The following is a 71,922-nucleotide window of genomic DNA, read 5'->3' on the forward strand; positions in this document are numbered from 1 at the left end:
GAACCACGTAAATCTGTGTCTTCTTTACGTTTCTGTTTATCTCGATTACACAATTGCTCTATTCTGTCACAACAAACTGGTATCTAGAGCCTGGTTTTCGAACTAGGGTTTTGAATTCCGCATCTGTTAGGGTTTCTGTGTTAATCGATCAAGATGTCAGCTCTGAACGTGAAGGTCAACAAATTTACTAAGAGAAATAGTTTCGGTCTATAACAGATCAAGATGCGATCTTTGCTAGAGCAGCAAGGTTGTGGGCGCCGCTAACTGCAAAAGGAAAGGCGAAAAAGCAGACGAGAAGGATGACGAGTGGGTAACCCTAAATGAAAATGCTCACTCGACAATCATGTTGTGCATGTCTGACGATGTTATCATCGAAGTCGCTGATCAGGAAACTGCGGCTGCCCTCTGGACGAAGTTAGAGAGTCTATACATGACGAAGTCTCTAACCAATATGTTGCTCCTGAAGCAACGTCTGTTCCGATTACGCATGCAGGAAGGTATGCCCCTTCGGGACCATCTGGAAAATTTGAACAAAATTTTGCTGAATTTGCGTAATGTTGAAGTTAAAGTATAAGATAAGGATGCTGTTTTAATTCTGTTAGTTTCTTTGCCTGAGTCGTATGAGAATTTCGTTGAGTCTTTTATGACTGGGAAAGAAACTCTGTCTCTGGAAGATGTTCTATCTGCTTTCCATATCAGAAAAGATCGGCAACAGCCAGCTAGTTTAGCCACAGAAAGTCAGGCATCGGGATTATCTGCTACGGGTACGGGTCAGAAGAAATCTGGAAAGAAGAAGTCGAAATCAAAAGGAGGAACGAAAGATTTCCAACTCGGCGACATCTGCAGATATTGTAAAGAACCAGGGCACTGGAAGTATGATTGTCCGAAGAAGAAAAAGAAAAAGGGCAAGAAAGGGGATGTCAATGGTTCAGCAACTGTAGCAGAAGCTGATGACTCAGATTCTGAAGTAAGTCTGGCGCTGGTTGCAGATGACCAGCCACATAGCAACGATGTGTGGATTTTTGACTCAGGAGCATCGTACCATCTATGTCCGCACATGGAGTATTTCACCACTTACGAGCAGATAGATGGATGCAACATTACCATGGCCAACAGTGTTGTCTGCAAGGTGGTTGGCATTGGCTCTATCAGAATAAGGACGCACAATGGGGTGTTCTGCACCTTGAGCGATGTCAGGTTCCACATATGACGAAAAATCTGATATCTCTGAGTACCTTTGACAGTAAGGGATTCAGCTTCAAAGGTGAAGGTGGAGTAATGCATATTATAAAAGGTTCGAAGGTGGTTCTGACAGCCTTGAAATGGGGTACCTTGTATATTCTGAAAGGTTCCATCGTGACAGGCTCTGCTGATACTGCATCATCCGAGATTCCGGCTGAGAGTATGACAAAGCTATGGCATATGAGGCTTGGTCACATGGGGGAACGAAGGATGCAAAATCTGTCAAAGCGTGATTTTCTCTCTGGGCATAAAGTGAAGAATCTGGATTTCCGCAAACACTGTGTTTTTGGGAAGCTTTATCGCAACAAGTTCCCAAAGAAAGCTGTTCATCGGACCAAGGGGACGCTCGACTACATTCACATGGATTGTTGGGGTCCATCGCGTGTTGAATCTATTGGAGATCACAGGTATTTTATGTCGATGATTGACAACTACTCGATGATGACTTAGGTGTTCATGATGAAGCATAAAGGTGGCGCTTTCAAGAAGTTCAAAAAGTGGAAAACCTTGATGGAAAATCAGATAGGGAAGAAGATCAAGTGACTGAGAACTGATAATGGTTTGGAATTCTGTTCGTCTGAGTTCAATGAGTTCTGTAAGAACGAGGGGATTGTTCGCCACAACACTATCAGACATACACCGCAACACAATGGTGTGGCAGAACGCATGAATCAAACACTGCTGGAAAGAGCGAGATGCATTCTTTTCCAGGCTGGGTTGACTAGGAAGTTTTGGGCAGAAGCAGTAAACACGGCATGTTACCTGATCAACCGTGGACCTCACACTGGCATTGACTGCAAGACACCTTATGAGGTATGGTCTGATACACCTGCAGATTACTCGTTGCTGAGAGTTTTTGGAAGTACTGTTTACCATCATGTGAGTGAGGGTAAATTGGAACCAAGATCTAAGAAAGGGGTATTTGTTGGTTATAGAGAAGGAGTTAAGGGGTATAGAATATGGTCACCTTCGGAGAATAAAGTTATTCACAGTCGGAATGTGGTGTTTGATGAGAATTCTATGCTTAACTCAGTTGTGACGTCTATCGGTGCAGATGATTCTGGTAGTGTTGAAAAACAGATGGAGCTGCAAGTCACTCACAATCAGAGTGAATCACAACTCCAAGGTGTAGAAGATCAACACACTACTGCTGAAACTACTGGTAACGATATCCATCCTGAGGCTCGTCAAAGAAGCATTGCTATTGATAGAGCTAGGAGGACATGTGTGAAACCTCCACAGAAGTACGGTTTTGAGGACATGTTGGCATATGCACTACAAGTTGCCAGTGAGGTGGAAGATGAACCATCCACTGCAGAACCATCTACATACAAGGAAGCTGTTTCGGGTAGTGAGCGTCCTAGATGGCTCGCTACAATAGGAGAGAAAATGGGATCACTATGGAAAAATCTGACTTGGAGCTAGTCAAACGGCTGAAGGGGAGAAAGGTGTTACTTGCAAGTGGATATTCAAGAAAAATGAAGGGACCATAACAGATGAGGGTATTAGATACAAAGCTCGTCTAGTTGCAAGAGGGTTCATGCAGAAAGAAGGGGTTGACTATAAGAGATATTCTCACCAGTGGTTAGACACACTTCCATCGGAGTGTTACTTTCGATAGTGGCACATTATGATTTGGAGCTTGAGCAACTAGATGTGAAGACGGCTTTCCTACACTGACTGCTCGAGGAAGATATCTACATGACTCAGCCAGAGGGATTTGTGGTTCCGGGCAAGGAGGATTATGTTTGCAAGTTGAAGAAGTCCTTATATGAACTAAAGCAGTCCCCGAGGCAATGGTATAAGAGATTTGACAGCTACATGATCCAGCTGGGATACAGCAGGAGTTCGTATGATTGTTGTGTATATCATTACAAAGCTGATGATGGTTCCATGGTCTATCTTGTTCTGTATGTGTGGATGATATGCTTATAGTTGCTAAGTCGAAGTCTGAAATTCAGAAGTTGAAAGCTCACCTTAGTGTTGAGTTTGATATGAAGGATTTGGGTGCTGCAAAGAAAATTCTGGGCATGGAGATATCTAGGGATAGAACAAAGAAGAAGCTTTCCCTGTCGCAGAAGAGCTACATTGAGATGATTTTGTCAAAATTTGGCATGTCTACATCAAAGGCTATTGATACTCCAAGTGCCATAAATATTCATCTGTCATCTGATCAGGCACCAAAATCTGAAGCTGAGGAGAAGTACATGTCTCGAGTTCCGTACTCGAATGTTGTTGGGAGTCTGATGTATACTATGGTCTGCACTAGGCCAGACATAGCACATGCTGTTAGTGTTGTCAGCAGATTCATGGGGCAGCCTGGAAATGATCACTGACAGGCTGTAAAGAGAATCTTTCGTTACTTGAGAGGTACGTCTGATGTTGGTCTCGCTTATGGAGGTGATACTCAATGTTCTGTGATTGGTTATTCTGATTCTGATTATGCTGGAGATGTTGACGGTAGAAGATCTATGACTGGCTATGTTTGGTGGTTCCGTTGTTAGTTGGAAGGCAACTTTGCATGCTGCAGTTACTTTGTCTACGGCTGAAGCAGAGTATATGGCATTGACAGAAGCTGCTAAAGAGGGAATATGGCTGAAAAGGCTAGTTGGTGATCTTGGTCTACATCAAGAGCAAACTGTTGTTTTCTGTGATAGTCAGAGCACTATTTGTTTAGCCAAGGATCAGGTCCATCATGAGAGGACCAAACATATCGATGTGAGGTATCATTTTCTGAAGAATGAGAAAATAATTGAGGTGAAGAAAGTAGGTACTACTGATAATCCTGCTGATATGTTCACCAAGCCGGTCCCGCAGAGCAAGTTTCAACACTGTTTGGACTTGCTTAACGTCATGAGCTGTTAATTGTCCGGGGAGGGCAAATATGAGGCAAGGAAGGAGAAGTCTGTTCGTTTAGCATTGTAATGATGCATCTACAAGGGAGAATTCAAGTCAAGGTGGAGATTTGTTAGTATGCCTTGATTCTGTATAGGATTATGTTTCCTAGGCCTAGTCTGTCTCATGCGTGCCTATTTATATGGGAGTAGAGCACATAAATCTGAAATCTGAAATTTGTAGCCATAATATGAACACACTCTGAATAAAATCTGTTTTCCGTTTCCTGCCCGTGGACGTAGCCAACAATGTTGGTGAACCATGTAAATTTGTGTCTTCTTTAGGTTTCTATTTATATCGATTACACAATTGATCTATTCTGTCACAACAATCAATGACCTAGGATCTCACCTAAAAAATTTAATAGTACTCATTAATTAATTTATCAATAAATTAAACTATCTTTATTTTATCATCCTCTTGCCACAAATTAATTGATTAAATTACGCAATGTTGTTTTTCTTCTAGAATTTATTTTTATATAAGATAATTTTGCGCATTTAATATTATCAAACATAATATTAATACTTTAAAAGAGTACATCATTCAAATATACCCAATACTACACATTATCCTATTCTGAATGCCAAACAAGCCTTTGATCACTAGTTTTATCTTGTAACAGGGCTCAAGGGAGAGACTCGAACTTGCATGAACTGTGACCTGTCATTCAGAGGATTAGCATTATAAACTTTCACATAACATAGGTTTCAATAAGAAATTATTACACAAACTAATAAATCATAGAAAAAAAAAGAAAAAGAAAAAGAGAGATCTTGTACTATATATCATTAATAATGAGAAATATATTGAGCAGAATATTTTTTTTCCATCCTTTAATTTCCCCTTTTTTCCTTTTTTCTCCTTTTAAACAAGAAAAACTCGCAACAGGTAATTAACATGATTATGTGCTTCCACTACTGTGGAAATCCACATTTTGTGATCTCATTAATTTTTTCCAATTTCAAAATCCGATTGCAGTCAATTCATGAAGAAATTTATTTATTCAAATTCAAAATGAAAGTATTCAATTATCACAAAGCTGTCCCATCCACATAATAATAGGCTAATGGAAGAATCTTAAAATGCAAGCAAATCAACATGAAGCTGTATATAAAACCTAGATTATCATAAAAATATATTGATCTTACTTGGATCGAGATCAGATATAAGTGCAGCAGCATTGAAATAACAACTGCCTCCTTTGTGCTTCATGTTTTGATAGTAGCTGTTGAATGCATATGAGGAGTGGTCCTTGACTGTGTTAGGAAGGTAGCACGGCCCACTCTCTCCGATGGCGCTGCAGTCCGCCCCATTGCTGCAAGCCCACTTCATGGCTTGCTCGAGCACATCCTCTGGGGTTTGCTCGTCCGCTATGCAATAGTCCTGGAACTCTCCATCTAAAACCATCGCAAAAATTAATCCAATAATTAATAGTATCTCATTTATTTTGAAATTAAGCAGTGTACATCTGCATAAATATAGAGAATGTTACCAGAATTATGTAATAGCGAGAGTAGGAAGAAGAGAGTGATTAGAGCCTTGATCAACATCTTCATCACAAATGATTTGAGTTTTACAAAAATGTACTATAAGGGGTGTGGCTTCAAAGGCAAAACTCCTATCTTTATATAAAGATGGATATGGAGGTTAAATATTTATAGCTTTTTCTGCACATATCAGCGTAAAAGATAAAAATGGAATGTGGTAATTAGTAATTACTCAAATTCTCATTCTTCAACGTTTGTAATCAGTTACCATTTATTATGCTAATTGCATTCTTTCATTATATAGATTTTGTGTTTGACTGGAACTAGTCATACGCATTGAGTAATTCCTAAACAAAATTATATCTATATTACATTTTGGTGTTCAAGTATTATTGTTTTCAACATATTAGCAGTAATTTATTTTTTGAGGGGAATAGAATCTTCAATAGTCTATTTGCACATGACAGCTTATTATGGAAAAGAATACACGGTGCTGTTAAGAGCATCGACACCGCCTTAATTGCGAAGGAAACATAAATAAAAGTAGTAAAAGTAAAGATTCTGTTCCAACCCATCCTTTCCCTTTTCAACTTGCCCTTATTCACACGCATGAAGATGACTCGTTAGCACCAGCGCTGCTCTGTGACGCTCTTGATCTCTCTTGGAGCTTGATCCTTTCGAACAGACACTGCTTCTCAGCCTCGGCTTCATGCTCCTCAGACTTTTCAGTCTTGGCGAGTGCAATTCTGCGGAGCCTCTCAGCTTCTCGCCGGGCCTCGTTGGCCTTCATCTCGAACATATCAGCCTCAGCCTGTTTGAGTCTTACAATGCTCTCGAGCTCATCGATCTGCATCTTCTTTCTCTGCCTTTCCATTTCAGTCAGAAACTTCTCCCGCTTTATCTTTGAGCTCATGATCACAAGCCTCAACAGAAAATCGAGCCTTTTTTACCATCTGCATCTTCTCCTCGGCTACCATTTCCATCTTTCTAACAGCTTCTTGCGCAGTCCTATTGAATGCTTCCTTTGGAGACAGCATCCTGCCAGCATCTTCACTGTCTTGATTTTTGAACGAATCTTCAAGCTCTGTTGAAGAAACAACATTTTGAGCTGAAAATTGAATTCAATTAGAGATGCATGCATAGTAATGTCAATGAGTAAAGCCCTGCCTTGAAAGAACATCAAGATTTAATATGGCAATGAGTAACAACATTTTGAGCAGAAAATTGTACTATTTAATTAGAACAAACGTAATTAGGCAATGAGTAAAGCTCTACCTTGAAAGAACATCAAGATTACTTTATAAGGAATAGGTTCAGCAGCCCCAATTTCCATAGTAATGTCCTGCCTCAGTTTTAACAGAATGGCCCATGCCAATCTGTCCATTTCGAATGGAACAATGTGAGTCCAGTGAGAGCATAAATCACTCCCAATCCAGCGGCATGTGTTAACCTCAAAATCAGAAGTGTTGCAGATCACACAGGTTGCAGAAACCATTTCTTCTCGAGCACAACTCACAGGCACAGTCCTCTGCTGGTAAGGTGCTTCCGCATGCTATGTTTCTGCATCTCCTGTATAAGAATATATCGATAAGAGAAGCTTGAGATTGACTGACGCTAGGACGTAAAAATACTTGAATGCCAGTCTTCATTGCAACCAGGATCTCGAGCTGAACCCTGTGTGTCATAATCAGTGTTTTCTCTGTTAAAACACCCCTACTCTCTGAACCATCTTCTGGAAAAATAGGAAGTCTTCTTTCTGTTTCGGACCACCTAACCCTTCAAGAGAGGCCGAAGCTCATTCTTTAAATTTTCCAGATACTAATCTGGAAGGTTTTGCATCTTCTCTGCTATAATTTCCACTTTTTGTCTAGCTACATCCATGACAGACTGCACTGTGAAACCATTCTGTTTTTGTTTTTCCTTCTCTAGTCTCTTCCTACCAAAGCATCGGCAGTGGGCCAAGTTTCCAGGGAACTAGCACTATCAGATGGTGACTCGCGGACTTGATCAGAATTTGAGCCGCGCTCATGGAGATTTGGATCCACAGGCATCTGAAGAGACCAATGAGAGGGATGTCTAAAGCCCACCTCCTCCAGACCGTGGCTGTTTTCGAGGAGGCAGCATTGATGATTGGTCATTGATATGAGGTCCAGAGGATGTCATGTCCCCATTTCAAGATGCCCCTAATGATCTGCACTTCAATGTGCAAAACTAATGTAATGGAAGTTACAGCAATCTCATGAAACTGAAAAAAAAAGTGAAATAAAACTATTATATCCATATTTTAACGACTGAAAAAGAACCAACACTTATCACTATTTCGAGCAAACACTCGAAGCGAATAGCTTGTACAAACTTGTATATCCATCCCAAGTGGATTTAAGTGGTACAACACACCCGAGCTTTATGACCACAAATTAGAAAAACAAGTATTCCAGCAAAGTTGAAGCAATCAAGTGTAACAGCCACCATCCTAGCTATGAGACTTGCTTTTACAGATACAGCTACATAGTGGTATTAGGGAGAGAAATTTGAAAATAGTATATTTTAAATTTAAGCTCCTCTCCTGTAGTATCATCTAAACTGCATGTTACCACCAATAACTGTGTATGAAAGTAAGATCAGGAGAGTTTTCAGTCAGTAAAATTAAGAGAAAAAGAGATAATATTTCTGTGAAATTCTCATTCCTCTTAAAACAGTAGCTAATGTTTCAAAATGAAACTTGAATACTTTGTGTTTCCTTATGGGTTCCGGTGGTTTTGTACCACTCTATTTACATAGTCAACTTTTATGGACTACAGTCTCGTAGTTTTTTCTGATTTGGGTTTCCAATTGAAGATTCTTGTCTCCATCTTGCAATCCTGCACTTTATATGGATTTCAGGTTTGACCCCACATTTTGAATTAGTGTAGTCGAAAACAGATTCGTCTAACTCATCTATTTAGGAGTCATTTAACCTCAAACTTTCCAAATAGTAAAATGACTCTATTAATATGGAACGGAGAGAGTATATAACACATGTGGAACATTACTTATTTAATACTACCAGCATTTCCCTCTTTTACTGAACTTATTTAAATTAAAATAGTCACAATTAATAAATGGCATTTAACTCTATACTTATATATTTTGTTTTATATCAATATTAATTAATGATTTCTCTCTCCTTTAGTACTTTTCTTTAATCTTTCATCTCTAAGCATAACAATGACAAATCCAATTATAATAATTTAAAATAAATTTTATTGCAAGTTTAAATCAATAAACTAAGACATTAATTACCTAAGTACACGTCGAGTTATTTATTAATTATTACTATGAATTAAATCATGCAAATCAAGTAATTAAATAATTAAATTAAAATTAATTTAAATCATGCAAATACTGATTTGGGAGAAATCATGCAAATACTGATTTAGGAGAAATTATATACTCCATGAGTCAGATTTATGGCATTTTTCTCAATTGTCAATTTAATTTATATTTGGAGGAAAACTATGTAAAATTAAGTCTAAATCTAGGACTTTTTTTTTTTGCAAATTTGTATATCAATGACGAAAGTCATTAATTTTAGCATGAAAACTCAAAATACTTGCACCATATTCCATTGCAGGTCTCCCAAGCTACTTGCACAAGTTATTTTTTGGCAAAAATTGAATTTGTTATTATGCTTTACTCGCTCTTATTTTATTTTCTTTCATATGTAAATATAAATTTTTTAAATCAAGTGTCCAAAAGAAATGTCTCTAATAGTTTTGACTGAGGAAGTGTGAGATTAGACTAAAGTATATTGACTTTCAAATCATACATAATATATCCCAAATCTAAATTAATTGGTAATAAGAAAAATGCCAAAGTTATATAATTGATTAGTATTTTTTAAAATTACAAAATTCGATAAAAAAAAACTAAATTTCATATTTTTTACTGCTATTTTAACTAGTATTCCTGATTACCTTATAATCATATGGTCCAATATATATAATCCAATTAAATCATATTTTTACAAGGAAACTATATTTGAATTATATAATATAACCATAAAATATCTCCTCACACGGAGCCCGGAATTCAATTTAGCAGGGGTAACAATAAATACATTAAGAATTTTTAATAGTTTGAAATAGGACAAATTAAAAAAAATTAAATAACAAATAGTACAAGTGAAATATATTGAGATGAGGCAATTCCCCTCATTCCCACCAAGTAGATCCCGCGCTTCTGATGCTCCTAATTACCAAAAAAATATGACATATATAAGGAAAGACCGTAGTTGAATTAAAAGTGAAAACACTTCTCCTATCTCCACTAGGAACATTACCATATATAAAATCACAAATCCTTTCCATAACAACGGACAAAACTTACCATATTCTCAATTCTTTCCATATGCGCGCAACGGTAATTTAAAACATACTCCTTTGTTCATTACATCTATAAAATCCCATCCATTTCCGATCTCCCTCACCGTCTCACAATTTCTCCACACCTACGAAAGCAAGATGTTTATCCGAGACATCACAATTGCCGATATGAAACACAAACTCGACATGAAAGGCAGTCTCTTCGACGTTCTGCTCGCCACGACGGAACGAGCGGCGGAGATTCTCGAGAGCGAGAGAAAAGCCGCCGCGCAAATCCCACGCCCGAAGCGCAAAATCGAGAAACCCTCCTCCTCCTCCGACGCAAAGAGAAGAAAGTGTGAAGGTGTGTCCTTGCAGTTCACTGATTCAGTCAAGTGACAGAGCCGTTGAAGCTCGGGGCAGGGATCAAGAAGGAAGCTCGGCTTTGAGCTAGAACTAGCCGAGAAGGGAGTTCGGTTTTGAGCCGAGAAGGGAGTGCGGTCTTGAGCTCGGTTTGAGCGCCGAGAAGGGAGTGCGGTCTTGAGCTCGGTTTGAGCTGCCGAACTGGAACTAGCAGGGAGCTCGGTTTGAGCTGCCGAGCTGAAACTAGCCGTTGGTGTTTAGCGGTTGTAACTGTTTCTAGAAACAAATTAGTTAGTTTGTTTTTCTTCTTGACTCCCATATATACTTACAGCTCGATTGTAATCAGAGAGAGAGAGAGACGCAGAACACAGATTACACACACAATTGGAAGAGAATTCTTGCACTAGCTAGCGTTTGCTTAGAGTGATAGATTGTAAGTGTGAAGTTCTTGTATTGAGAGTTCCATCAATAAAATTCCGGTCATCTTCTCCGTGGACGTAGGTGATTCATCACCGAACCACGTTACACCTTTGTGTGTTTTATTTTTCGATCGTGTGCGTGTGAGATCGGCGGCAACACGACCCCAACAAGTGGCGCCGTCTGTGGGAAGACTTCCACGATTTGCCGATTGATTGGTTTCTGGGTGAGTTCGTGTCTAGAGGTTCCGTTGTATAAGCTGATCTTGGCGATTGCCCACCGCTCGTTTTGAGAAATGTCTACAGCCAAGTTCGAGGTGGAAAAGTTCACCGGGAGAAACGATTTTGGGCTGTGGAGACTGAAGATGAAGGCCATCTTGATGCAGCAAGGCCTATGGGATATCTTGAAGAATGAAGGTGACGCTAAAGAAGGCAAACCTGATACTGATGACAAGGAGAAGCAAAGGCTTCAAGATATGCAGTATAAGGCTTATAGCACCCTGATCTTGAACCTCACGGACAGGGTGCTAAGGGAAGTTTCCAAGGAGGAGACGGCTGCAGGAGTATGGGGGAAACTTGAGTCATTGTATATGACCAAGTCTCTGGCGAACCGGTTACATTTGAAGCAAAGGCTTCTTGCTTTCAAGTTTTCAGATGGAAAGAGCATTTCTGAACAGCTTGAGGAGTTTGGGAAATGCATAGATGATCTTGAGAATATCGATGAGGTCATTAAAGATGAAGATAAGGCATTGATGTTGCTCAATTCCCTGCCTAAAAGTTATGAGCACTTCAAGGATGCAGTGCTTCTTGGAAGAGAAACCAAGGTCACCTATGAAGAGATTCATTCTGCATTAAAGATGAAGGAATCTCAGAAGGCTGATAACAAACAAACTGATCCAGTAGCTGAGAGTCTGCATGTGAAAAATAATCAGAATAAAAGGGGTTCCAAGAAGAAGTTCCAGAAGAAGGAAGAAGGTGGAGTATGGAAGGAGAAGAGAAGCTGTCACTACTGTAAGAAACCGGGCCATTTAAAGAAGCATTGCTTTGCTTGGAAGAAGAAACAAGAGCGAGAAAAGGCTGGGAACATAGAGACTGCTGATCTGGCTCAGGATGTTGAAGATAATGAAGCTTTGAATATCCACTCAGGGGCCAAGATTGAGGAATGCTGGATCATGGATTCAGGTTGCTCCTTCCACATTTGCTCACACAAATCTTGGTTCCAAGAATTATCAGCTTGGGAAGGATCAATGATGCTAGGAAATGATCAAGTGTGCAATGTCAAGGGCATTGGGAACATCAGATTGAGGATGAAGGATGGGAGTATGAAGACTCTCACAGAAGTCAGATTCATTCCTCAAATCAAGAGAAATTTAATATCTCTTGGAATGCTAGAGTCAAAAGGGTGCAGATTCAACTCTGGTGATGGGATCCTCACAGTAACAAAAGGCACCAGAATTGTGATGGAGGCTCAGAGAAAGAACAGCCTATACTATTTGCTGGGTGAAACCGTGGTTGATGCTGTGAATCTTGCCCAGACAGAAGACCTGTATCTATGGCATGCCAGGCTTGGACATGTGGGTGAGAAAGGCATAAGAGAGCTGGCTAAACGAGGAGTGATGAAGTTAAGTGCATCAGACAGCCTAAAGAAATGTGAATCTTGCATTCTAGGAAAGGCAAAGAAGCTGCCATTTTCTGGTGGGAAACACACTTCATCAGCCCCATTTGTGTATGCCCACAGTGACTTGTGGGGGCCATCCCAAACTGAATCCATAGGTGGAGGCAAGTATTTCATCTCCATCATAGATGATTACTCAAGAAAAGTGTGGATTTACATTCTAAGAGAGAAGTCCCAAGCTTTTGAAAAATTTAGAGAATGGCATGCTAGATATGAGAATGAAAAGGGCTCAGTGCTTAAATATCTAAGGACTGATAATGGCATGGAGTTTCTGTCTGCGGAGTTTGATAGTTTCTGTAAAGTGAAAGGGATAAGAAGGCATAGGACCGTGCCAAGAAATCCTCAACAGAACGGGCTGGCAGAAAGAATGAATAGGACATTGCTAGAAAGGGTGAGGTGCATGCTATTCTACTCTGGAATGCCAAAGAGATTCTGGGCAGAGGCTGTCTCTACTGCAGCTAATCTGATCAATAAGTGTCCATCATCTGCTATATCCAATGAGACCCCAGATCAAAGATGGTATGGAAGCCTAGGTGACTACTCAGCCTTGAAGGTGTTTGGGTGTGCTGCTTATGCACACATTAAGCAGAGTAAATTGGAGCCAAGGGCAAAGAAATGTGTGCTGTTGGGATACCAAGATGGGGTGAAAGGATACAGATTGTGGAATTTGGATAGAGAAGGCAGAAATATCATTGTGAGCAGAGATGTGACATTCAATGAAGAGGAGATGCCATTTAAAGATGATGGGAAGCCCTCTGGTGGTGGCAGTAGCTCTGATATGCAAAACCTTGAGTTTGGTGGAGAATCTGCTGGAACAGACACTGATGAGGATGTTGTGATCACAGAAAATCAAGAAGAAGGTGGAGCAACTAGTTCTCAACATACTCAGAACACAGGTGAGCAGGAGTCACCAGTGCAGCAAGCTGCTGCAGCTCAAGGGGCCAGAAGAAATCCAAGAAGAAATGCAGGCCTACCTAGCAGATTCTCAGATTATGACATGAGCTTCTTTGCTCTATGTGTAGCAGAAGTACTCATGTTTTCAGAACCCTCAACCTATGAAGAAGCCATGAGTTGCAAAGAAAGTCAGAAATGGATCAAGGCCATGGAAGAAGAAATAGAGTCCTTGCTGAGAAATGGGACTTGGATTTTGGTGACTGATCCAGGGACTCAGAAGCTGATCAGTTGCAAATGGGTGTTTAAGAAGAAAGTAGAGGTGGGGGAAGTTGAAAGTATACGGTTTAAGGCAAGGCTGGTTGCTAGAGGATTCACACAAGTAGAGGGTATTGACTACACAGAGGTGTTCTCTCCAGTGGTGAAGCACACTTCTATTCGGATCTTATTGGCCATGACTGCTCATTTCAACTGGGAGCTGCATCAACTTGATGTGAAGACAGCATTTTTGCATGGAGATCTAGAGGAGACGATCTATATGATGCAGCCTAAGGGTTTTGAGAAGCCGGGAGAAGAAAAGAAAGTTTGCCTGTTAAAGAAAAGCCTATATGGGCTCAAGCAAAGCAGCCGGCAGTGGAACAAGAAGTTTCATGAGCAGATGGAATTGATGGCATTTGAGAGATCCAGTTTTGATAGCTGCGTGTATGTCAAGAGAAGTGGAAATCTAATACTGGCCTATCTACTGCTGTATGTGGATGATATTCTGCTGGCAGGATCAAGCAAGAGTGAGCTGCTGTCTGTGAAGGATGAGTTGAAGCAGAGATTTGATATGAAAGATCTTGGGGAAGCCAAGAGAATCTTGGGTATGGATATTGTCAGGAACAGAAAAAAGAAAGAACTGAAATTGGTTCAGGCTGATTATATCAGAAAGGTGGTAGAAAAATACCAGGTAAAGAGTGAAAAGTCAGTATCCACTCCATTGGCTAGCTGCTTCAAACTCAGTAAAGAACAGATGCCAAAGACAGCTGAAGATAGAGAAGAGATGAGCAAGATACCCTATGCAAATATAGTGGGAAGTGTGATGTACTTGATGATATGTACAAGGCCGGATGTGGCTCATGCCATAAGCGTTGCAAGTAGATATATGGCTGATCCAGGTAGGGATCACTGGGCAGCACTAAAGTGGATTCTGAAATACCTGAAAGGGTCTGTCATGGTTGGCTTGAAGTTTGGTGGTGGAGTATGGTCTGAGGAGAGGGAAGTCCTAGAAGGATTCTGTGACTCGGATTATGCGGCTAACTTAGACAACAGAAAGTCTCAGAGTGGTTACATCTTCACACTATATGGCACAGCAATTAGCTGGAAATCAAATTTGCAGTCTGTGGTTGCACTGTCCACAACCGAAGCTGAGTATATTTCTCTGACTGAGGCTGCAAAGGAAGGGAAATGGTTGCAAGGAATCTTGGAAGATTTAGGAATGAAGCTGGGAGCAGTGAAGATTAACTGTGACAGCAACTCGGCTATATGTTTAGCAAAACATCAAATGTTCCATGAGAGGTCCAAGCACATTGATGTGAGGAGGAACTTCATTAGAGATGAAATTCAGGATGGAAGGATTGATGTGGTAAAGGTTCCTACTGAAGAAAATGCATCAGATATGTTGACAAAATCTCTACCGGCTTCAAAGTTCAAGCATTGTTTGAAGTTGGTTGAGGTTGTGGAGTGCTGAGGTATGAAACAGGTTTTGAGAAGGGAATTTAGATGTTGATGGAGACTTGCAAGGACAAGGTGGAGATTTGTGAAGGTGTGTCCTTGCAGTTCACTGATTCAGTCAAGTGACAGAGCCGTTGAAGCTCGGGGCAGGGATCAAGAAGGAAGCTCGGCTTTGAGCTAGAACTAGCCGAGAAGGGAGTTCGGTTTTGAGCCGAGAAGGGAGTGCGGTCTTGAGCTCGGTTTGAGCGCCGAGAAGGGAGTGCGGTCTTGAGCTCGGTTTGAGCTGCCGAACTGGAACTAGCAGGGAGCTCGGTTTGAGCTGCCGAGCTGAAACTAGCCGTTGGTGTTTAGCGGTTGTAACTGTTTCTAGAAACAAATTAGTTAGTTTGTTTTTCTTCTTGACTCCCATATATACTTACAGCTCGATTGTAATCAGAGAGAGAGAGAGACGCAGAACACAGATTACACACACAATTGGAAGAGAATTCTTGCACTAGCTAGCGTTTGCTTAGAGTGATAGATTGTAAGTGTGAAGTTCTTGTATTGAGAGTTCCATCAATAAAATTCCGGTCATCTTCTCCGTGGACGTAGGTGATTCATCACCGAACCACGTTACACCTTTGTGTGTTTTATTTTTCGATCGTGTGCGTGTGAGATCGGCGGCAACACGACCCCAACAGAAAGATCCCAAACCCCGCCATCAACAACAACGAACGCCCCCCGCTGCCTGAGGAATTCAAAATTGCGATCGAAGAGATGTCGCGTGGGGCGGACGCGCCGGCGAAATTGGTGATACAGAAGCAGCTTTACGGCACTGATCTGAGCAGCGGCCACAACCGTCTGTCGATCCCGATGAACCAGATTGCGGACGATTTCTTGACGGAGGGAGAGAAGGAGCACCTCCGCGGCTACGACTCGAAGAGCAAGAAGAAGAAGTACATGGATGTGAAGGTGGTGGGGCCGTCTCTGTCTGCGTCGGAGACCGTCAAGTTCTCGCGGTGGGACATGGCGAAGAAGGACGGCGGGAAGACGTCGTCCAGCTACGTTATCAATGGGAAGTGGAATGCTATTGTGGCTAAGAATAAGTTGAGGATTGGGGTGGTGGTGCAATTGTGGTGTTTCAGAGTTGATCGGGAGTTGTGCTTCGCCCTCGTGCGCCTGCCGGGGAATGGCTCCGCCGGCGCCTGATCAGTTTATGTATATCTGTTGTTTAATTTCTTGATTTCAAATAGCAATGTTTCTTATTTGGGGGAACAAATTTAATTAGGGTTGTATTACGGTGTGTGTAAGTAAGCATTTTGTTGTTAATTGATTCGGATTTTGTAATTAATTGAGGCTTCTGGTGTGTATCGTTTACAAATTTATTGTCTTCATTTGTCTCTTTACATTCAAATCAATCTTCCGAAAAACCCTAAATCATAGGGGTTAGGGATTTAACAATGAAAGATGTGGAAGAGGTAAATCATATTTAGTTTATTTATATCCTAAGGATATCTAATAATTCATGATCGTGAATATGTGAATGCTTGTTTGTTTTAGGCCTTGTTTCGATATATGTATGATTTAATTCATTCACGTAGGTAAGATTCAAAATACATACGGAAGAAAAAAGCGTTTATATCCCTCTACCACTACTATACAATTCTGTTTATGTTACATGAATACCCATACTACGGTTGTCGAGTATGTTACAACTTTTTTTGGTACAAGGAGGGGAGACACAAAAGAAAGAGAAGAGTATTGTTTTATTTCAAAATTTTCTAGTTTTAATATGTCTAAAAGTTTAACTTAATAAATTTATCCGTATTTATATCTCTGAGCATGCATCGCCACACACACACACAAACACACGCGATACTAATTATCTCAGAATATATCAAGATTATGTTTGTTTATCTATCTTTTCTTGTTAGGAAATTATGGTTTTGTTTATTGAAGTGATATGTAATTATGTATGTGTATCTATATTTTTTTGTTGTTATAGATTTTTCATTTTATTTTTTAAGGTAAATGACTTGAAATTTAAAGTTCACATTAAATACTCTATCGCTTGGTCAACTCATATATCCTGTTGTTGAAATTTTGGGTTTGTATGTCGAGGTGCTACGTTCATTTTACTTTATTTATTTTTGTAAGCTTCCTATTAATAGAATCTATCTACACTTGCATGCAACTGTAAAGATTTTCCAAATTGTAGGAATTAACCATTATAAAAGTGACCACCACATATAACATATTTGGACACTGGGTAGTGGTAAAATGCAAACTCTAAATATTGTACAAACTCCAAACTATGATTTAGACTGTTAGAATATATTAACAGATGACAAAATAACATCAACAAAAAATGTCAGCACATTGTAAACACAGCATCAACCGTTCACATTGTGTTGACATTTTTGTGGTCGTTATTTTATCATCTGTTAACATTTTCTAACGGCCTAAATCATAGTTTGGAGTTTATACAATATTTAGAGTTTGCATTGGATTACATCCCTTTGGACACTATTATTAAGGACAAATTTTGTTAGCACAACTCATCTTATTTTATTTGATCTTATATCTCAAAGGATACTGGGAACATATTTACATACTAGTATTTACATAAGGCAAAGCTAAAACATACCGGCCATGAACGTTACGATGTCGCCATAATGATAGATAGTGATATACGATATCATCAATCTGATTACATAGCCCACCCGGCCCAACCCAATAATACAACAACTTGGGCCATGCCGCCTTCCAAATAAAAACCATATTCATGATTTTTGTAGTGTTACAAAAAAAAGACCGTTCTACTAAAATAAGTCATGGCCTATTAATAATCCCTCCATCCCCCATTAATTTTAAAGGAAAGTGGATTGAAAAAGTTAGTGCAATATGAGTCTCACTTTTAAATATTAGTTTTATAATAAAATGTAGGTGGAATGAGTTAGTGGAACGTGAGACCTACAGACCTACTCACTATTTATGATAAAAAATGAAAGTAGATAATTAATGATGGACAGACAAAAATAGCAAAATATGGACAATTAATGGAGAACGGAGGGAGTATAAAATACCTTGGTCGACGTTAATAATTAGTCTGGCCTACTAATATAATTAATCAATACTATGACTAATTTAGAAATGTAAAGAATTAATTTTGAAAATTGGTGCAAAATAACGTATCACACTTTATATTCATTCTTCTCTTTTTTTAATAGATAAATAAAAATTTAAAAGTTGCATCACATAGACTCGAACATAAACTGTTTAACTTCAAACATTACTGTTAAATCAACTCACACACACTCATTGACCTCTTAGTGTTATATTTTATCTAGATGTTCAAGGATGTGGACATATCTATGAATTCAAATGTTTAAAGGAACAAATTTGAAATTAACTATTTATGTTGTTATTATAACTACGTATTCACAATCACACTCACACACGGTGACTTGGCACCTTTCAACTTAATACTGAAAGACAAAACATCTTACCAATAGTTACTTAAAGAAAAATCAACTTTTAAATACTACGTAACTTTTTAATACTAAAACTTACTTTTTTTGTTTCTCAAACTCATATTTGGCAGATATAAATTTCAAGAAATTGTTTGATTATAAAAGAAAGTTGGTAGAAAAAAATTAGTGCAGAAGCCCAACTTTTATAATTACTACTAGTTTATAATAATTGTGACTAAAATGAGTTGTGACATGTGACTCAGTTTATTAGAATTAATAAAATAAATTGAGATATTTATTAGAGTCCGTCCAAATAAAAAAAAATATGAAACATTTATTGAGAGGGAGGATCGATGTAATATTATTCCTTTAATTTGGTGCTAATCCTTTGGGCCAAGTTGGCTTAGATGGGTTTTTTCCATATTGCAACTATCTAAGTATGTGCGAACTAGGGCTAATTTTATTTCTTAACTACACATTTATTTTACGGTTTGAATTTACTTCTGTAACTATTTTGCGATTATATTTATCGAAGAAACTCACAAATGCATTTCTTCAATTAATTAAACCCACATATAGAAAACGTGAATCGATTTGTGATTATTCTTAAATTTATTAATCCTCATACTCTAGAATTTTGTGCATCGTTTTGGTCTTCTAATCTAGAATTTTCGAAGATGCGACGCTTTTCTTTCTATTATTCGATTTAAATGATAAATCGTATATTAATCATAAAGTCACCGACCAACTAATATAGAAAAAGCTGCATAATAAAAGCAAAACAAATTTGCATATAAGTAAATTATTTAAATTAAAGGCCTGGCAACAGAATAGTTAACTTTAACTTAAGGACTCTTTTAAAATCCTTTAATTATATATCCAGGTGGCCAGCATCTATTTAGACCGCATTAATTTAATTCAACTTGGCAAAACATGCTAAACGAACGTAATAGATCAACACATGATTGGATATTTTTGTAATTTCACGATATTTCCATTAAATAATCAATTTAATTAGCATTGCATTTTATGCGGAGTAATTATAACAGAGGCGACATAATTAAGATTCCTCCACACCACCCCACAACTGAGCTCATCATTCCCACGTCAGCATAAATGGATGGTCATCCACAAATCATGAGAGAGAAGAAAGAGAATGGTGATAAGGGCATGAGCAGCCACTATAGGGGCATGAGCAGCCAATCTATAGGGCATGGAGCGTCCCGCTCTTATCACGAGCATCCACTATAGGGGCGGCGCGCCGGTCGCCGCCCCGCCGATCTATAGTGCATGAAGCGTCTGCCCTGAGGTGGACGCCATTTTTGGGGCGAAAGGCCCTCCGGCGATAATGGTGCGAGGACGCGCCGGTCACGCCGCGCCTATAGTGCGCCGGTCATCGGCGCGCCGGCCGCTCCCGGAATTTTTTTATTTTTTTAAATTATTTTCGAAAATTGTATTATAAATACCACTCTTCCACCACCCATTTTACACCATTTTCAAACACTCTTCATTAATTCACTCTCTACACTTTCACTCTAAAAAAATGGACGGTAGAGACGACGAATCACCCGGCACTGACGAATCGGGATATGGCGGCTATCCTTCCCAACCGTGGGGTTGGAGTCTAACTCCCCCTCCGTGGGGATCGAGTCTAATTCCTCCTCCATCTCAGCCGTGGAGGTCGAGTCCCACGCCCCAACCTTTTCAGAGAAATTTGAGCCGCTCGGCGTTTGGAGATTACAGACCCAACCTGGACGCGCTTCACCATCCGTGGCCGGAGACCTCTTTCCATTCCAGCCAATCTCCTTTCACCGATGCAGATCGAGACGCACTGGAGATGATGATGGGTCTGCTCAGTCCGGGCGTACCGGATACGCCGACAGCACGCGTGGATACGCCGGTTCCGACGAGAGTCGGCGGGTCCGGTGGGGCGGGTGGAAGCAGTGGCGGTGAGGGCAGCGGCGGCGAGGCAGCGGCGCCGGCAGCCGGCGCTGGACGGGCCACGCACTACACCAAAGCGGAGTCCATTACTGCTGCGCGGGCGTGGGATGCCGTCACATCGGACCCCATAGTGGGCATCGATCAGACCGAGGGGAGCTTTTGGAAGCGCGTCCTGTTGGCATACAACGAGTTCAAACCTTGAGGCGCCAAACCGCGTGACGGGGAATAGCTCCGCAAAAAATGGTCTAAGATTCTGCATGCCACCAAGCGGTTCGCGGGCATATACAAGAACAACCTACTCAGTGTTGAGAGTGGCCGAAGCGAAGCCGACGTGAAGCGCTGTATATGACCCAATTCAGCAAGTGAGGCTGGCCGAAGTTCACCATGTAGGAGGAGTATCTTGTTCTCGAGCACTGTCCGAAATTCAAGGTCATCTGTGCGCAAGAGCGGGCAGGAGCTCCTGGGGCGAAGCGTACTAGACACAACATAGCCGAGGACTACAGCAGCGGCAGCGGCTCGCAATCATTCGACCTCAACGACGAGCAAACCGAAGAGCCCTCCGCTACACACTCCAGGCGCCCACGCCCTCAGGGACAACATGCCTCTATCCGAAGCGCTAGAGTGGCTGGAAGTTCCTCTCGCATATCGTCGGTCGTGTCTGGATCGCGCATCCCGCAGCCCGCCCCTATACCGCAACCCATGGCCCCTGGTGCCCACGAGGTCTTGAGGGAGAACCTAGACGTGCAGTTGATGAAACAACTGCAGGAAAATTGCCGTTTCTACGAGACCGCAACCGACCCGGTCATCAAGGGTATATACTGGAAACTCATAAGTCGGATCCAGCGCCGGCTAGGCTTGTCTGATGAAGATTTGGCAGGGGCGGCCGGCGGCAGCAGGGGAGGCGGCGGAGAAGAGGAGGAGGAATCCGACTCCGCCACCGAGAGGACGGTGGCGGCGTTTTTATTTGTATTATTTTCAAATGTTCGTTGTATAATTTTACCATTTCCAATACAACGAATATTCGGTCTCAATTACCTCATTTTCTAATTATTTACGTTCCGATAATTTTAATTATAATTGATTTAAAATAAACAAAAAAAAAATAAAATGAAAATTGGCTAAAAATTTTGGAGCTATTGGAAGTGTCCACCTTATAGCTGCGGACACTTTTTTTAATGAACGCGACAAATAAACTGGGGCTGTGGACAAAAAATGGGCGGGGATGCCCTAATGTGATATGCAAATATATAAAGCCTCCAATTTCAACCTTTTTAACTTTTTAAAGTTTATTCAGAAATGTTGATTGGTCACGAACGGTGACTAAATGTTGATTTGGTCACTAACGATGACGCATGAAAGATTATCCTCTGCTTTAATTGAAGTTACTACTATTATTCATTTGGAGTATGTTTTTCGCAATATTTATTTTACAATTATATTTTCTTTTTTTTTAAAATTCCCTCGATATTTTTTTTGGAGATTTGACAAGAATATCATCCGATCGTATACGTGGGAATTAACATTATATTCTAAAAATCCGTGGGAAAAATGAATCGGCCTTTACAATCTACTATGGCTCCAATTACGCCCTTTTCCGCTTATATTAATTTCATTATTCCATATGAGGCTTATAAGTCATATTGAACTTTCATTTTTTTTGGTGATACGATATAGCCATATAAAATCTAAAAGATCTTACTCCTTCCATCCACGAATAAACTTCTCATTTTGCAATTTTCATTGCTTATCGCAATTTTCATCCCTTATTTTTATTAAAAGGGCTTTTATTTTATAGAAAATGTATGATACTCGTACTACTATGACATTAAAGTGTCATATTTATGTTATATTCCATATCTAACAAGTTTTGAATATAATAATAGTACACACACTACTTATGTAGTTATGTTCCTCAAATTGTTACGACCGATCGATATGACTATATGTCTATATTAATGAACTTCAAACTTAAGATGTCTTGGTTAATTAATTGTAGTAAGATCTAACCTCAATGCTCAACACTCATGATCTGTCGCTATCTCACTCAATATTTTATCAAACTAAATTAACCTGGTACGCAGAATAATTGTTTTTTCTTTTCATTTGATATAGTTTTACTTTATTCGTATATTGCTACTACTTAATCTATTTAATCAGTTTGACGCATGTTACGTTACCTAATCAGCGTAGGCCTAGCTATCATCAATTAAATGTTGATTGAAATTTAGTTGATGATGGAGAATTACACAATACATTAACGACAATAAATGTGTCACTAACTATAATTATTTCTTTATATGAACCTCAAACTTTTGGTATTCATAAACAAGTATGCATATAGGATGAATAGATAAGCATTGTAGGCCAAGGTCAATGCCCTTTAAACGAGTAAAAAATATATCAAGATTGTCTTCTTATTTTGATATTTTGCTAAGTTGCTTTATGTATCATTTAACAACCATCTAAAACGCTCAGTTAAATTACAATTATTTCTTCATGCAGCCAATAAAATCGACTTTGCTTTGCTTTAGTAGCTTCATCATTCATACACTATCATCAAAAGTGTGGCCCAGCCCGTCGAGCTTTGCCTTAACAAATAAATTGATTTCGATTATTTATAGGTTATCAGAGTTTCACATTTATTAAAAAGGACAATTTGAGATTATATATATATATATATATATATATATATATATATATGGCAAACACCTCTTAACCATATAACTAGAGAACAAATAATAGCCACAAGATCAAAAAAATCAAGGGCTAATATTAATTTTCGAATTTAATGAGATATTAGCTCCCTCAATCACAAATTTACTCCATAATAACAAGTCAGGGGTATTATTGTCATTGCACAAAAAAATTAGATTATGTAAATTTTTACTTCATTTGAAGGTTAACTTCACGGACATGAAGCGAGTGGATCTGATCAAGGAGATCGCGGCGGAGTTCGAGCTGATCGCGAACCGGCTGTCGGAGACGGAGGTGGCGACAGTGGCGTCGGTGGTGGAGCTGGAGCCGCAGCATCTGGCGGAGATCGCGAAGCGCGCGCAGAAGCTGACCGGGCCGAAGAATGTGAAGCTGAAGACGGTGATCGACAAGTCGCTGCTCGCCGGAATCATCATCCGGTATGGGAATTCCGGCTCGAAATTGAGTTTAATTACTCTTAGGTTGCTGAATGTTGTATGTGAATTCAAGAATTATTGAAGAATTCGGAGCTCTGTTCATCAAAGCTAGAATTTGCCCGAGCAAAGGCGGCGATCGGTTTCAGCTATAAATACGGCGAATTGAGCTACGGAAATTCTTGTAATAATAGTAATTGAAGTTCATCCTCTTCTAATTCGGCTAAATTTTCATTCTTAATTATTTATTTGATCAGAGAGAAATTTGTAAATGCTGATGCTAGAAGGTGTTTGATCAATCTGATTTTACTTCACTCTTGTTTAGAAAACGCTTCACTCTTGTTCACAAAACACATCACTCTTATTCTGATTTTACTTCACTCTTGTTCACAAAACACATCACTCTTGTTCACAAAACACATCACTCTTATTCTGATTTTACTTCACTCTTGTTCACAAAACACTTCACTCTTGTTCACAAAACACATCACTCTTATTCTGATTTTACTTCACTCTTGTTCACAAAACACTTCACTCTTGTTCAGAAAACACTTCACTCTTGTTCACAAAACACATCACTCTTATTCTGATTTTACTTCACTCTTGTTCACAAAACACATCACTCTTATTCAGATTTTACTTCACTCTTGTTCAGAAAACGCTTCACTCTTGTTCACAAAACGCATCACTCTTACCATGATTTTACTTCACTCTTGTTTACAAAACGCATCACTCTTATTATGATTTTACTTCACTCTTGTTCACAAAACACTTCACTCTTGTTCACAGAACACATTACTCTTATTATGATTTTACTTCACTCTTGTTTACAAAACACATCACTCTTGTTTACAAAACGCATCACTCTTAGCATGATTTTACTTCACTCTTGTTTACAAAACACATCACTCTTACCATGATTTTACTTCACTCTTGTTTACAAAACGCATCACTCTTATTATGATTTTACTTCACTCTTGTTCACAAAACACTTCACTCTTGTTCACAGAACACATCACTCTTATTATGATTTTACTTCACTCTTGTTTACAAAACACATCACTCTTGTTCTGATTTTACTTAGACATGTAATGGGGCATGCATCCTATCTAATGACATAAGCAATGAACGAATCCAACTCAATCCTCGAAACGCCGCCCGCCTCCGTCGCCTCCCTCACGGCGGCGCCCAGCTTCTCCGCCGTCTCCTTAATCCGACACCCTTCTTCCGACGCCATGAATCTCCTCACGACACTCTCAATCAACGACGCCTTCACTACTCCCGCCCTATCCTTCCACTCCCTCACCACAATCTCCGTCTTCAAAACATCTGCAACCAGCGCGGCGTTGCTTGGCTGGTCGGAATGCATAGGCCACGCCGCGATCGCCACCCCGCCGTCATGCTCTCCACGCACGAATTCCACCCCCGCGATCGCGGAAGCAAGGCGAGCATTGCGGCTACGCCAGCAGCTGCACCTACGCAGATTTGGAAGGAAATCAATGGATATTTGATCGCAGATTTGAAGGAGAAAGAAAGGAAACCTACGCAGATTTAAATTTCATATTGTAATTTCCAAAATACCCTTGGCCTATTTTATATAATTAAAATAAATAATATTTGTTCCATTAAGATGTGTGGCTGAGATTTGTTCTCTAGTTATACACTTAAGATTAGTTATATCTTGATCACTACCCTATATATAGAGTTATATATAAGTAGTAAATCAAATAGTTATAATATTAGCATGATTTAAGAAAAATACACTCAAAATTAGATTTGTAATTTAAGTAAGCAATATATTCTCAAAGTGGAATTGTGAGACATCGACAGTGGGTCAAACACATTTCAAGCAAGTCCAGATGATCAAATCAGTTAATAATAAAATGAAAATGAAATATCGCCTCAAAGCACATCGCATAATTAATATGTACACTAAAAAATAGTTGTAATTTCTGTCACTACAAATAAATTCGACTTATCACATCACATCCAACTTATGGAAATTATATTTGAATGAGATGATGGTATGAAATATTTACCAACGAAAGTCTAAACACTAGTACAAAAATAAATACTGAAAATACAAACTTAAGCGAACAATGCCAAGCCTAAAGAGACAAACATATAGAAAGATGAAACCAAAAACACCACAAAATATAAAAGAATACATTCATCTTATTCGGTACGATTCTCTAAAGTACTCCGTATAAAAGTAATCAAAACTAAATTGTATATTCCATTTTTCAAAATGGACTAATTTAATCCTATAAAAAAAGCAGGAAGAAATACTTCCAATTGTTTATCAGAAGAAAACAAACATATGCTGAAATTTAGGTTGCTTCTACGAAAGTGGCTGACATTGGATTACAAAATTCGAATAAAATACGGCGCTAAAATCAACACCCTTAGTTTTGTCATTTTATTACACGGTTATACCATACGATGGTTAACGGAGTAGACCGCCCATTCATTTCAGTGGCCCTCCTTATAATTCATCTGGCCCACAATTATAATTAGACTTTAAGTATTTTATTAATATTCTTTAAAGTTCCTAACATTATAATTTAACATAATAATCTTAAAAAATAAACTGATTTTAAGAGAAAATATTTTATCATGCATATGGATATGATGGGGTTCGAATCCTATTGCATGGGATAAAACAAAAATATCAAGAATCTACTGCATATATGAAACTCTATTATCCAACATTATTTTTGTAGTTGACTTTAGAAATAAAAGATGTAAAATTTACATATATAGAAATTAAAATTGAAGAGAATTGTTGTTAAGGATCCGTACCCCACGTGTAGTAACTATCAGCGCGGCGGGGCCTATTACACGCGGCGAGTGGCATTTATGTAATAACAAATGGTGGAGGGCATATTAATTGTTTTCCAATTATTGTAATTAATTCTCTTACTTTATATTCTGCGTTTCAGCTGAAAAGGAACTTCCTCTCTCATCAACTACCATTTCACCTGAAATTTTCTACGGCCTGCAACTGTTCAGGTATGCTATTTCAATGTGACCTTGTTACTTTTTTCCTATGAGCTTCATCCTTTTTGTGGTTTTGTATCTACATGTAAATATTTAGGACTCTATACTTGTGATTTATGAGGACTGAGTAAAAACATGGGGGTTTGGTGTCTCATCTTCTTGCTTCTATTTTTAGGTTTTTTTTTTGCAATTATTTGTAAGTTTATCATGAGTTGCTGCTACTCTTTTGTTCTTTTAAGTTTTAAACAACTAAAATTGTTATTAGAAGATACTAATCCGTGAATTTAACAGGAAATTTTTTCTAATTAGGAATATGTTCTGGTTTTGCAGTAATTTATTTTACTTGTTCTCTTAGTTTCATTTCTTGGAATTTGACAATTGAAGGCTAATTGGAAATATACTGTTGCATTCTTATTTTTCTTGTTGGACGATTTACCTTTGAGCTTTATAAATTTCTTTATTTGTTCCAAAGTCTGGGTTGAATTTTAGTGTGCAGATAACTTGGTGTATCTATTTGATAAGTATTTAGTAGAAAGCTATGTTGGTAGTTGGTACAGGTAAATAAACAGAGCAGCTATGATAATAAATGCTACTACTATATTTTTCTCCCACAATAAGAAAAGGAATACTTATACCAAGTTACTACTATTAAAGGAGCTCCAGTTTTATTTGATTTTCCTTTGCTGAGCTCTACCTTCTAGCAAGCTGACTTTGATGTAATCTTTTGATTAGAATCATGTTTCCTTGCTTCACTATCGGCTCTAGTCATGTTACTAAGTTTTAAGAAATCTCATTAATTACTTTGATTTCGACACTATAAATTCTAATAGGCGACTCACGAGTGTGATTAAGGGTGGTGGAAGGCTTAAGAAATTTGTTGTCCAAGTGGAATCAAAAACTTTGCTGATGGACCTATTTGCACTTTATATTGGTAATATTTATGGTTTTCATTTCTCTCCATCAAGGCCTCAAGTTTTTCAGTGAATATAGCTACTTTAGACATGATATTTCTTTGTTTCCACAGGAATTCTTGTTATCAATTGAGGCGCAGATGCCTACTAGATGTGAATGATGTAGCCTGCCTGCGAGTCATATCGTTGTATCCTCTGTCCAAGTGCACCACGCAGAAAGTCTCCAGTTTCCCGAGCTTAAGTGAACTTGGTTACAGTTTTTCTTCAGATGCAAACATCCCGAACATCCAACTCTTTCCAAAGCTTTTGCATTCAGCCTATGCAGCAGATCGATCCGTACAGCAGTTCCACTTCTCAAATTCTGAACAATGACTCAACTGGTAGCAGAAGCCAGGGAACTGAAGTTTCATTTCAAACGTCCCCTGATCAGTTCTTCACTCTGGAATCAACTCCTGCAACTGATTATGCGACATACAGTTCACCTTCAGCTGTAAGTGTCTCTTCCAGTAGAAGTCCATTTTCTCCCCAGGGTTCTCAATCGTATGCATCCGATCTTTATCATCCTTCTGATGTTACTTACGGTTCACCTCTGAGTGGGGCTTCTGGGGTTGATGATGAAAACAAGTTGCTGCATGCGCTGTGGGTATTGAGGAACGAACTTCCGGTTCCTGAATCTGATACCGATGATAGTGGAACCTTCAATGGTGCAGTTACCCAACCTTCTACCTTCACAAGATATAACAAAATCTTGGAAATGGCCCCTCACATGGACCTGATACAGTTACTTGTTGCCTGTGCTGAAATAGTATCGGAAGCCGATACCATATCTATGTCAGACAGGCAGGTTGCGATATCCGCTGCAGAAGCTTTGATGGAAATACTGGAGAAGAACGTTTCTGTGTCTGGTGAGCCTGCACAAAGATTGGGCGCGTACATGTTGGAAGGACTCAGGGCTAGGCTGTTATCGTCAGGAAGCATAATTTACAAAAAGTTGAAGTGCAAGGAGCCAACGAGTTCCGAATTGATGTCTTACATGGGCGTGCTCTATCAAATCTGCCCATACTACAAGTTCGCCTACATGTCATCAAATGTTATCATTGGGGAAGCCATGGAAAATGAAAATAGGATCCACATAATTGATTTTCAGATTGCACAAGGTAGTCAGTGGATATCCTTGATTCAAGCTCTTTCTCGTCGGCCTGGTGGGCCGCCGTACATTCGCATCACCGGCGTTGATGATTCACAATCAGCTCATGCCCGAGGCGGAGGACTTGATTTAGTTGGTCAGAAACTAGCAAAAGTGGCTGAGTCATGTGGGGTGGTATTTGAATTCAATGGTGCCGCTATGTCGGGTTGCCAAGTCCAACTGGAGCATCTTAGGGTTCGGCACGGGGAAGCCCTGGCTGTGAATTTTCCCTACATACTGCACCACATGCCGGATGAGAGCGTGAGCACTGCGAATCATCGCGACCGCCTCCTCAGACTAATCAAAAGCTTGTCACCGAAGATCGTGACCCTTGTTGAGCAGGAATCCAACACTAATACCTCGAGTTTTGCGCAGCGATTCTGCGAAACCCTAGACTACTATACAGCAATGTTTGAGTCTATCGACGCAGGGCGGCCAAGGGAGGACAGACAACGGATGAGTGCGGAGGAGCACTGCGTGGCAAAGGACGTGGTCAACATAATAGCGTGTGAGGGGATCGAGCGAGTGGAAAGGCACGAGCTGTTTGGTAAGTGGAGAATGAGACTTGGAATGGCGGGATTCTCCCAACTCAGACTCAGCCCGTCGGTTAGTAACTCGGTGAGGGACATGTTGAAAGCGTATAGCCCAAATTATAGAATAGCAGACCTCGGCGATGGTGCTCTGTATCTTGGATGGAAGAATAGAGCTTTAGCTACAACTTCAGCATGGAGATGATGATTGTCCCTGTGTGAAGTGAATAATACTTGTAGGTTTATATTAGAGTTGACTCTGAATGTAAAGAGAATCAAGTGTGTTTTTGTTTGTGGTTTTTTCCAACATATGGACAGACATGTTGTAGTATGGGGCATCAGTGGCCAAGATTTGACATTCTTTGCCACTTTATTTTCAGTTGGTTTGTAGTTTTCTATGGCCACATGGATGTGTATACAGTATCAGGGAAAGGAGCAATTTAATCATTCTTGCTAATAATGGAAGGTTGGAACTCCCAACTGAGAACTCACATAAAAATTGAAGGAACACAATTGGAATGTCATAGCTCACTTTTTTTGACAGAGCAAGTTGGATTGGCAAACTCATCAAGAAGTGGAGCCAATGCAAAAGTTATGAGCAAGTCAAGCAAATTGAAACAATTTCTGCAGCTTGCTCACAAAACAGGAGAGATTTTGGTGTCATGGGATTCTCCATCTTCCTAGGTTTTTGTATAATTCTACACATCATATCTGCTCTTCTTTCTTATTCCTTTTCTTATGCTTATGTATTTTGCCCTGTTTCTTTCCAACTTGTTTTTTGTCAAAAAGAATGCTCTTTGATGGTTAGTTTGAGAAATAATTTTAAATAAAACTGATTTTAGATATATTTCTGACTTCTATATAATTTTAAAAGACAATAGTCATCCTAAATTGTGATCAAGGTGTGTGCATATGTGTAGTGATATCAGAAAAACCCACATACAGAAAAACAGGACAAGCTTTCATAGCTCAGTTGGTTAGAGCACCCGTTTAGTAAGCGGGAGGTCTTGAGTTCAACTCTCAATGAAAGCAGTTTTCACCTTTTTTATGGAAAATGTAATCGATCATGCTTTGTTAATGATTTTATTTGGAGATTTCCCTTATTGGTTGTCAGGCCCACCTTCTGAGAATTTTATAAATTGGGCCCTTATTTCCATATTTTCATGTCGTTACAATATTTATTGCGAATGAACAGATTAAGCATGGCTGAATACCACACCACCAACATTTACATGGTATAAAAATACTAACAACCTAGTATTTCCTATAATTTTACATGGAAATCTCCTTTATAACTGATTTTATCATATTCTTCTACAAAATTTATTGTTTTTATTTTATTATTATTATTATTATTATTATTATTATTATTATTATTATTATTATTATTTTCCCCTAAAATTGAGTACACAAATGAATCTATTTCGAATACTTGGTCTCAAGATTGCGGTAGTTAAACTCAAATGTATGTTTGAGTGAGTTGAAACCAGCTTGTCCATTATCAATCAACCTCGAAAATGAGTGACCTCCATTGAAATAAACAAGGCACAAAAGAAAATAGGTATTAGAAATTGATTGGTCGCATACCATTCAATACTATTAATATAATATTCATTAGAAATTTTGCAAAAAATCTGAGAAATAACCCTAGGCACCGCTCCATCCTCACCTCTCCAATATTTCTTACACGAGAGATGATAGCTCTCTCTCACACACCAATACACACACACAATATATGTACATGTAGTACTTCCTCCGTCCCATAGTATAGATGTCACACTTGGGGATTGACACCGGACTTTAGAAGGGGTTGTTTTGTGTGTTAAGTGGAAAGAGAAAATAATATATTTATATTAATGTGAGAGAGAACTTTTTCTAAAAAAATGAAATTTGACATCTTTTGTGAGACAAATTAAAAAGGAAAGTGAGAAATCTACTATGTGACGGAGGGATTAGTATTATAAATATAAACCAATATATACATTATTTTATTACTATTTCGAACACAACACACACACATATATGGACTCCAATAGTTACCGATTTTGGATGTGAAAATCGATCTCGGCCCACACTATCTTGGTTTTCTCTCTCTATCACATAACAGAATAAATATATATAAATAAATACTCCATATTGTATGTATAATTCTCATTCTATTGCAATTCTAACAAGTAGAGAATTTTGGTAAACAAGAAAAAGAAAAACAGAAGAAAAGAAGAGGGCCTTCAGCCTTCTGCTTCCCTATCTATGCCTCCTCTCAGATCTTGAATTCAATCCGTTTTTCTTCTCCGCCTTTGATTGTTCGGTAAACACACGCCCATATCATCTAACTTATCGATCTTTCTTGCTCATTCCAAGTCAAAGTTTGATTCTTTATTATTCCTTTTCAGGGGGTTTTGGATTGCGGCTGCTCTTGATTTTCGATCTGTTGAAGATCAGATGGACTCCTGTTGAACACAGCAGATTGCCCGTTTCTCATCTAAGTAGGTTTCTCGTGTGTTTTGTTGCTCTAAGGTATTCTTTTCTCTACTCATCCGCATTACTGCGTTTCACAATGATTGTATTTCTTTGCTGCAATGGCTGATTCCATATATCGAATTTGATTGTTGTATCAACTGTTTACTGATCTTGATTCACTTGTTAGTGGATCTCTCTTTTGTTATTCTTTTCCATTGTTGATTATGTATATATGTGTATGAATGGAGTGATGCTGTTGATATGATTATTGATTAGAATTGCTTACTGCTAGCTGACTGTTTGATTGGAAATCAGGTGTTTGCTATAATGGAAATGGAGCCTGGGAAGTTGTTCATCGGTGGGATTTCGTGGGACACCAGTGAGGAGCGTTTGAAAGAGTATTTTCAAACTTTTGGTGAAGTAGTCGAAGCTGTGATCATGAAGGATCGCACCACTGGCCGTGCCCGTGGTTTTGGTTTCATTGTTTTTGCTAATGCTTCTGTCGCTGAGAAAGTTGTCAAGGAAAGGCACGTCATAGACGGAAGAACTGTAAGTTGTGTATCCTCGTTTACTACTGCTGTTTATTTGAGTCCAGCCAATGCCATTGCATGACATGGCCAACTTGGCGGTGATGTTTTTTCGTTTGTCATAAATTTGACATGTGTACACCAATGGCAACACACAATGTCATTCAGTTTGATAAAACAAATAGAGAAGTGAAGATAATAGAAGGAAAAATCTTCCTGTTTTTGTGATGTACATGTATTATTGCATTTTAATTGCTGTACGCTGGCTTATGTTCCATGATAATGCAGATTCTTAAACGATCTTCTATTGCTAACGTTCTAGTAGTCGTGATGGCATGGAACGATGTAATTATATAGTGAGAACACCTTTGGAAAATATGGACCATTTCTCAAAATAAATGATTTAGACTGTTTGGGAAATAGTTGAAGACTAGGAATCAAGAAACAAGATTTTGGATGCATTTCCATCTACTAGACTGTGCCAGTAGGTTTTTATTTGTATAAACATCAACATACTGTTGCTAAAACATGAAGAAAATAGATAAGAAATTTTTTATATTTAAAGTGACTAAGATTGGAAAGTGTCCTGGTACCATGTTCTTTGAAGTGGTTACATAAGAAAACTAGGCTATGTCAGTAGGTTTTAGGTTTACTGGTACATGAATTAATCCTTGCCAACTTTTCTTCTATATAGGTGAAAATGCATTTTATTTCTATCATTGTTTTGTTCTCAAAAGAATTAGGGATTGTCTTCCTCGAGTTGAATGCAAATTTGTCCGAAGATAACTTTTTTTTGTTATTGTTCATTCCTCAGGTGGAGGCAAAGAAGGCTGTTCCTAGGGATGATCATCAAAACTTCAACAGAAACATTGGCAGCATCCATGGAAGCATCCAGGGCAGCATCCAGGGATCCCCTTGTCCTGTTCGTACAAAAAAGATCTTTGTGGGAGGATTAGCATCCTCAGTCACAGAAAGTGACTTCAAGAGGTACTTTGATCAATTTGGAACGATAACAGATGTAGTCGTGATGTATGATCACAATACTCAAAGGCCTAGAGGTTTTGGGTTTATCACTTATGATTTGGAGGAAGCAGTGGATAAAGTCCTTTTCAAAACTTTTCATGAACTTAATGGAAAGATGGTCGAGGTTAAGCGTGCTGTTCCAAAGGAGTTATCTCCTGGACCAACGCGAAGCCAGTCGAGTGGCTATAACTATGGGCTGAGTAGAGTGAACAGTTTCCTTAATACCTATAGTCCAGGACATAATGTTAGCTCACCAAGTGGTTACGGAATGAGAATGGAAGGTCGATTCAGTCCTGTTGCTGTAGGTCGGAGTGGATATCCTTCCCCCTACAACACGGCTAATTTCAATGTGGGTTTGAATTCAGACACTGGATTCAGTTTAAACAGTGGGGCAAGTGCTGATTCTGCCTTTGGCTTTGGGCGTGGGATGAACTCTTTTTATAGTGGAAATACAGATCGTTTTGGTATGTTGAATACCAATGGTCGAAATTTATGGGGCATCGGGAATCCAAACTATGGTTCAAACTCAATGATGTCAAATTCATTTGTTGGCTCGGGAACTGGAAATGCCGGTTTAGTTGGTGGTCTTGGAAATATTGGGGAAATTTGGGGCGCCACTCCTAATTTACCCCAAGCTGGAGGAAATGCTTCCTTTAACTCCGAAAATTTTGGCTATGGCATCCGGGATATGAACTTTGGTGGTAGAGCTGGTTATGGCAGAAACAACAGTGCTGGCACAACATCTTCATATTCTGCCCCAAACAACATTCGTGATCGAGGTTTGGCAAACTTGTACGAGAGAGAGTCCTTTTATGGGGATCATGCTTGGCAACCATCCTCTCCTCAGCATGATGGTTCCGTACCTTTTGGTTATGAGCTTGGTGGGACTGCAGATGCAGCACCAAACAATTCTGTTGGTTACGTGTTTGTTTAAAGCAGGGATTGCAGCCTAGAACATATTACGGTATGGATACATAAAGATTGTAGAGGCCATATAATACAAGTGGAAGAAAAGGAGAGAGGATCATGGAGAAAATACTTGTTCTAGACAAGTCAAGAAGAAGATTTTATGTAAGGTTTGAACTCAGAGTTTTCGAATATAGGGTTTTTTGTTTTTGGTAATTTGTTTGAGATGCGCAAAGGAGTTGCAGGATATACTCAAGAAAGAGAAAGTATATTATGACTGAGTGAGAAGCCTCCATTCTTTTGCCTAGACTTTTTTCTATCATTTTTGTGCTGTAAGCCCCTCTGAAACAACACTTTGATTCGCTTGGCTAAGCCATCCCACTTCACTAATATAACGTCTTCTTCCCTCACGTCGCATCCTCTTTCGTTCTTGCCTTATTCTGCTCTCTCTGTGTGTATCAGTGTATGTACCTTGTTTTCCTATTCTCATATGACCTAAAACATATATGTTTGATTGCATATTTAGTTATGGAGGTAACATCTTTTATGGTCCATGAACTTTGTCAAAATATCATTTTAGGTCCGTTAACTTTGAAAATATCATTTGAGGTTCGTCAACTATGCATTAATATCAATTAAAGTACTTTTTTACTATTTTCAAGTTTTTTTGGACGAAAATACCATCAATACCATGAAGAGTACATATTTTTAATAAACTTATCACATACTCATATTTTTTTATAAATATCTTTACTATATATTTTGACGAATTTTCTAAATATAATTTAACCTTCAATATTAGAACTTAATTTTGTGACATACAAGAAAAGTTCATTCTTCAACTTTTTGTAGTAAAGAATTTTAAAATATTTTTGAGGTATGGATATTCGTAAAAATTAATGTCACAGTCAATAGACGATACTTGAATATTGATATACACTGAGGTATTGACGGTCATTTTCAAATCACGGAGAACATAATGGGATACGATGCGATAGAAACAAAGACAGGGAACATGTTCCCTACTCTTAACGGTTTTTCGTTTTTCATAATTGCATAGAATTTTTGTATTCGTCATTCATATTTATGAATCGTTCATTAGAATCAGCATTCTCTATATAAATTTGGCGGGATCACGAAGTTATCAAAAATTTTGTTTAAAACTTTTAGTTCTTATCAATATTCAAGTATCGTCTATTGACTCTGACATTAATTTTTACGATTATCCTTACCTCAAAAATATTTATAATTCTTTAATTATAAAAGGTTAAAGAAGGAACATTTCTTGCATGTCTCAAAATTAAGTGATAATATTGAAGGTCAAATTATATTTAGAAAATTCGTCAAAAATGCATAGTAAAGATATTTATAAAAAAATATAAGTATGTGATAAGTTTATTAAAAATATGTACCCTTCAAGGTATTGAGGGTATTTTCGTTCAGAAAAACTTGGAAATAGTAAAAAAGTATTTCGATTGATATTAACTCATAGTTGATGGACCTCAAATGATATTTTCAAAATTCATGGGACCTAAAATGATATTTTGACAAAGTTCGTGGACAAAAAAAGATGTTCCCTCTTAGTTATATGCAGAGATTATGGTAGAAAGTTTGTTAACTCATGGTAGGAGGTAAAATTATGGTAAAGAAAGAAATTCAGTGTGGAAATTGATGAAGAATACAATATTTATTAGAATCATGTTCTAACCAAATATAATATGGAAAAACCACTAAATATATTTATAATATGGCACTTCCTTCGTCCCACAAGAATATGTACTCTTTACTTTTTAGTCCGTCCCATAAAATATACACTTTTTAATTTTGGAATATCTATTCTCTCTAATGAGGTAGGACTCATTCTCCACTGACAATACTTTAATTATTTTTTCTCTTTACCTCTCTCTTACTTTACCAATTTTGTATTAAAATTCGTGTCAAACTTAAAATGCATATTATTTGGGGACGGAGGGGCAGTAGGTTTAAAGTCAGCAAACAAATAATTAACACAAGAATCATTTTCAGAACATCCTTTGTTTTGTCCTGACATGTCTCTCCTTTGTTATCTCGTTCTGTAAACTTTATTCTGCTATGCTTTTCCACATCTTTATTAGTAGTATTTCTTTTGTTTTCTTCTTCAAACTGATAATTTTTTACTTTCCAATATTCTCTGTTTCCACAAACTTTTACCCCTAAGATTTAGTGCAAGGAGTGGAACTGTACAAAATTAGTAATCCAACCAAGGGATGTATGTTGGTTTTAAGTTTTAACTTATATTAGTATGTGTGTGTTTTTTTAAATAAATATAAAAGCGAGCTATCAATATTTGATCCCTAATTATCCGTGTTATGGACTTATGGGGGTGAAGTTTTAATCCAAACTATTTTGAATATTATTTATTACTTTATTACATTTAAGATAAATACTAGTTGTTTTTTTTTATCTACCAAATCATATCCACAAACTATTCGAGTATTAATTAATTTTATGCAATTAACAATTCTTTTTGAAATATTGGAACTGTTATAAAATATGAAATCTTCTAATAGAAATAATGACCATATATATAGTATTAAATAAATTGATAGAATCTACAAAATGTGTAAGTTTAAGTTTAGACTAAAGTCCCAAAATGATCCTTAACATATGTCGTTTTATTGATTTTGGTCTAAAACATTATCTTTTGAATTATTCGGTCCCTCACATTTGAAATCGGACCACATTTAGTCCAAAATTGACGGAATAGTTAAAATGTGACAGTCAACGGAATTTAAATCAATTTTGACCGGATTAAGAGTTATAACTATGTTTTATTAAGGGCTAATTGTCACACCTCAACCCCTCTGACGTATACTCTTTTAATAAATAAACCACTTATCATAAAAGCAATCAATACACGTGTCTAATTCATAGAACACCCATATAATATAAGTTCAAACCAACACTTATCCGATACATATTTCAAAATATCCTGTAAAGTAGTGGAACCCTTTCACCACTCTATATACTATACATTTATCTACATGCGAAATGATGAGGAAGAGAAGGTTGTCAATATGCGTCAGCCGCCGAACCTGATAACACGTGGAGTGACTATGACCCATGTCAGTCAAAACTTTACTGTTATCTTATTCCTGAAAAATTTTGTGGTTTATATGAGCCACAACTCAGTATATATAAATCTCCACCTTTAATCTCACATGATACAAACATCAAGCATATTCTTTTATCAATACATAAAATCAGAAACAAAATATAACATAATTTAAAAACAAACCATTTCATATTCATATGCATATGCCACTCTATTCAGTTTATTATTCTGTAACAGTCAAGCCTGGTATCTGCCCGGGATTCCTCTATGATTGACCCGTAGGTCCCATTATGATTTGACCCGAAGGTCCCATTGTGTTTGACCCGAAGGTCCCTCTATAATTGGACTCATAGGTCCCTCTGTAATTTGACCCGAAGGTCCCTCTGTAATTTGACCCGTAGGTCCCTCTGTAATTTCAGATCCAGGGCAAGACCGTCACAGATCCTCTTTAGTCCAATGACTCACATAATCGGTATCATAAATATATCCTTTGCACCAATAACATATCCATATCATACTCCATCAAATTATCAAATATATCTATACAAACACGTCCGTTTCACCAAACAAATATTCATATCATATTCGACCATCAAAATCAAATAACATATAATCATATTGGATCACATCATATAATCAAATCATTCATTTTGTTTAACACCTAGCAAGGAAGCAAATAAAACATGTAAAAATTAAAAGTGTGATTTATACACACCTGATTAATATAGATAATCTGATCGAGTACTCATTCGGGTTTCTCACTCATGCCCTGCTCCTCTAAGACTCACTAAATAATTGTACAAGAGCTCTCTTCATCTTTCTCGACTATCTTCTCTATACTCTTCCTTCTTTTTCTTTTCTTTTGCATAAATATGTACAATCATATATCAAGGTTCACGTCGGCCACTTGCCGACTTATGGCTATTAATTAAAATATGAGTAATCCAAATGGCATGTATATAGTTAATCCTAGTGATACGTGTCACATTAGAAGATGGTACATATTTAGTTTTATGCCTACGTGCATAAGAACATATATACATATATATATTAATGTAACAAAATACTTAAATACTTCCATAATTACATGCACTCATTTACGTTAGTACACATGCACACACTATTACACACATACATGCATTTAGAATAATTATTTAGCTTTTAAAGCAATATTACATAATATACCTAATTGATTTTATTACTATATATATTTTTATTTTCAAGAATCATAACCTAAAATATTACTATCTATGACATCCCCTTAATATTCCATGACACATATAATTAACTAAAATAAATATGTTAATATGCAAAATAATGCATGTTTCGGGTTAGGGATGTCACACTAATATCTAATTAACTAATTAGCCTAAAACTTAAAAATGTAAAATAATTTAAAATATAAAACCTGAAAATAAAAAATCCGGCACCAAATTTTCTGCACCGGATTCACTGCTTGTTTGTGAAAGAGAGAAACCTTCACAGCCGCTTCCGCTAGTGGTGACGTTCAATTGCATCGAGGAGGAATGCCTAGGCGGCGTCGCAGATCGAATCGGTTCACTCTCGTTCCTCCCACGCACTGCGCAGGCAGGATTTTCTGCCTCAGATCGTCCTACCGAGCTGTCGACTCGGCGCTGGCTTAGGATGTGGATGTCAGCCAAGCTGAGGAGGTGGGGCTGCTAAGGCGTACGCATATGCTCTCCAGGCAAGCGCTACCGACGTTCGGATGGCTTGGCTCAGTGCAAGTGCTCTGCCGTGGAATGCGGCGGTGTTGCGGATTTTATTGACAAATCCGGCGAGAAATCATTCCTCTTATCCAATATCTTCTGCCATAAACTCACTCAACGCACACTACATTGACTATTTCCATTTGTCTTTAGTGGAGTTTTATTCTCTCTGCCCTTCAATAGGTGGGTTTTGTGTTTTGTGGAAGGTTGGTGGTGTTTGGAAGACTTACGGCGAAGACTCTTGGAGTAGTTGCAGGTCAAGCGTAGCAGTCGGCGGAGCTCCACCAAATTTCTGGAGGTTGAGTTCAAGTTCATCAGAGACTTGGTTGGGTACACCTTCAAAACAGGGTTTATTATTTTCAAAAATATTAAAAATTCTAATCCTAATCTTTAATCCGGTCAAAATAGCTTAAATAAACGTTGACTGTTAGATTTTAACAGAATAGTTCAAAAAGGACTAATTATGGTCTGTTTTCAAATGTTTAGGACCGAATAATTCAAAAGATAATATTTTGGACCAAAATCAAAAAATCGTCATATGTTAAGGACCATTTTGGGACTTTAGTCTTAAGTTTATATCAAGATTAACCAATATGATCCAGCACAACTTAGTCTAAAACCACTAACTAAAATAGAATTAATTAACCACTAAAATAGAATTAATTGACTATAATCCACCAATAATGAATCTTGATTTTCCCATAATCTTCTACCAATGTCAAAATAACAGTATTTCGAAACATTTCACAAATTCAAGTTATTAGGTGAATTTTATTTTTTATTGTTAATTCAAATAACCCAAACTATATTATGTTTCTATTATTGGACTCACGATATCATCTATTTTGACGTAGCATTGTCAATTTTCAGTGCGCAGTACATTTCGATTTTATCGGAATTTGAATTTGTGGGAAATTTCAGGATAGATGTATTTAGCGGTAACTATTTTAAATATAAAAAAATAGAAATTCACTAATGAGTGGTGAATTTATAGCCAATGGCCTAAGAGCATCAGCAATGGCGCCCGTCCCGGCAGAATTCCGACCGGCGTGCCGGAATTCTGCGGCGGACGTCTGCTATTGTGCATGGTATGCACGGATACGGAATTCCGCCGAGGACACCGCAGTTCCGCGGCGTTTACGCGGAATTCCATCGCGACGCCGAGCGGACGTCCGCCATTGCGTTGACTCCCACGGACGTCCGCGCGGAATTCCTGTTTATTGCATTAAATGTTTTTTTATTTCTATAAATATGTCCCGTTGAACTTCATTTCATTCGCACAACTTGTATTAACGAGTATCTCTCTCTACATTTCTTTTATATATCCGGAATGGCTGGTAGTGGTAGTGGTGGGCATTATGAACACATGATGAGTCTGATTCATGCACGTGTGCGGGAATCAGCGGAGAGGGAGGAACAAGCGGCCTTGGCGCCAGCGGTACCTCGACCCATCCATCGTCGAACTATAATACCCCGGGACCATCTCGATGCCCACGCTCGGTTGTATGAGGATTACTTTGCACCGGAGCCACGGTTTGGGGAGAACCTGTTCCAGCGACGGTTTATGATGCATCGTCCGCTCTTTCTGCGTATCGTGGGACTGCCCGCGATTTCCTGAAGTATTTTTTTCAGGGCGTTAGGGAGATATTCGGGGATAGGTATCTTCGGAGGCCTACCCCCGAAGATTGTCAGGCTCTGCTGGATATGCACGGGAATCAGCACAGGTTTCCGGGGATGTTAGGCAGCATAGATTGTATGCACTGGGAATGGAAGAACTGCCCCGCTGCCTGGAAAGGGATGTACACTACTGGTTTCAAGGCCAAGAATCCCACGATGATCCTTAAAGCGGTAGCTGACTACCGGCTGTGGATTTGACATGCCTATTTTGGAGTAGCCGGGTCTAACAACGACATCAACGTCCTCCAGTCGTCGCCCCTTTCAACGAGCAGTACATGGGCGTTGGTCCGGCAGTCAACTTCATCACCAACGGCAACCAGCACAATATGAGCTATTATTTGGCGGATGGGATATACCCTATGTGGCCCGTCTTTGTGAAGACGATCAGAAGCCCAGCATATGAAAAGAAGATATATTTTGCGGGTCGCCAGGAGGCAGTGCGCAAATATGTGGAGCGGGCATTTGGTGTGCTCTAGGCTCGATGGGCGGCAGTGAAGGGTCCAACATGGCTGTGGTATGTTGACAGCATCGTCGACATCATGTACGCATGTATTATCATGCACAACATAATTGTCGAAGATGAAGGTCCAACATTGACTGATTGGATCAATGATGATGCTGGTGCTGCAGGTCCAAGCCACGGCGTGGCCACTAGCAATGTACGCATGGGGATACCCCATGACGATGTCGATCGATTCCGTGCATTTGCCGACATGCGCCAAAGACAAGCTCATGTTCGGCTCCACAATGATATTATTGAAGAAGTATGGCAGCGGAGGGGTCGTTGATGTAGTTTTTAATTATTGAAATGTTTTTTTTTTAATTTGGCGAAATGTACTTTTCGGACTTTTTTATTTAATGAAATTTTTTCCCTATTTGTGTCGAAATTTTAATTCCGTAAATTGTTTAATTCCGAAAATTATTTAATTTGTGAATTTGTGGTTTTTTTAATGGTGGGAAGTCCTTGGGGATGTCCGCCACTGTACAGTGGGAAGTCCTTATGAAGTGGCAGTGCAGTGGGAAGTCCGTATGACGTGGCAGGAGGTGTTTTTGAGAATTCTGGTGGGAATTTTGTGCCACTGGTGATGCTCTAATAATTAATAAGGACTGTATGCTATAAATTTGACAAAGCCACAGGTTAGGTTAATCAAGCAATATCCTTAAACTATTTTAGAATGTACTACCTCCTACCTTGGTCCCACAATAAAAATTACATTTTATCATTTCGGTCCGTCCCACAATAAAAGTCATATTTCACTTTTACTATAAATGGTAAATAAGCTCTATATTCCACTAACTCACATTCATCACCATTCTATTATTAAATTAATATAAAAATACGGACCTCATATTCCACTAACTTTTCCAATCCATTATTCTTCACATTTTTTAAAACTCGTGCTCACACTAAATGTGACTCCTAACGTGGGGACGAAGATAGTACTATTTAAATTCATGTAAGTATAAACAAACGCATAGTACTACATATTTTCCCCAACATATGATTTAAATTTTAAGACAGAAAATGATTTAACGGTTTGAATTTTCGATTTTTTGGATTTATGAATATAATTACTCCAAATGACTTTATTTTAATATCTTGGACTTAATAAGTGATGACACTCGCAAAAAGATAAGGCAAAAAATTTGCTCAATGTTCACTAAAATAATTTTCTAATTATGTATAGTTCAAAATTTTTCCTGCTGAAACAGTTTGTTGTAATAATTTATACTCATCAATTGTGACAAAACAACTTTGTTTTAGATAAGATATTAGCCGAACAATTATAAAGTCCGTTTTTCAATTTCCTCCCAAACATATGATAAAAGTATACAATTCGTTCTTTTTGTCAGTCGTGCGATTATTTCATAAAAAAATTTCTAGCAGAAAAATTCTACTACAGTACTAGATATAGTATTACTTCTTCAAACAACCATATGCCACTGTAGTCTAAAAGATAAAAGCAACCTTTTTTCATTAATCTCAATTATTTGCCTGAAATGGTAAAACCCCACTATATTTATTGCACTGCACTGCGCGCCTTCTTTTCGGCATGAAGATTAAGAAAAGTTGTGTTATGCCAATTAAGTAAAGGGAGAGTAAAATGGAAAATGCAAAAAGGTGGAGACATAAAGAGAGAATAAAATAAGAGAGAGTAAAGTAGGTTTAGAAAAATGTGTTGACTTTTACTAAAAAAGAAATGACTCTATTACTATGGAACGTACCAAAATAGCAAAATAACTCTATTACTATAGAACAGTAATAGAACAGAGGGATTACTTTTGTATCTTTGATTTTGAAAAACAAGAACCTTTATTATAAAACAAATGTCCGATATAGATCTATCTCAACTGGGATACTTAATATCGAGCATAAATCATAAGTACTAGTAGTAGTATACATCACTACATTATCAGTTAAGTTCTACTACTATAATTATAAGGTAATTGTAGCATTTTAAAAAACATTAATGCTTCCTATCAAACTTAACATTGATAAACTATAGAAAATATCAAGTCCAATATCATGCTTTATCATCTCATACGAACAAACAAGCACTAAATAAAACATGCACGTCATCGACGTGTATGTATGCACATCTATATCAGTTATAGTACCTGATATGCAAAAGATAAGTGCTTAATGTGAAGGAGTAGAAAAGCAATAAGGTGAATGCTTGATGGAAAATTTTCTAACACCTTTTAAGCCATTTACAGATTATGGTAGAAAAATAGATTTTTTCCCTCAAGAGTATTGAAGAAAATTGGAGTATATCTAAAATGAGAGTGCCAAATCATGATGAACAGCACACACCTTTTTTAGCTTTTGCTTCTGTTTCCTGCTGCTTTTCATCTTCAGCCTGTAAAACCACTGTTTTCCCATCTCCCATCCAATCCAGATCTTTCTCTTTGAGTTCTTGAGATTGCATAACTTTCCTACTTAAAATATAGTAGATCTCTTCCACCACCTTCTGGAACGCAGCATTAACATTGGATGAATCAAGAGCCGATGTTTCAATGAAGAACAGTCCCTGTGCTTCTGCCAGGGCTTTTCCCTCCGCGGTTGTCACCTCCCGAGCCTCTTTTAGATCAGACTTATTGCCCACCAATATCGTTACCACAGTCATGTCGGAGTGACCTGTTTAAAATCAAGCATTGTAAGAAGCAAGTATAAGTTGTGGGACGAGCAACTATGGAAAAAAGATAATAAATCGTAGCTTTATCATTCTAACGAGGCACAGTTTCATGCATCCGCCCTAACTAAATCCTAATTGTGTTTAATAAACCCTAACTGGGGATTGTTGAATGAATCATAACTACTGAGAATGTATACAAGTTTTTGCCCATCTAATAATAGTGATATACATCCATGTATGAGGAATGACAAATCCATAAACAAATTTAAATGCAGCATTAAAACATCAAGTTTCTTACTTTGAAGTTCGCTAAGCCACCTGCCAACGCTATCAAATGTGATGCGTCTGCTGATGTCATAGACCAGAAGTGCTCCGACTGCGCCTCTGTAGTACGCAGATGTCACAGCCCTAAACCGCTCCTGGCCAGCTGTGTCCCATATCTGTGCCTTAACTTCGTTATGATTAATTTCCATCTTTTGGGTCTGAAATTCTACCCCAATAGTAGACTTCGAATTAGCGTGAAACTCATCTCGAGCAAATCTTGCGAGCAAGTTAGATTTACCAACCGCTGAATCACCAATCAGAACAATCTTGAAAAGGTAATCCTCTGTCTGCTGCTGTGTTTGTGGTTGTTCCTCATCTGGATTTGCCATCTTTACACGGTCTATTCACAGCCAAAGAACATATCTTGCTATTGTATATATATCAACAAAATAAGGGTCCTTATAAATGCCACAGCTCGAGAAATGCCAAACTACAACTTAAAACTAGGCAGGTGAGAGAATACTGTGACAATGGTCAGTTATAATGATGATGAAGCAGCACTCCAGCACCAAAGGAAGGAGCCTGCAATTTATACGTGCAAACGAAAGATGAAGACAAATCACCGGCTACTCCACCCTTCAATAGCAGCTTTACCACTTGCCACTATTGCAGAAAAATCACTTATCTCTGTTTAATCTTTCTGGAACAACTGAATGTTAAGGCACCTGCATCACGAAGCAAACATTAGAAACCTAAAATACCACAGTTTACACAGTCATTACTTGAAAAAAGATCTTGAAATTCTAGCAAACACTTTTTTATTTATTTAGTTATTGTTATTTTTAATATAGCTATTTTTTTTATAGATTCCTGTTTCGTATGCTTCTTCAAAAATGTGAAATGCCTATATTTTATGATAGATTCCTCTTCCTTGAACTCAAACCAGGAGATGTATTACCAAAAAAGGGATTTGAAATTCACTTAGTAGATTAAACACACAAAGTGCATCTTTAAAGATGCAAAATATTTCTCTCCTTCATGCTAATTTTGCACTGCTACATCCCTACTCTTCCTTTGATACCAAACCCATGGAAAGTATTGTAACTCACTAGTGACCAGAAAATTAATCTTATTCATGTTATTGGCTGAAAAAAAACCAAAAGACGCATGAAAGAAACGAGTAAGTATCAAAACCCATGGGCGCAAGTCAATTTCTAATGAAACTCAACTGGTAGACACACACACCTAATTGACAAACTGATTAGTCATAGTCATAGTCATATAGTTTGAGGTATGCTATAATTCAAAAAACGAGTTACCAACATATGCATAAAAAATGAAATGATACGGTGCATGTTTTCAGTTTGACTCAAACATAAAAAATTTGAATTAATGCAGATTTTCGAAGAATTTTATCTTAGTTATGAACTAGAAGGAAAAGGGTGGTTCTGTTATAGCACTGAAATTGTACTTTTCTTAATTGATATGAACATATAATACACCAATTTGCAAAAAGCTTAATTTTGGCACATGACATGCAGTGCTGTGCAATGGGAGCAGAGGCACACAGTGAAAAGGAGGAAAACAGATAGAAAGGAATCGAAAAGGCACAGTCAACAAATAGAAGGGTAAAAGACCTTTTATGCCAAAAATCTTAAAGCTAGAAATGAACGTTTGAAGCTATAAATTGAATCCTAAATATATGAAACAAGTAACAGTTGATAAAGCGACAGCAACAGCTGAGTTGAAGAGAGGATTAGTGCAAATTGCATCGATAACTCATGTCGAAAACAAGCCATTCAATAAAAGGCGCCAACACAATCCTATCAAACCATTCCCTAAAAATTAAAATAAAGGCAATCACCATGAACTTTCAAATTGAGAGAAAAGGAGAGAAAGGAATTCAAATAGACCAATCGCATTTCAGCGCTTTCGCATCAGAATATAAATCAATTTTTTTCCCCGAAAAGAGATGATATGCATCAACATCACCACATTTCAAGGCATCGTATCAAAAACGACAAAAAAAGGATGGATTGAAATGACGAGAAAATTGAATGCTGCTGAAAATTGAAGATTGAAACATACCCCGCCCTTCAAACAACCAATGCAGCACTTTCCCCTCAATGTTAGATATTATAACCTGCAATTTCTTGGGGTCAAATCAGAACCATTCGAAATGCAGATGGATCAAAGGAAGATAAAATCTATATATTGCAGGATCAAACAATTGTAACGTTCTGGGTTTAGAAAAGAGTAGGGTTAGGTTTGAAGATTTGGCTCGAGATAGAAGAAAATTAAAATGGTTTGATTCCACACAGTGGAAGGCATAAATGGTTCCGGGTCGGAGCGGGTAGGAATGGAGTATGAAAGTTGGAGTAAGAGATCCGCTCCGGTTCCGGGTTACCATCTTGCTAGCGCAATTTGATGATTTTAGAGATTGTTGACTACTCCCTCTATCCCCATTAGGAGTCACATTTATGAACGGCACGAGTTTTAAGAATGTTAAGAAAAATGGTTGGAAAAAAGTTAGTTGGAATATGAATCCCACTTGTATATATTTGTTTTAAATTAAATGTGAGTGAAATGAGTTAATGGAAGGTGAGACCATATACTATTTATGGTAAAAATGAATCGGGACTCCTATTCGCAGACGGATTTAAATGGAAAAACATGTCTCCTATTCGCGGACAGAGGGAGTACAAAATTAGCAACCCGAAATAATTATGAATGATATTGGAACAATTATATTTCCCTATCCATGAAATAATCTCATTTTTCCATTTAAAACGTTGAACAACGTTGACAGTTCAATGTTTTATTTACTTTTCGATTTTGATGTATAGATGTAGTACAATTCACATACTCCCTTCATCCCATAAAAATAAATAATTTGGTATTAACATAGGTTTCAATACATACTCCCTCCGTCCTACAAAGATTATCTCACTTTGACCAGGCACAGATTTTAAGAAAAAAGTGAATTGAAAAAGTTAAGTGGAATGTGAGTCCTACTTTTATATATTAGTTATATAATAAAATGTGAGTATGATTGAGTTAGTCGAATATGGGCTCCACTACCAAAAATACTAAAAAGTGAAATTAGACAAATTTTGTGGGACAGACGAAAATAGAAAAATAGGACAATCTTTGTGGGACAGAGGGAGTAATTGATAAAATAAGATCAAATGAGAAAAAATAGTTGAAATTGTGTAATGGATAGTGTGGCCATAAATAATAAAGTAAAAGAGAATGAGAAAAATGTTGTCATAATTGAATATGAACTATTTGTATGGAATGACGAAAAAAAATAAGACATATTTCTATGGGACAGATTGAAGTTTCATAATTTTTTTTCACCAACTTTAATTTAAATCCTTTCTTAAAATTTTCATCGAATCAAATTGTGACTTTAATCGTGAACAAAAGAAGTAAATTCTCTGGTTACAAATGTAATATATGCAAATAATATATATTCTATCAGTCAATAAAAAAAATCTCATTTTTCATTATATTATAGATATCTAATTTCTATTTTATAAAACTATTTCACCACTTTTTCCTTTCATGCTCTATCTTCAATTTTTCTATTTACTTTCTACCAATTACACATTAAAATTTATTATCCACGAATAAAACTATTTTTCATATAGAATGGAATAGTATATAATTCTACATATGTCTCATGCTATTCGCACTTTTCTGGTTCGGCTCGTCCCAACTATTTGTACTATTTCTATTTGAAAAACTCGTAGTTTAGCAAGTGTTTTGGATGTTTGAAAGTGCATATTTGAGTGCTTTGTAGCACATTACTTGAGTCTTCATCTATTATCCCCTATTTTAGTGTTTTGATAGGTTTGTCGAGTTTTTGTAGTCACAATAGGTGGAAACGGATGAAAACGGCACCAAAAACAGCATACCGGGCGTTTCAGTACAGCAGACCGGGCGATTCACTGCAGCAGGCCGGGCGTTTCTCCCATCAGACTGGGCGTTCTCACTGGACCCGGGCATTTTGCGATGTCAAATCGCCCGGGTCGGGCGTTTTGACCATCATCGGGACCCGAGACAAACGCCTGGGTCGGGTGTTTGCTCACTTAAAATCGCTCGGCCGGGCGATTTCCTTATGCGCTGCGTTTGTTGCATTTTCGATCCGGGTATAAATAGGACCTAGGGTTCGACTTGAGTATACATTCGATACGCCCCAGAAGCAGTTTTGACGTCTTGAGAACAATTTGAAGCGACGAAGAGTCAGAATCATCAACAAGATTGAAGACGAAGACGATTTGCCATTCAATCCACCTTTGGGAGTATCTTCATTAGTTTTCCTATGTTCAAGTCACTTTCTATGGATTTCCCTTGTGAATTTGCGTTGAATATGAGTGGTTAAATCTTTTGTAGAGTTTTGGTGAAGACTACAATGAACGCTTTTGATTAATTCAAGGACTTTTGATTACCTATACTCTTGTGATTCTTTTGTTTCATTCTTGTGCCTTTTCAATTCAATTGCTTAGCTACCAATTGGGTTTGTTGACCTAGTTTTGAGTAATCGAGAGATACCTAATTAGGATTGATAAAAGAATGAACAACATCTAGATAATTTGCATTCGAGAGAAGGAATTCTAGAGTGAGGGCTTGAGCCTTTTGTTTGAAGGAGTTAATTGTGAAGTATTAGAACGAGACTTCAATATTAATGGTTAATCAACGGGTTGAGTGCTCGAGAGGGGGCTTAGCCTAGACTAGTGGCTTTCCTAGTAATCCTAGAGATTTCAATTGGATAATCGAAGTTGTTGAATTGTTCGCATTGTGTTTGTTGTAGTTGGATCCAAGGCTCTATCTTGTTCTCTTATTTGAAACTTATCTTTTGTTGCGTGCTTTTAGCTTGTTTATGTTTAATTGTTTTCTAAAATCAAACCAAACTTTCCGGATTGTCTAGATAGTAGTTAAAGTCGGTTCGTGGTACTTAAGTTTGCACAATTTGTCTCTGTGGGATATGATACTCTTACACATTAGCCCCGTACACTTGCTGGTATTTCTCGTGTTAAAAATAATTCAAGTCACTATTTTAAATAAGAATTATTGTATTTAATTAAGATATTGGATTTAATTAAATGTTTTCTTATTAAGTGTTTTCTTATAACACTTAAAAATTAAAAGGTACTCCCTCCGTTTGATAGTAGTGGATGCGTTTCTTTTCGGTACGAGATTTAAGAAAAAATATGTAATGTAATTTAAAGTAAAAGAAAAATAAAGTAAGAAATAGAAAAGGTAGAGAGATGAAGAGAACATAAAGTAAGAATAAGTAAAGTAAGTGAGAATAAAAGTGTTGACTTTTACTCCACTAAAAATGGAAATGACTTCACTATTATGGAACGTGCCAAAATGACAAAATAACTCTACTACTATAGAACAGAGGGAGTAGTATTTAATTATATTAATTACTCAATCCTAAATTCACGATCTAAAAAAGAAAAATACGAGTAAAATAGGATGGAAGGAGTAGGGGCGGACACTAGAGAAGAGGGTAGGGCTTAAGCCCTTACCCAAAATGATTTTTGTAACTTCTACTTCTAATTTTTTGAAAAGTTTAGAAAACTGCATTAAGCCCTTACTGTATATATGTTATTGAAGGCTAAATTATTGAAAATTGAATAATTAGTGGGGCTGAATCTGAAAATTAAAATTAAAAATTAAAAATTAAAAAGTACCGATCACCGATTTGTTTTGCATCAAATAGCAAAATTGAATAATTAGTGGGGCTGAATCTGAAAATAAAAATTAAAAAGTACCGATCACCGATTTGTTTTGCATCAAATAGCGTGCCAAGTTTCTTTATTGAATTCTAGAAAGCATGTGTTTCACTTTATGTTGATACGAATTTTAAAAAATATAAAAAAAATTTAAAATTTTTATTTATTTATTAGTTTCATAATAAAATTGAGTGAAATTTAACTAGTATAATATAAGATCCATTATAAAAATGTTGCATTTAAAAAGATCCATGTAAATTGCAGAAGCGAAATTCAAATTCATAACTTAATTATTATTAATGAAATATATACTCCCTTCTTTTGCCAAGAGATGTCCCATTTTAAACTAGCTCGAGGTTTAAAAATTATTTGATTTCGTAAAAAATTGGTGGAAAAAATTAGTGGAATATAAGTTCTAATTTTTTATATTAATAGTAAAAGAATTTGAATGAGATGAGTTAGTGAAATAAGAGTATTTATTAGTAGACATATGAAAAAAGAAAAACGAGACATTTAATTGTGGATGGAATGAGTATATAGTACAGCCCCTACTGCAAAAAAAATTAATGCGTCCGCCCCTGGAAGGAGTATATAATAATGAAGGGGTGGGGGTGTTATGTTTGTGAAGTCTACGATGCAAAAGACTTAGATTTATTCGCTTTTAGACCTTAAGGGCATGTTCACTTTTCTAGTTATAGGCATAAATGAGTTTATTTATGTTCATTAACTGTTGTTCAATTTCATTGACATATTTATGGACGGCCCGATAAATAATACAGGCCCGCACTGTTGAGGGCATATATGTGCGATTTTCAAAACTTCCAAAGGAGGTAGTAATTGAAGCAACATAGGAAAATGTGTCAAGAAATGAAGGCCAAATGACGTCTTAATCCCTGAAATTTCATCAATTGTTCCAATCTGTTCATGTGTTGCCAATACCGAGAATTAAGAAATGTTTTAGGGCCATTTTTGTCAGTTTACATGACAAACAGAAAAAATAAATTAATTTTAAAAAGACACCAACTCAAAACAGAGCCCAAGTCTTGCTCACCGAACATGACAGAAAAGTTGTAATTAAGTGGGCCCATCACATGCAATTCTGATCTTGTTTCATTTCTTAAGAACCAATATCAAACATACTGAACAGGCCCTAAGTGTTTATAAAACATATCTTAAATGCATAAACAAGCACAATACGATAAAATTACTTCTTTTCGTAAAAGTGAGTATAGAGTTGGTTTTATATAAGCAACCATTCGACTTGAAAATTTGCTTTTACAATATACCAACTCTTAACACTCGAAGCATACAAGATCTTCAGGTAGGGTATCCTGAGCGAGGGCTGATGGGGTGCGTACTAAACAAGCCCAACAGCAATGACGGCCCATCAGCCCAAGGAAGAGTATGAGTTCGGCATTACCAAAGAGTTCGGCCTCAGCCTACAGCTCGGTAAAAGCCAACCTATCAAGCTCTGCTCTCAGATCGGCAACCAAAGCAGGAGTATGAGTTCGGCATTACCAAAGAGTTCGGCCTCAGCCTACAGCTCGGTAAAAGCCATCCAATCAAGCTCTGCTCTCAGGTCGGCATCAAGCTCTACTCTCAGATCGGCAACCAAAGCAGTTCGGTCTCAGTATTCGACCGAACAAGGAGTTAGTGGACCCATACAGGATGTCCAACACACCAACTACCACGTGGTGTCAACTCAGGCCACGATCGTAGGCCATGACCTACGCTACATCCACGATCTTAGGCCATGACCTACACGACATCCACGACTTAGGGTGGTGATGCAAGCCACGATCTTAGTCCAAGATATAAATGGAACTTAGATCTGATATGGGGGGTTAAGCTCTCTAGAGATAAAACACCATATAGCAAATAGCCAGTTTGTATTTGTAAGCTGTAGAAAACAGATCAAGCAATACAATCTTGCCCTCCCTTTTTCCCGTGGACGTAGATTTACTTCAGTAAATCGAACCACGTAAATTCTTTGTGTCTGTATTTTCATTCTCTACCAGCATTTGCTAACATCAAAAATTCGCGGATCCATCACTGGCGCCGTCTGTGGGAAGCAGAGAACAAAATTTGTGATAAAGCGAATTTTTGATCCATTTTTTTTCCACCCAAAAAATGCATACCAGATCGCAGAGTACCCGTATTCCTGCCCGTGAGAACCAGGAAGAAGCCAATCCATCCCATAGGTCTGGAAAACAGCCTAGGGATAAATCCACCACCAGTTCTCATGGCGAAGGAACAGGCCGCTCCAAAAATCGTCCCACTGAGTCTTCCCAGCAGCCTGATTTGAATGAGGCTGTCAAGCTGTTCTTGGCTGAGAAGCAGGATGAGTTCTTAGCCTTCCTGCAAAAGAGCCAAGAGCCGAAGACGAAAGCGGAGGATTCTCCTTCCTCATCCAGACATGAAAGTCACTACCGCAGTAGTGCCGTGTCTTCCAGGAAGAAGAATCCTCAACCCCGACATATTCCTGCTCTTCCTCGGTACCGGAATCACAGGAGAACTCAATCTCCTCCATACCGACGAGATATCGGATTCGCCGTGTACGGAGCACTGAAGACTCCGTTCTCGGACGACATCACCCGAACTCCCCTACCGCAGAACTACCGAACTCCGTCGATGACTTACGACGGGCTCGTGGACCCTCACGATTTCTTGGGGCGCTATCAGTATAACATGGCGAACCAGGGTCTCAACGAGGTCCACATGTGCAAGCTGTTTCCCGAGCTGCTCATCGGGAACGCGAGAAGGTGGTTCGATAGCCTCCCCCAGGGCAGCATCAGATCTTACCGAGATCTAATGGATGCCTTCCACAGGAGGTTCTTTCAGAAAGCGGAAGCCCGAATCACTTCGGCTCAGCTGCTTTCCATTCGTCAAGGTCGCGACGAAAAAATCAGCGACTTTATGACAAGATTCCACAAGGAATGCCTGCAAGTAGACGATCTCAACGATCTGCTTGTCATCTCGGCGTTCCAAAATGGAATCCTGCCCGGAGCTCTCTACAGGAAGCTCGTTGAGTGCGGTCCGCAGACAGCTCAGGAAATGTGGGACATTGCGGACCAGTACTCCCGGGCCGATGAGGCAGACCGTCGCAAACGGTCGTTAGACAGCTCATCGTCCCGAGGAGACAGGAGGAAGCCCGATCATAGCGATCAGGGACATCCTCGCCGAACTCCTTTTGGCGATCAGGGACATCCTCGCCGAACTCCTTTTGAAAGGATTCAAAGGACTCCGGTGCAAGACAGATTGGGACCCCGTCTCAATCCCGAGAAGCCGCCCGCTCAGTTCGTACCGCTGAACAAGCCGAGAGCGGAAATTTTCGAACTACACTCTGACCTGTTCGAAAAGCCAAAGCGGATGACGAAATCGGCCGCGCGCCGTCCCCAGGATAACTACTGCTCCTACCATCAAGACCACGGTCACGATACCGAGGAGTGCAGAAACTTGGCTGCAGGTATCGATGTTCTTGTGAGGGCAGGGACATTGAAAAAATACCAAAGCAAGCAGTCAAAGAAGAACAAGAAGCAGAGAGGTGCGAACTGCGCTCCTCAGGATCCGAAAAGGCAGCCGGATCCCGAAGACGATGACGAGCCGCAATATGATGGAGTAATCCTGACTATTGACGCTCTCCCAGCCGGGAAGACCAAGTCGTCCCTGAAGTCAGAGCGCAGGGGCTCCAATCGGGAGGAGCCAACGCATAAAAGGCTGAAGCAGGACGAAGTGATTACGTTCTCGGAGGCTGATCCCGTCCCGGCCATCTCTCCTCACCAAGACGCCATTGTCATCCAAGCCGGAGTGGCAAACAAACTGATCCACAGGGTGTTTGTGGATACAGGAGCGTCAGTCAGCATTCTTTTTAAAGAGTGCTTCGACAAACTAGAAGTGGACCCAGCTCGGCTCAGCCCGGCTCCGCTTCCCCTGAAGAGCTTCGCCCAGGAGGACACCCGCCCTGAAGGTATTATCAGCCTTCCGATCACGGTGGGGAAAGCGCCTACTAGCTCCAGTACGATGATTGAGTTTTTCGTGGTGAAAGCTCGGTCCCCGTACAACGTCATCCTGGGAAGAGACTGGCTCAACACAGTTCGGGCCATTTGCTCCACTTATCACCTCACCATCAAGATCCCTACTAAAGGAGGGATAGCGGTCATCCGAGGTGACCAAAAGAGAGCAAAGGAATGTCTGCAAATTGCGCTTAGAAGTGCCGAGCAGTCAGATCGGCACCACCAAGCATAGCAATCACAGCAGCCGGAGTCAGAGGCGATGACCGAAGTCATACATGAGCCGAACTCGATGACAGTTCAGCTGTACGAAGACGACCCATCCAGAACGGTTAAGATCGGCTTCGCGGGAACGCCTCTACTTCGGGAAAAAACCATCCAGCTCCTCAAGGAGTACAAAGACGTCTTTGCATGGTCTCCGTTGGACATGACCGGAGTGCCCCCCGAGGTAATCACTCATCGTTTAAATATTGATCCTTCGGTCCGGCCGATAAAACAGAAGCAAAGACTCTTTGCGGCAGAACGAAGTCAAGTCATCCATGACGAAGTCCGTCAATTATTGAAGGCGGATGTGTTATTCGAAGTGAAGTACCCTTCGTGGGTGGCCAATCCTGTCATGATCAAGAAAAAGGAAGGAGGATGGCGGATGTGCATAGATTTCACCGATCTAAATAAGCACTGTCCCAAAGATTGCTATCCCCTTCCGAACATAGATAAAAAAGTAGAAGCTCTGATAGGCTTTGAAATTTTTTGTTTTCTTGATCTATACAAAGGATACCATCAGGTTTTAATGGATGAGATTGACGCTTCAAAAACGGCCTTCATTACTGATTTCGGCATTTTCGCTTATAAAAAGATGCCATTCGGTTTAAAGAATGCCGGAGCCACTTATCAAAGGATGGTAGACAAGCTTTTTCGGCACCTGATTGGAAAGGAAGTCGAAGTATATGTTGACGATATAGTCGTCAAGAGCAAAAGCACCTCGGAGTACGAGCACAACCTCAAGACCACTCTCAACGTGCTCAAGAAAGCCAACCTCAAACTTAATCCCCAAAAGTGTACCTTTTTGGTAGATTCGGGAAAGTTTCTGGGTTGTTGGGTTTCAAAAGACGGACTCAAGGCAAACCCCTCAAAAGTTCAAGTCGTTCAGAACATGGCAATGCCGAAGTCCATACATGACGTGCAAAGGCTAACCGGATGTCTAGCCGCACTGAGTCGATTCCTTTCCCAAGCAGCCGAAAAGCAACTGCCGTTCTTCAAGGTGTTGAAAAAGGCACCAAAGTTCGAGTGGGGAGCCGAGCAGAAAAAGGCCTTTGACGAGCTCAAAAGTTATCTAGCCGAGCTTCCTATTCTCTCCGCTCCAGCCGAAGCCGAAGTACTATTCTTATACTTAGCGGCATCGGATCAAACCATCAGCGCGGTGCTTGTACGAGAAGAAGGCCTAAAGCAGTTTCCCATCTACTTTACAAGCCGAGCATTAAGAGGTCCAGAAACAAGGTATCAACCTCTGGAAAAAATTGCTCTGGCGTTAGTAAATGCAGCAAGGAGACTGCGGCCATACTTCTATGCTCACAAGGTATGCGTCTTAACTGATCTGCCACTTCGGCAAGTGTTGACCAAACCAGAAGCATCAGGCAGAATCGCCAAGTGGGCTATAGAGTTGGGAGAGCACACAATTGAATATCTACCTCGGAAAGCCATCAAGGGACAAGCCTTGGCAGATTTTCTTGCAGAAGCGAAGTTCGATCAAGCAATTCCTATTACTGCCGAACAGAAGAATTCTGCCAATGCCGAACTAGCACAGCCCTTGGAATCCGAAGTAGAGCCGCCGGACTGCTGGAGCGGATTCGTAGATGGAGCTTCAAACAAGATGGGAAGTGGAGCTGGTATTTTACTTGTCGCTCCCGACGGACACGAGGTAACCTACTCACTTCGTTTCCTATTCCCCACTACTAATAATGAAGCCGAGTACGAAGCCCTCCTGGCCGGACTCCAGTTAGCGCAAAGTCTACTCGTCAAATCTCTCAAAGTCCATTGTGATTCACAAGTCATAGTAAATCACATGTTGGGTACAAGTGAAGCCCGTGACGAGAGAATGAAGAAGTATTTGGACAAAGCGCAAAGCATCAGCCGAAGTTTCTCCTATTTTCGGATAATCCGCATTCCCAGAGCGGAAAATAGCCGAGCAGATACCTTAAGTAAGTTGGCCTCAGATCCGAGCTCAAAGGCGGAAGAATTAATGCATCGAAGCATTGATGAAGCCGAGGTACATTCTGTATCCAGCTCGCCGAACTGGATGACGCCGATCTTGCAGTATCTGGATCAAGGACAATTGCCCGAGGATAAGAGAGAAGCTCGGAAGATCACGTGCCGAGCTCTTCGGTACGAACTTCATGAAGGAGTCCTCTTTTGAAAGTCTTACCTCCAGCCGTTATTGCGGTGCGTAGGACCAGAAGAGACGGACTACATCCTCAGAGAAGTTCATGAAGGATCGTGCGGTAGCCACATCGGAGCCAGAGCTTTAGCTAAAAAAGTTCTGAGATGGGGATATTATTGGCCAACCATGGTACAAGAGGCAGTGCAGCTCGTCAAGAAGTGTACGAAGTGCCAAATTCACGCAAATGTCCCAAGGATGCCGCAGACCGATCTATACACTATGCAAAGCCCTTGGCCTTTCATGCAATGGGGCATAGACATAGTGGGACCACTTCCTCAAGCTCCTCGGCAAATGAAATTCCTTATCGTTGCCGTGGACTACTTCACGAAGTGGGTGGAGGCTGAACCATTAGCTACGATAACGAGCTCAAAGGCATTGGACTTCGTCTGGAAGAACATAGTGTGCCGATTTGGCATACCCCACATCCTCATCTCGGATAATGGGACTCAGTTCACCGACAAGACGTTCAAGAATTGGTGCCAAGAGCTGAACATTCAACAGCGGTTCACTTCGGTCTCCCATCCCCAAGCAAACGGACAAACGGAAGTAACGAACCGGATTCTGGTGAAAGGGTTAAAAGCTCGGTTAGAACAAGCCAAAGGACAATGGGTAGAAAATCTCCCTCAAGTCCTATGGTCCTACCGAACTACACCCAAAACCTCCAACGGTGAAACTCCGTATAGCCTGGTGTACGGCACTGAAGCCGTAATTCCGGTGGAGATCGGCGTACCCAGTCCCCGAACCCTAAATTTCTCCTCAGAAATGAATGACGACGGACTGAGAGCAGAACTAGATCTCGCCGAAGAAAGAAGAGAATTGGCGTGCATAAAAGCAGCCAAGTATAAGGAGCAAGTAGCCCGGTATTATAACCAAAGGGTGAAAAAGCTTCAATTTCAAATGGGAGATCTCGTCTTGAGAAACAACGAAGTAAGCCGAGCAGAAAAGCTGGGCAAACTCGAACCCACATGGGAGGGTCCATATCGGGTGTCCGAAGTCCTCGGCAAAGGGTCTTATAAATTGACTCACATGTCAGGAGAACAAGTACCCCGAACATGGCACGTCTCCAACCTCAAGAAGTTCCACTTGTAAGAGACAAAGTCCGGTCAGTCCGTCTCGTGTCTAGTTCGGTCATAGGGGTATGTGTTTTTATTTGTTTGTTTTTTACTTGTACCTTTTACTTGTCGTTTTAAAAAAAAGGTTTAAAGTTTTTTTCCTTCGTCTTTTTCATTTTTTCCCTATGTGTTTTGTCTCTATGTGCTTGTCGTCTCTTACAAATGGTACCAAGGTATATCGTTCTTTAAAGACTGATCCCCTTTTTAGATCGATTATTAAAGACTATTGTGAGTCCAAGCTTCCAAGGAGGATATAAGACCACAATTCAGCTTAACAAGCAGTCCGTCTGAAACGAACTGCAATAAGCCAACGATTGTGAGTCCAAGCTTCCAAGGAGGATACAAGACCGCAATTCAGCTTAACAAGCACTTCGTCTGAAACGAACTGCAATAAGGGAAAGTCCGATCCACGCGATAAACCTCGCCGAATTAGGACGACCAAGTTCGGTCAAAGAAGTTTACCTCATAAGACCGGGGACGACCATGTCTAGTCAAAGAGGTTTACTGCATAAGACCACTTCGGTTAACTGGGAAAGTCCGATCCACGCGATAAAACTCGCCGAATTAGGACAAGGGAAAGTTCGATCCCGGCGACAAAAATCGCCAAATTAGAACACAAACCAAGTCCGGTCAAAGATGTTTATTTCATCAGACCAAAGACGAGTCCGGTCTAAGATGTTTATTTCATCAGACCAAAGACGAGTCCGGTCAAAGATGTTTATTTCATCAGACCAAGGACCAAGTCCGGTCAAAGAAGTTTACTTCATAAGACCGAGGACAAGTACGATGAAATTTTTTCGCTAAGCTGTAAATACAGTGTTAGAAGCGAAAACAAAATTTCATTTATCAAATCTTGTTCGGCATACAACTCCGCTACCCTACAAAATGGCGTTACGCTATTACAAAGGACTATTCTACTGTCCAGGGTTGCTGAAGTTAAGCCACCTATCTGCAAAATCCTCTGGAAGCCGAGTTCGGTTGTTCCGAGCAGATGAAGAATAAGCAGGTCGACGAGATGCTATCCTCGACCCAACGCCTCTTCCCCGAGCCCGAGAAGTCCTAACACCTCGGCGATGAAGAGTCTCTGCAATAAGCATCTGCTGATCTTGCTCGCTCATAGTCACAACTCCTCGGCGAATTTCAGTCCGTCCCCGTCTTGACGATTCCGGTTGCTCCTGAGCCCGTTCTCGTCTTGACGTTTCCGGCTGTTCCGGAGTTCGTTGTTGGCTGGGAGTAGGATTTTGAACAAGGGAACCAGAGGTTTGATCTGGAGTGCGAGCATCTGTTGGCGCGATATGCCGGAGGAATCTCTCAATTGAGGGACGCCGGGCAAGAACAATGTCATACCGAGAAGCCCAGCGCCGCAATGATTTCACGACTTGTTGGCAAGCCGAGCTCTCCAGCGCATTGTTCCTCCGGAGTACATTATACTCCTCCCACAGTTCGTCAACTCGTTCCTGAACCTCTGATATGGTCATTCCCCCGCGCACACGGATGTAATCCTCGTACGCAGTCCTCTCAGCAATGGTCGTATTCAGCTCGGCCTCCAGATCCTTCTTATCGGACTCTAAGTCCTTATTATCGGCCTCCAGCTTCACTAAACGAGCCAGAAGCTCGTCATTCTTCGTCTGATCGGCTATAGCTCTTCTCTCAGCTTCGTCTAAAGCCGAAGAGTACAGCCGTTTCCAGTGAAGTATCTCCATCTCCTTGAGTACAAAGCAGCTATTAGTTCGGCAGCTATACCGAGCAGATAGTAAAATACAACAGGAATAAAGGCGAGTACGAAAAGCTATACGAAGACAAATGTAGAGAATTTTTCATTCACAAGGAAAATTTTTTACACTAGGGCTTCAAGGCCATTTTACAAGGAAGAAACTAGACTAAGAGAAGGGAGACGAAATCATACTCCGCCTGCTTCGTCTCCGGCTCCTCGGTCTGGTACAGCTTCCTTCTCCTGGGCTACCTCAGCCTCGGCCTCGCCTCCTGCCGGCCTCGCCTCCGCCTCCTGATCGGCCTCCTTCTCCGGATGCCCGGCCTGATCGACTTCGGCCTCCCGCTCCAGCGGCTCGGCCTCACCCTCTCCGTTGTAAGTCGAAGCGGGTGAAACGGGTCCCACGGAGGCAAAGATAGCCTCCAGGTTCTCGTCCCGATCAGCTCGACAACTCCGGACTCGGTCTGCAGAAAGCAGGACCGAAGATGAAGCGAGCTCCTCAAGGAGCGGCAGATTCTGAAGCCGAGCTGCTATCTCTCGGCTGTACAGAGGCAGCACGACGTCGGCCCCCTGCTCGCCCTTATCGGCAATTAGCCTTACCAGGCTACCGACAAAGGCCGAGAACTGGCTGCTCAAAAAGAGTTTCTCCGTGTAAACACGGAGAGCCTCCCCTTGGGCAACCACGGTAGCAGCATCGCTCCGCTTCGCCTGCTCTCGCTGGATGACGAGCTGGTTTTTGGCAAACTGAGCTTCATCCTGGGCCGAAATCCTAGCAGCTCTGGCCTTCTCAAATTTAGCCTCAGCCTGTTCGGCCCGATGACAAGCAGCCGCCAACTTCCTCTGCATCTCGGCATAGTCATTGGACGCTTTGGAGAGTTCGACGGCGACGAGCTTGGAGAGCATATCGTTCCTCTGAAAATGAATAAAGAAAAAAAGTCAACAAAGGGACCACAAAAAATACAGAAAAAAAAGCAAGGCCAGAAAATCAAGAAGAGAATTCACCTCGGCGAAGTCCGTGGGCCATAAAAAAGGCTCACAGATATGTTCCGAAGGAGGCGCCAAGACCACGTCTTTCTCTGGCGCTCTCGGGGGCTTCTGGGCCTTCCCCCTCCCCTTTGCCGAAGTTGACTCCGGCTTCTTCGGATCCGAAGAGGTTTTTTGCCTTTTCGGAGTCCTCTCGGCATCAGACGCCGAGCTGGTGGTTTTCGGCCTCTCCGGCTCCTTGGACTCCGAAGATTTTCGGGTAGCCTTGTTCAGCATGAACACTGCCAAAAAGCAAGAAAGCAAGGTTAGTTTTCTTCGTTAAAGCAGTAGAACATAAAGGTAAAGAGAAATCCTCACCCTCGGCCTCTTCGTCCGAAGACGAGATGTCGAACACGACGTCGCCCTTGACGAGCTCAGACTCCGTGTATTGTTTCCTAACTAGGGGAATCTTGTTGAGCTCGTCATCGAGCTCGGCCAATGGTTCTAACCGAGGGTGAGGAATCACGGACTTCGGCCCTCTCCAGGGGAAGCCCGGAGCCGCTGTCCTATTATAAAAAAAGAAGCGGTTTTGCCATTTCGGCCACTTGGTTTTGCAGAATGCCCTAAAAGGCTGTAAGGGGATCAAGTAAAACCAAGATCCCTTCCTTTTAAATTGGAAAAAATTAAGGATTGCCCGCAGAGACAGATCCTTATCTAACCTACGGAGTTCGGCAGCAAAAGCCGACAAGTGCCTCCAAGAATTCGGAGTCACCTGACCTAAAGGGAGTTGAAAAAAATCAAGAAGCTCTACAAAAGGTGGGGGAAGAGGGAAACGAAGCCCGCATTCTAAGCAGGCTTCGTAAACGGTGGCATAACCCTCCGGCGGGTCGTTAGCCCTATGATCATCGTCAGGAACCACCGCCTTCCCCCCAGGAAAAGAGTATTTTTCGTAAAGGGATATCACAGTATCCTTACTCAAGATACTGTGAAAATACTCTACGGTCTTCTCTCCGGATTCTTTCCGGCTAGAAGACCCCTTACCCCCTTTTCTACCGCTACCAGACTCAGACGAAGAAGAAGCAGACATGGTTCTTACTCTTTGAAAGTTTGAAGAAATCCTGAGGAAATTTTTGAAAGCGGAAGGAAATTTTTCACGCAAAAGATAGAGAGTGCAGAAGAAGCCAATAGCAAAGGTGTTCAAATGATGAAGAAAGGCGGTATTTATCAGATTTGGAAAAGATTTCAAATCATCGCACCGTTTCATATCCCACCTTTTCAGGATTCGACGGCCGGATTTTACTGTCGCATTTAATGCCGCATTTAATGCAGTCACGCGCAGGGCACGTCCCCTGACTTCAGCCTCCCCCGTCCCCTTTTGCAGAATGCCGAAGTGACTCGCTTCGCCGAAGTGATTCACTTCGCTTTTCGGGGGGGGGTAGTGATGGGGTGCGTACTAAACAAGCCCAACAGCAATGACGGCCCATCAGCCCAAGGAAGAGTATGAGTTCGGCATTACCAAAGAGTTCGGCCTCAGCCTACAGCTCGGTAAAAGCCAACCTATCAAGCTCTGCTCTCAGATCGGCAACCAAAGCAGGAGTATGAGTTCGGCATTACCAAAGAGTTCGGCCTCAGCCTACAGCTCGGTAAAAGCCATCCAATCAAGCTCTGCTCTCAGGTCGGCATCAAGCTCTACTCTCAGATCGGCAACCAAAGCAGTTCGGTCTCAGTATTCGACCGAACAAGGAGTTAGTGGACCCATACAGGATGTCCAACACACCAACTACCACGTGGTGTCAACTCAGGCCACGATCGTAGGCCATGACCTACGCTACATCCACGATCTTAGGCCATGACCTACACGACATCCACGACTTAGGGTGGTGATGCAAGCCACGATCTTAGTCCAAGATATAAATGGAACTTAGATCTGATATGGGGGGTTAAGCTCTCTAGAGATAAAACACCATATAGCAAATAGCCAGTTTGTATTTGTAAGCTGTAGAAAACAGATCAAGCAATACAATCTTGCCCTCCCTTTTTCCCGTGGACGTAGATTTACTTCAGTAAATCGAACCACGTAAATTCTTTGTGTCTGTATTTTCATTCTCTACCAGCATTTGCTAACATCAAAAATTCGCGGATCCATCAAGGGCGTACCTTATTGTGCCTCTATCGACTATTTCCCTCAATGATATTTGTTGGTTAGTGGTGATTAGATCTTCACTTATATTCATACAGGCTTCAAAGATCTTCATGGTTTTCTCTGCAGTGAAATTCAAACAACATGCGAGAGATCTTTGCTTCATCGAAAAACTGGATGTTTTTTGAGATCTTAGAAAGACAGACAAGTCGAGACAGAGAGATGGAGAGTGTATTGATTTTAAAATTTCAGTTTCCAGATATAGTACATGTTTATTTGTTCATTAATGTACAACAATTATCTCTGTTGCGGTGTTACACTTGATTATCAAGTTTGATATTCTCAGACCTGTAAAGTTGATAAAATTCAAACCTCACATAATTGGCTTAAAATACTTACTATAAATATATTAAATTATCTGTAAAGAGATAAATCTATTAATATAATGTCAATGTCTACTTAATATATACTGATGGCATAAAAATTAAAACTTAGAAGAATGGAAAATTGATTTGAAATGCTGCTGCATGCTTCTAGTATATTAAAGCAGCCTTATAAGAGTAATCATTTTCAGACAAAGTTTATTGCTCTTTCCAAACTTTTGAAAATGAATAAAAGATGGAAACAAGAAGCAGCGACATTTCAAAAGGTGAGGAAAAACAACCGAAATGTTAGCATCCAAGTTGCTTTTTTTTAAAGAGGCTTTAGAGCCCAAATATTCATTTGGCCCATAAACTAGTTTGTCATGTGGCCCCATTCGCTTTACTTTATGGACCACACAAATTTCATTTCAACATAAAGGTGGAAAGATATTTATGAGTAATACCTTTTGAAATATACAGAAAAAAAAATCAATGCAATTATAAAGAAATATAACATGTACTATCAGTTACAAGATTGATGATCGCATCATAAAACAATAATAAGAGTTAAAAAAGATTTTTGATTTTCTATTTTAGCCTAAAATCAACGGTTTCATGTTGGTTGCGGTCAGCATAAAGACATGAAGATAGTTATGACTTGCGATTCTGAAATTGAAACTATAATTCCAGTTTAACTATGCATCCCTAACTATTTGTATAAAAGTGAAGTCGAATTCAGTTTCTTTTCCTCAGTTTTATTTATCGTCATATCTTAAAATTTTATTTCTAAAACCAGAATAAATTTGAAAAAATTGAATATTTAGTACCATTGGATCCTGGAGACATTTTTCTCCTTTATCGTAAAGATAAGATATCACTTAACGATGATTGGCTACAACCTAAAGAGCTTTAGCAAAGCGAAATGAAAAGGGCATAAATTGATTTCTCAATGCACGTGCTAATCATGACCGCGACTAAATATTTTTTTGGACAATAAAAGAAAGTTGAATGGTTTCACTCAATAATCAATGGATCTAATCTTGATCTCTCAAGTCCTTTAATCATAATATCTCATATATATATATATAGAGAGAGATGTATTCATTTCCTTTTCCTATATTTCCTCATTTTTCCTTCTTAATATCAGCCATTAGATCCTTTTTCCTTCTTAATATTACGCGTTAGATCTAAGGCATCATGACGAGCGTGCTAATCATGACGAGCGTTATTCTCCTTTTCACATCTTAGATCATTTTTCCTTCTTAATATTACGCGTTAGATCTAAGGCATCAACAGATCAGATTGATTCTATAAAACTGGTTCCGTGTTGCATTATAGAAGGTGGTTGTATGCATTACAGGGTTATTATTGACATTTGACGGAAAAGTAACTGCCTTATTTTGGTATCTGCGAATAATGCACCACATGGTCACGAGTAATGCATATAATTGACTATATAATGCACAATATGTTAACTGCAATGCATACGAATAAGATGTACCATGTTATGATGTTTGGACACACGTTTCTTGTTTCCCCTAAGGGTTTAATAAGCTTAGGGGCTAGGGTATACTACGTAGACACGTATGTAATCTTCACATGGTAACGAGTAATGGATATAATTGACTATATAATGCACAATTTGTGAACTGCAACGCATACGAACAAGATGTGCTGTGTTATGATGTTTGGACACACGTTTCTTGTTTCTCCTAAGGATTTAATAAGCTTAGGGGCTAGGGTATACTACGTAGACACGTATATAATATTCACATGGTAACGAGTAATGGATATAATTGACTATATAATGCACAATTTGTGAACTGCAATGCATACGAACAAGATGTGCTGTGTTATGATGTTTGACACACGTTTCTTGTTTCCCCTAAGGGTTTAATAAGCTTAGGGGCTAGGGTATATTACGTACGCATTAATAACAAATTATAAAACGATACTAATAATTCACCAAATTGTCACGAGTAATGGATGTTATTAACTATATAATGCACAATATGTGAACTGCAATGCATACGAATAAGATGTACCATGTTATGATGTTTGACACACGTTTCTTGTTTCCCCTAAGGGTTTAATAAGCTTAGGGGCTAGGGTATAGTACGTAGACATTACTAACAAATTGTTGTTATTGGAATATACGTACGTGCATTATTTGTTATAAAATACCTTAAATTGATTTCTGAATGGCACGTGCTAATCATGACCGCGACTAAATATTTTTTGGACAATAAAAGAAAGTTGAATGGTTTCACTCAATAATCAATGGATCTAATCTTGATCTCTCAAGTCCTTTAATCATAATATCTCTTATATATATATATATATATATATATATATATATATATATATATATATATATATATAATTGTTTGTTATAAAATACCTTAAATTGATTTCTCAATGGCACGTTTTAAATTTCAAATAATAAAATGATCACGTTTTATTGATTTATTTTAACTGCAAATCTATTTATATTATTATCCATTTTAACTTAGAGAAATTATGATTTTTTTCAAATGGAAAAAATATATCAGAAATAAAAGAAATTATGTTTTTAAGTGAATTAGATATTCTTTTAAACCACTAACAAAATAAATTAATTTTTAGCAAAGTGCATTATAGCCAAATAGCATCACTTGTAGACAAATTTGCCTTCTTATATTCAGTGGCAGATTTAGGTGGGAGTAGGCGACCAGGGAGAGGATCCTCTGCTGTGCACAAATCACAGCAGTGCCCTGCTGCCCCATACAATACAAATTTTTATTATTATTTTGTTTATTAATTTTTTTTTTTAAATATTTGAAAAATGTTTATGAGGGGCAGCAGGGCCCTGTTGTGATTTGTGCACAGCAGGGGATCCTCTCCCGAGGCGACCAACATTTGGATTCTGGACCATCTAAAGAGCCAATTTGTCCCTTTAAATCGAGTTAGAAAACACCATGATCGATCTATCAAGATCAAGTATATGCTACTAGTATTTATTGTGAATACATGTATGACTTGGTAAAGTTATTACTCCAATTAAGAAACAAACGGAAAGTAAAAAATGCCCCCTGGATTATGCCGTTTGCATGTATGCGGTCCCTAAACTTTAAAAAATATTATTTGATGTCCCTGGACTTTGATGTTTGCATGTTTTTGGTCATTTTACACTTTTGTTCAGGCTAAAATGCCTTCAAGCCATGGAAGCAAAATTTTAATCCATTTTTTATCAACTCATTTATACTCTCTTTCAAACTCAAATATTTTATTTTCTACACTTTTAATAGTAGTACTACTATTTTAGCAATATTTTTATTTTGCATTAGCATTGATCTTTTATTTTCATCTTGATTAATCATTATTTTATAAAAATAAAAAGCTCAAACCACGAGTGGTGAGCATAAGTTCGCAAGGCGGCAAAACCAAGTACAAAATCTATCTCAGCTAGCAAACTCCCTTAGTGATCAACCGCTAACAAGACCATTACACTGACTCAAAAGTACCTTGGAGAAAGTCAACCAAAAAAACAAAACAACCCAAAAGGACAAAAACCTTTACTAAGGCCTTCAATAAAAGGATCAACCCTCATCCAAAATCTCTATTAGAAAGGAAGAATTTGGGTGTCAATATCTTGTCCACAATCTTAGTAGCCTAATCAATTTTTTCTTCTCAAGCTCCCAATCCGGCACAAAACCTTGGAAGATCATTTTATTCCGAATATCCCATATCGAACATGAGATAAAAAAAGAACAGAGAATTCCACACCTTTTTATTGGCTTTGTGAAGAGGAGTGCCCAGTCAAGAGAGGAAGCATGCCATCGGGTCCTTAGGCAAGCACATGGATAAATTCCATTGAGCACAACAGTAATACCATATACCACTCGAGATTTTACAGCTAAAAAAGACGTACTCTAAAGTCTCCAGCTCTTCCTTGCAGAAAATATATCTTATCATCCTCAATTCCTAGTATGCCCCATCTGATCATCATCTTGATTAATCATTTATGTGTAATAGTGTTAAATATGTTAAAATGTGCTTAGTCAAATTTGGTTACCGTAGGGAACAATTATTTATTTATGAAAATATCGATTTGTAAAACTTGCTTCAAAAGGTGGAAATTATGTATATATCACTTTTGGAAAATGATCAATAAAAATGGATTTCAATACAAAATTCAGACCAAATACTGACCATGAGATTTAACAATTTAATAGTCAATAATTAAATAAAAACACGGAGGGTCATTATAAAGTAGTTTTAGGTCATATTATAAAATTCGGGTTTGAGGTCATGTTAAGATCATTTTAAGTCATCATTACTATAATGACGTAAAAATAAGCTTATGATGACTTAAAAACGACCTTTGTATGCTTGCTTCTGCATTTTTGTATTAAGAATGAGCTTTGCATGCTGGGGTTTGGAGCCCCTTGCACAGCGGAAGCCTTGTACAAAATAAATAAATCAGACGTATGATCTATTTGACAGATTATGTGATTAATCTACTCACATGTTAACACAGAATTGCATGCTAGAACGCAAATAATTCATGTTAAAAGAATATAAATCCTAAAGCATGATTTCTACGGTTTAGAGTTACCGATTTTGATTCTCCAAAGAATCGTCTATTACTCGCGCCTTCTCCACGATGATCTTCAATACTAGACCACAAATCTTCTAACTGGTTCCCGAACTGTATTCCGAAATCAGTGTGGGCTGATCTTATCAAAACACTAGGACTCGAATAAAGAAGACATAACTTTCTCACGGAGGAGAGCTGAAAATCTTACTGAGGAGAAAAACCAAGCAAAAATCGTCCCTTACTCCTTTTCAGGAATGGACGTTATTTAAAAAAAAAACTTAATTATGTCTTATTTATTCTCTTATGTATATTAAGTACATATTTGGGCCCAGTCAGGGATTTATGGAGGTTTGGATGTGGTCTCACCCAATTAGCTTTACTAATTAAATTGAACCCACAATAGCTTATATTCGAATATTACGAGCAGCCACTACAAAATTAATATTGCACTGCCCATCCAAATATGAAATTACAAGTAATTTGGGTTTCCATTTTGTTTAAATATTTATTTCCCGCGCTTAAGATATAAATGTCCATTAATTAATTAAATTCTGCCATGAACTTAATTAATCAACATCTTATTAATTCCAATAGTGGACCTAGCAAGAAACACTTATTTATTATTCATGGAATAATTAAATTCCAATTGGCCAGTTTCCAATTAATAAAAACCTTGTTCAAGCTCCTCTTGAGGACATTATCAAACGAAACTCACCTCGCACACGATTCAACATAATAGCAATCCTAGCACCGCTAGATATTAATCATCACTACCCAATATATCAGGATTATTGGGTTGCGAAAAACCCGAACCATTTGATAAGTCAAAGTAGTGCATAATCAATACAGTATGCTCAATGCTAACGTATGTAGATTAAGAAATAGTTATTTATCAAGACCTAGTCTTTCATTAGATAGCATAAAGACACATCTTGCTGTTAGATCCATTCAGTGCTATACCACACCAACGTCATCTTATTTCAATAAGGCTTAGAAATAATCGAACTGACATTGCAACCTTTCGCGATAGGTAGCTGATAAGTCGTATTCTAGGCCTTGGTTACTGGTCAGTATAATGTGCATAATTGGAATATATCTGAAAACAGTTGCTAAAGTGTGCAGGGAAAATGTTCTAGCCAGTATGGGAATGTTCGGATAATTCAGGTGAAAAGGGCGTCAGTGGGGTGCAATACTGACCAGGATGCATGCCAAAAAGGCTCAAGATGGAGAAGAAGGATAGCTGGGAAGATCAGCCGCAAGCAAGGGGCAAAAGAGTCATTTCATGAAGAGAGTCTACCCTAAAAATCAAGGGAGGCCTCTCTATAAAAGGAAGCCACTTGGAGAGAGAATCATCATCAATTAGTTCATCACTTCTACGCTTAGTTAGAAACCTCTCTTCGGTAGATCGGTCCCTCAGCATTATCCTTCATATTCTCATTCCTCGCCACAGCCATGGTCACCTGAAGCTCATCAGTTCGCCGTAGTTCCACATCCTCTCGTTCCAGTTAGCGTGTATCGTAGTGTCAGCAGTTTCATCGCCCGGAGTGGCAAAACAATCTTACTTGCTTTCGTAGTTAATCTTACTTGTTTTTCTTACGTTGGATCTGTTGCGTTTTTCAATACTTTCTGACTTCGAAGTATTTTGGTTGAGATCCGAACGTTTTTATGTTATGAAGTTGTTTTTGTGCATCGGTTCTTGTTTGATTCAGTTTATTTCTGCCTAGATAGCTTAGATCTGACTATTTCGGTAATTTCCAAGTTTTGCAAGCATGTTTTCATTTCCGAATTGATAGATCTGAGTTCATGAGTTTAGATAGCTATTAGATTCTAGATCTGAAATGGTTAAGTGTGGAAGCCTAGCTTACGTGATTTCTGCCACCTTGCATGTCACCCAGGAAGCGTAATGTCAGTTTCGTTAGTTTAATCTTTCGATTTGAAGTTTAAATTGTTAGATCTGTGTTTCCGAAGTTGTTAATCTGCAGTTCTTGACCATTAATCTGGGTTTGTTGATCTGATCCAATTCATGTCGAAGAAGATAACATCTCCATCCAAGTTTGGGACCACTTTTGCTTTTTAGTTACTTTATACTTTTGTCCTTTACTTTTCTCTACCTTTTCTGCTGGTACCCTACAGATCTGTCAGTCAAGTCACCTAACTACCACTTATTCTCTTATATGCCGTTTCGCCTTTTATAGTAATCCCGTACCTTTCACATATTTTCAGAGACATAATGTTCCCCCACTCTCACGTACACTTCCGCTTATCAATCATCATTCACCCCTCCTAGTCAGTAGAGTACCACCTTAAATTCTTGCCTAGTTAGAATCTCAACCCAAAACGTGGTAGCTGACCAACCTTTCCAGAATATCACCACAATTACCAAAGCGCATTCATCTCTGTGGGATTCGACCCTTACATCCACTATACTAGTCAGTAGAAGTGGGTTGAGGAATTATTGATAGCCAGGTCCAGGATTAGCTGGGATTTTCTATCCTGATCAATAGGATACATCCTTTGCTTGACGCGACACCTGCAACACCTTGGCTCTTTCAAATGGCGCTGTTGCCGGGGATGAATGGCGTTATTAACTATTATTGTGTGTGATACTTTGTAGTATATATTGTTCATAATTTTTTTTCTTTCTTTTTCTTTCAGTTTATGAGAAGCAGTTCGGCTCCTGACCATTGGAGACCGAAGATACTCCATTTAGGAACTATACTTGTGACCACTCGTTCTGGCCTGTCGACAACTCTGTCTGACCTAGGTACGAGTAGTGACGAAGAGCAAGACACCATAGAGGGAGGAATACCAGAACAAGTACTACAGTTGGAGGGTAACCCAAGGAGAATGGCTGCCCAAGGAGATGATGATCAAGAGATCGGGACGCTGAACGCGCATACCGAAGGAGAACCACCGCAAGCTATAGTAGTCACCCCGGGGCAGACAGCTTGTGATGTGAAGCCCCATGTTATTGCAATTCTGCCCACGTACTGCGGGAAAAGCTATGAAGGCCCCTACGAATTCCTTCATGAGTTCTGTAAGATTTGTAGGGTACAGAGAAGGCCAATAGGGGCGATACAGATTGAAGGCTTTGCCGTTCGTTCTAAAAGGGGAGGCTAACACCTGGTTCATGCGATTGCCCCCCAATTCCATTGAGAGTTGGGCAGATTTCAAGTCAGCCTTTTTAGGCGAATTTTTTAAATCATCTAAGATGAGTGCGCTGAAGAGAGAGATAACCAGTGTGAACCAAGGTTACGATGAACCCTTGAGTGATTATTGGGCAAAGTATATGAGCCTTTTGGATGTATGTCCGAACCATCGTATGGCGGATATAGAAATACATCACACCTTTTATGAGGGGATGAACTAGGCGACAAAGGATCTGGCAAACTCCTCGTCAGGAGGAAGTTTCACGCAGTTAAGGGTCAGTAAAGCTAAGAGGGTCCTAGGGAAACTCTTGAGCGCAAAGAAGGAGTACGACAATTCAAGAGATGGTTACAACAGAGAAAGGATTGCGAGTGCCTTGTCTTCTGACCAGGAGCATAAGATAGAGCAGAAGATGGATTTGAAGATGGACGAATTGAAGAAGACACTCCTGAGCGCGATCGAGAAGAACACACCTCCAACTTCCCCAGCTGGGAACTACAAAGGTGCGGAACAGGGAAACCAAGGACAGAGCTATGATTTGCCTAATAACTTCGAGAATATGGAGCAAGTCAATGCTGTCGGGTACTACAATTCTAGTGGGCATTGGATCCAGGGGAGACAACGGGACGCACCATGGAGGGACCATCCGAATTTTCGATGGGAGATGGGAACCAAAATCAAAACCAAGGTCCAGGTCAGAATCAATACCACCCTCACCCAACCCAAAATATCAACCGTGGCCCAGAAAATCCCAACAACCAGTTCAACTGGTCAGGAAGAAACCAACAACCCCACAGTCAACAACCTCAAAACCAACCCCCACAAAACCAGAACCTAAACCCTGTCTATGTACCACCCCACCAGAGAAACTTCCAAAATTACCCGAATCAGCCTAATCAAGGTTCCCAACTTCAGCAGAACCAGAACCAGTTCCAAAACCAGGCCCAGTATCAAAACCAAAACCAAAACCAAAATCAATATCACCAAGACCAGTACAACCCTCCTGGCCAATATAACCATTGCCCACCTAACCAGAACAAGCAAAACTTCCAAAATTTCCAGCCCAACCAGAACCCCCAGTATAACCAGCATCAAGGGCCAAATCAGTCCCAATATCCTAATAGGTCAAGACGATCTATGGAGGACATGATGAGAGAACTGCTCGTTTCACAGCAGAGTATCAAGGGTGAATTGCAATCCAACAATGAAGTGGTGCAGGGGATGCAGAGTATCCAGAATGAGCGTAAGACGAATATTGATATGATGAATAGACAGTTGGCCCAGCTGGCCAGTTCGATGGGTGAAATGAAAGGGAATTCCTGGAAACTCCCATCTACAGTCCATGTACCTGAAAAGGCAAGCGTGAGCAAGGTCACATTACGGTCCGGTACAACCTATGAAGGACCCCAACCGAAGAAGTCCAGTGGAGAACCTAGTGGGACAAAGGTGCTGATAAACGTTATCTCAGAAGAGGAGCTACGCAGACCTCTACCCCAAATGCAGGATCCATTTTTCTTGGATGAGGAACCAGCGAGAAACGGTGAAACCAGAGGCATGCAGCCCAAGGTGGACTTGCCTAAGGAAAAGGGACCGACGAAGGAGACTCCAGCCCAGAATGTACCCAAGGAAAACTCCAGAAAGGCTGTTGAAGGACTGGTTGAAGAGGAGAAAGGAAAGAAACCGTTCCCTTACCGTTTCGTGACCAAAAGGAAGAAAGAGAACCCAG

General features: G+C 39.4%; 5 protein-coding genes, 1 non-coding gene and 1 pseudogene across 9 annotated transcripts; 4 read left to right on the forward strand and 3 right to left on the reverse strand.

Annotated features, from left to right (window-relative positions):
• Positions 1 to 4,590: 4,590 nt before the first annotated feature.
• Positions 4,591 to 5,856, reverse strand: LOC121741092 (PLASMODESMATA CALLOSE-BINDING PROTEIN 3-like). The gene is made up of 3 exons (XM_042133789.1): positions 5,633 to 5,856; positions 5,289 to 5,537; positions 4,591 to 4,800 (listed from the first exon to the last, which is right to left on the reverse strand). Exons 1-3 carry the CDS (start codon positions 5,694 to 5,696, stop codon positions 4,766 to 4,768), a joined length of 348 nt encoding a protein of 115 aa, XP_041989723.1. The 5' UTR covers positions 5,697 to 5,856; the 3' UTR covers positions 4,591 to 4,765.
• A 255-nt stretch (positions 5,857 to 6,111) lies between these two features.
• Positions 6,112 to 7,890, reverse strand: LOC121810694 (annotated as a pseudogene).
• Positions 7,891 to 15,784: 7,894 nt separating this feature from the next.
• Positions 15,785 to 16,216, forward strand: LOC121810695 (putative B3 domain-containing protein At3g49610). The gene has a single exon (XM_042211443.1). It carries the CDS (start codon positions 15,785 to 15,787, stop codon positions 16,214 to 16,216), a length of 432 nt encoding a protein of 143 aa, XP_042067377.1.
• Positions 16,217 to 26,455: 10,239 nt separating this feature from the next.
• On the forward strand, positions 26,456 to 29,552 carry LOC121741920 (scarecrow-like protein 13). 2 transcript variants are annotated; one of them, XM_042134875.1, is made up of 3 exons: positions 26,463 to 26,558; positions 27,377 to 27,477; positions 27,571 to 29,552. In XM_042134875.1, exon 3 carries the CDS (start codon positions 27,726 to 27,728, stop codon positions 29,376 to 29,378), a length of 1,653 nt encoding a protein of 550 aa, XP_041990809.1. In that variant the 5' UTR covers positions 26,463 to 26,558; positions 27,377 to 27,477; positions 27,571 to 27,725; the 3' UTR covers positions 29,379 to 29,552. The 2 variants fall into 2 exon arrangements, with proteins under 2 accessions (XP_041990810.1, XP_041990809.1); XM_042134876.1 differs by lacking the exon at positions 27,377 to 27,477 and having other exon boundaries at positions 26,456 to 26,558.
• A 579-nt stretch (positions 29,553 to 30,131) lies between these two features.
• TRNAT-AGU lies at positions 30,132 to 30,205 on the forward strand. Its single transcript has one exon. It is a non-coding gene; the product is annotated as a tRNA-Thr (tRNA).
• Positions 30,206 to 31,341: 1,136 nt separating this feature from the next.
• On the forward strand, positions 31,342 to 34,499 carry LOC121742188 (heterogeneous nuclear ribonucleoprotein 1-like). Its single transcript, XM_042135254.1, has 4 exons — positions 31,342 to 31,481; positions 31,567 to 31,690; positions 31,949 to 32,182; positions 32,975 to 34,499. Exons 3-4 carry the CDS (start codon positions 31,961 to 31,963, stop codon positions 34,115 to 34,117), a joined length of 1,365 nt encoding a protein of 454 aa, XP_041991188.1. The 5' UTR covers positions 31,342 to 31,481; positions 31,567 to 31,690; positions 31,949 to 31,960; the 3' UTR covers positions 34,118 to 34,499.
• Positions 34,500 to 43,100: 8,601 nt separating this feature from the next.
• LOC121740869 (ras-related protein RABA5a-like) lies at positions 43,101 to 46,343 on the reverse strand. Of its 3 annotated transcripts, none has more exons than XM_042133513.1 (3): positions 46,077 to 46,343; positions 44,023 to 44,713; positions 43,101 to 43,726 (listed from the first exon to the last, which is right to left on the reverse strand). In XM_042133513.1, exons 2-3 carry the CDS (start codon positions 44,375 to 44,377, stop codon positions 43,383 to 43,385), a joined length of 699 nt encoding a protein of 232 aa, XP_041989447.1. In that variant the 5' UTR covers positions 44,378 to 44,713; positions 46,077 to 46,343; the 3' UTR covers positions 43,101 to 43,382. The 3 variants fall into 3 exon arrangements, with proteins under 3 accessions (XP_041989447.1, XP_041989448.1, XP_041989449.1); XM_042133514.1 differs by lacking the exon at positions 46,077 to 46,343 and adding an exon at positions 44,947 to 45,447; XM_042133515.1 differs by lacking the exon at positions 46,077 to 46,343 and adding an exon at positions 45,308 to 45,421.
• Between the last annotated feature and the right edge of the window lie 25,579 nt (positions 46,344 to 71,922).

Source organism: Salvia splendens, chromosome 7 (genome assembly GCF_004379255.2).
Source record: "Salvia splendens isolate huo1 chromosome 7, SspV2, whole genome shotgun sequence".
NCBI lineage: Eukaryota > Viridiplantae > Streptophyta > Magnoliopsida > Lamiales > Lamiaceae > Salvia > Salvia splendens.

Coding starts and splice junctions, on each gene's coding strand:
- LOC121741092 (XM_042133789.1), bottom strand. CDS start 5,696: ATGAAGATGTTGATCAAGGCTCTAATCACTCTCTTCTTCCTACTCTCG. Junction 5,538..5,632: donor CTCGCTATTACATAATTCTG/GTAACATTCTCT, acceptor CGATGGTTTTAG/ATGGAGAGTTCCAGGACTAT. Junction 4,801..5,288: donor TATATCTGATCTCGATCCAA/GTAAGATCAATA, acceptor TCTGAATGACAG/GTCACAGTTCATGCAAGTTC.
- LOC121810695 (XM_042211443.1), top strand. CDS start 15,785: ATGTCGCGTGGGGCGGACGCGCCGGCGAAATTGGTGATACAGAAGCAG.
- LOC121741920 (XM_042134876.1), top strand. CDS start 27,726: ATGCAAACATCCCGAACATCCAACTCTTTCCAAAGCTTTTGCATTCAG.
- LOC121742188 (XM_042135254.1), top strand. CDS start 31,961: ATGGAAATGGAGCCTGGGAAGTTGTTCATCGGTGGGATTTCGTGGGAC. Junction 32,183..32,974: donor ACGTCATAGACGGAAGAACT/GTAAGTTGTGTA, acceptor TTCATTCCTCAG/GTGGAGGCAAAGAAGGCTGT.
- LOC121740869 (XM_042133513.1), bottom strand. CDS start 44,377: ATGGCAAATCCAGATGAGGAACAACCACAAACACAGCAGCAGACAGAG. Junction 43,727..44,022: donor GTGGCTTAGCGAACTTCAAA/GTAAGAAACTTG, acceptor GATTTTAAACAG/GTCACTCCGACATGACTGTG.